This window comes from Oncorhynchus clarkii, chromosome 13 (genome assembly GCF_045791955.1).
Source record: "Oncorhynchus clarkii lewisi isolate Uvic-CL-2024 chromosome 13, UVic_Ocla_1.0, whole genome shotgun sequence".
In the NCBI taxonomy this organism is placed as follows: domain Eukaryota; kingdom Metazoa; phylum Chordata; class Actinopteri; order Salmoniformes; family Salmonidae; genus Oncorhynchus; species Oncorhynchus clarkii.
Window position 1 is genome coordinate 66,959,551 of NC_092159.1, and position 55,000 is coordinate 67,014,550.

At 45.7% G+C, this 55,000-nt stretch overlaps 1 protein-coding gene across 1 annotated transcript; it reads left to right on the forward strand.

The window, feature by feature from the left end:
- Nucleotides 1-12,432: 12,432 nt before the first annotated feature.
- Nucleotides 12,433-25,618, forward strand: LOC139423636 (protein mono-ADP-ribosyltransferase PARP9-like). Its single transcript, XM_071175222.1, has 7 exons — nucleotides 12,433-12,493; nucleotides 14,963-15,143; nucleotides 22,067-22,545; nucleotides 22,645-22,807; nucleotides 24,528-24,821; nucleotides 25,279-25,511; nucleotides 25,556-25,618. The coding sequence occupies exons 2-7, from the start codon at nucleotides 14,990-14,992 to the stop codon at nucleotides 25,616-25,618; spliced, it is 1,386 nt and encodes a 461-aa protein (XP_071031323.1). The 5' UTR covers nucleotides 12,433-12,493; nucleotides 14,963-14,989.
- The last annotated feature ends 29,382 nt before the right edge of the window (nucleotides 25,619-55,000 follow it).

Here is a 55,000-nt window from a genome sequence, read left to right on the forward strand (position 1 = left end):
CATCCTAGTACAGTCTGGTACAGCTAGTACAGTCTGGTACAGCTAGTACAGTCTGTCTCTACACATTATATTACAGTCTGGTACAGCTAGTACAGTATGTCTCTACACATTCTAGTACAGTCTGACTCTACACATTCTAGTGCAGTCTGTCTCTACACATTCTAGTGCAGTCTGTCTCTACACATTCGAGTACAGTCTGGTACAGCTAGTACAGTCTGTCTCTACACATTCTACTACAATCTGTCTCTACACATTCTAGTACAGTCTGGTACAGCTAGTACAGTCTGTCTCTACACATTCTAGTACAGTCTGACTCTACACATTCTAGTACAGTCTGTCTCTACACATCCTAGTACAGTCTGTCTCTACACATCCTAGTACTGTCTCTCTCTACACATCCTAGTACAGTCTGTCTCTACACATTCTAGTACAGTCTGTCTCTACACATTCTAGTACAGTCTGACTCTACACATTCTACTACTGTCTGTCTCTACACATCCTAGTACAGTCTGTCTCTACACATTCTAGTACTGTCTGTCTCTACACATCCTAGTACAGTCTGTCTCTACACATTCTAGTACAGTCTGTCTCTACACATTCTAGTACAGTCTGGTACAGCTAGTACAGTCTGACTCTACACATTCTACTACAGTCTGACTCTACACATCCTAGTACAGTCTGTCTCTACACATTCTAGTACAGTCTGTCTCTACACATTCTAGTACAGTCTGGTACAGCTAGTACAGTCTGACTCTACACATTCTACTACAGTCTGACTCTACACATCCTAGTACAGTCTGTCTCTACACATTCTAGTACTGTCTGTCTCTACACATTCTAGTACAGTCTGGTACAGCTAGTACAGTCTGACTCTACACATTCTACTACAGTCTGACTCTACACATCCTAGTACAGTCTGTCTCTACACATTCTAGTACTGTCTGTCTCTACACATCCTAGTACAGTCTGTCTCTACACATTCTAGTACAGTCTGTCTCTACACATTCTAGTACTGTCTGTCTCTACACATCCTAGTACAGTCTGTCTCTACACATTCTAGTACAGTCTGTCTCTACACATTCTAGTACTGTCTGTCTCTACACATCCTAGTACAGTCTGTCTCTACACATTCTAGTACAGTCTGTCTCTACACATCCTAGTACAGTCTGTCTCTACACATTCTATTACAGTCTGGTACAGCTAGTACAGTCTGTCTCTACACATTCTAGTACAGTCTGTCTCTACACATTCTAGTACAGTCTGTCTCTACACATTCTAGTACAGTCTGTCTCTACACATCCTAGTACAGTCTGTCTCTACACATCCTAGTACAGTCTGTCTCTACACATCCTAGTACAGCCTGTCTCTACACATTCTAGTACAGTCTGTCTCTATACATCCTAGTACAGTCTGTCTCTACACATTCTAGTACAGTCTGTCTCTACACATTCTAGTACTGTCTGACTCTACACATTCTAGTACAGTCTGTCTACACATTCTAGTACAGTCTGTCTCTACACATTCTAGTACAGTCTGTCTCTACACATTCTAGTACAGTCTGTCTCTACACATTCTAGTACAGTCTGACTCTACACATTCTAGTACAGTCTGTCTCTACACATCCTAGTACAGTCTGTCTCTACACATTCTAGTGCAGTCTGTCTTTACACATTCTAGTACAGTCTGTCTACACATTCTAGTACAGTCTGTCTCTACACATCCTAGTACAGTCTGGTACAGCTAGTACAGTCTGGTACAGCTAGTACAGTCTGTCTCTACACATTCTATTACAGTCTGGTACAGCTAGTACAGTATGTCTCTACACATTCTAGTACAGTCTGACTCTACACATTCTAGTGCAGTCTGTCTCTACACATTCTAGTGCAGTCTGTCTCTACACATTCGAGTACAGTCTGGTACAGCTAGTACAGTCTGTCTCTACACATTCTACTACAATCTGTCTCTACACATTCTAGTACAGTCTGGTACAGCTAGTACAGTCTGTCTCTACACATTCTAGTACAGTCTGACTCTACACATTCTAGTACAGTCTGTCTCTACACATTCTAGTACAGTCTGGTACAGCTAGTACAGTCTGACTCTACACATTCTAGTACAGTCTGTCTCTACACATTCTATTACAGTCTGGTACAGCTAGTACAGTCTGTCTCTACACATTCTAGTACAGTCTGACTCTACACATTCTAGTACAGTCTGACTCTACACATTCTACTACAGTCTGACTCTATACATTCTAGTACAGTCTGGCTCTACACATTCTACTACAGTCTGACTCTACACATTCTACTACAGTCTGACTCTACACATTCTACTACAGTCTGACTCTACACATTCTAGTACAGTCTGACTCTACACATTCTAGTGCAGTCTGACTCGACACATCCTAGTACAGTCTGACTCTACACATTCTAGTACAGTCTGACTCTACACATTCTAGTACAGTCTGACTCTACACATTCTAGTACAGTCTGACTCTACACATTCTAGTACAGTCTGACTCTACACATTCTATTACAGTCTGGTCCAGCTAGTACAGTCTGTCTCTACACATCCTAGTACAGTCTGTCTCTACACATTCTAGTACAGTCTGTCTCTACACATTATATTACAGTCTGGTACAGCTACTACAGTCTGTCTCTACACATCCTAGTACAGTCTGACTCTACACATTCTAGTACAATCTGGGCAGGGCAGGATTTGGTTCCATACACTCTAAGAAAAATATACATTTATACAGAACCAAAAAGGGTTCTTTCCCTTGCTTATACGGCACCCCTAATGTTCTATTTAGAACCCCAATAACCCTTTTCTTGAAATGTGGGGTTCTATATAGAACATATGAAGCAAGCAATATAATTAAATCACCTAATTAGGGTCTTGATGATTGGTTGGCTTGCTGAACTAGGTGTCTTAGTGCTGGTATGGAACTAAACCCTGCAGTCCCTGCTCTTGTAACGATCCAGCGATCGAGGTGTCAGTTGCTATGTTAACCCTCTTGAGGGAGACAGTGGCTTCTTGTTATCCCTCCCTCTCACAGTCCACACTACCAGAAGTGGATCTATCTGGCATTGTTTTTGTATTTTACCCCCCCCCCCCCCCTCCATCTTTTCTCCCCAATTTCAATCTTGTCTCATCGCTGCCACTCCCCAACGGGCTAAGGAGGCGAAGGTCGAGTCGTGCGTCCTCCGAAAAACATGACCCGCCATGACCTGCTCCTTAATGAACACCCACCTGTTTAACCCGGGAAGCCAGCTGCACCAATGTGTCGGAGGAAAAAACGTTCAACTGATGACCGGGGTCAGCCTGCTGGCACCCGTCCCGCCACAAGTAGTCGCTAGAGCGCCAGTTGTTATACAGCCAGGGATCAAACCCAGGTCTGTAGTGACGCCTCCAGCACTGCGATGCAGTGGCTTAGACCGCTCGGGAGGCCCCAATATACATTTTTGAATTGGTTAGAATTAGCACTTGTTCATCAAGCTGCCTCACGCTACATAGTGCACTATATAGGGAGTAGGTACATTTGGTACAGCCTATCAGGTTATCCTACTGGAGGAATATACTTGACTTGTATCACTGTCCTTGTTTCTTCAATAAAGGCACGGTAACCTCTCCTCTCCTCGCCTCGCCTCGCCTCTCCTCTCCTCTCCTCTCCTCTCCTCTCCTCTCCTCTCCTCGCCTCGCTCTGCAATAGACTAGTGTCCTGTCCAGGGGGTGTCCTGTACACCAAGTTGTCTAACTACAGAAACAGGAGATAGACTAGTGTCCTGTCCAGGGGGTGTACTGTACATTAAGCTGTCTCACTACAGAAACAGGAGATAGACTAGTGTCCTGTGCAGGGGGTGTCCTGTACATCAAGCTGTCTCACTACAGAAACAGCAGATAGACTAGTGTCCTGTCCGGGGGTGTCCTGTACATCAAGCTGTCTCACTACAGAAACAGGAGATAGACTAGTGTCCTGTCCAGGGGCTGTCCTGTACATCAAGCTGTCTCACTACAGAAACAGGAGATAGACTAGTGTCCTGTGCAGGGGGTGTCCTGTACATCAAGCTGTCTCACTACAGAAACAGCAGATAGACTAGTGTCCTGTCCGGGGGTGTCCTGTACATCAAGCTGTCTCACTACAGAAACAGGAGATAGACTAGTGTCCTGTCCAGGGGGTGTCCTGTACATCAAGCTGTCTCACTACAGAAACAGGAGATAGACTAGTGTCCTGTCCAGGGGGTGTCCTGTACATAAAGCTATCTCACTACAGAAACAGGAGATAGACTAGTGTCCTGTCCGGGGGTGTACTGTACATCAAGCTGTCTCACTACAGAAACAGGAGATAGACTAGTGTCCTGTCCGGGGGTGTCCTGTACATCAAGCTGTCTCACTACAGAAACAGGAGATAGACTAGTGTCCTGTCCGGGGGTGTCCTGTACATCAAGCTGTCTCACTACAGAAACAGGAGATAGACTAGTGTCCTGTCCGGGGGTGTCCTGTACATCAAGCTGTCTCACTACAGAAACAGGAGATAGACTAGTGTCCTGTCCAGGGGCTGTCCTGTACATCAAGCTGTCTCACTACAGAAACAGGAGATAGACTAGTGTCCTGTGCAAGGGGTGTCCTGTACATCAAGCTGTCTCACTACAGAAACAGCAGATAGACTAGTGTCCTGTCCGGGGGTGTCCTGTACATCAAGCTGTCTCACTACAGAAACAGGAGATAGACTAGTGTCCTGTCCAGGGGGTGTCCTGTACATCAAGCTGTCTCACTACAGAAACAGGAGATAGACTAGTGTCCTGTCCGGGGGGGGGTGTCCTGTACATCAAGCTGTCTCACTACAGAAACAGGAGATAGACTAGTGTCCTGTCCGGGGGTGTACTGGTACATCAAGCTGTCTCACTACAGAAACAGGAGATAGACTAGTGTCCTGTCCAGGGGGTGTCCTGTAAATCAAGCTGTCTCACTACAGAAACAGGAGATAGACTAGTGTCCTGTCCAGGGGGTGTCCTGTACATCAAGCTGTCTCACTACAGAAACAGGAGATAGACTAGTGTCCTGTCCAGGGGGTGTCCTGTACATCAAGCTGTCTCACTACAGAAACAGGAGATAGACTAGTGTCCTGTCCAGGGGGTGTCCTGTACATAAAGCTATCTCACTACAGAAACAGGAGATAGACTAGTGTCCTGTCCGGGGGTGTACTGTACATCAAGCTGTCTCACTACAGAAACAGGAGATAGACTAGTGTCCTGTCCGGGGGTGTCCTGTACATCAAGCTGTCTCACTACAGAAACAGGAGATAGACTAGTGTCCTGTCCGGGGGTGTCCTGTACATCAAGCTGTCTCACTACAGAAACAGGAGATAGACTAGTGTCCTGTCCAGGGGGTGTACTGTACATCAAGCTGTTTCACTACAGAAACAGGAGATAGACTAGTGTCCTGTCCAGGGGGTGTACTGTACATCAAGCTGTCTCACTACAGAAACAGGAGATAGACTAGTGTCCTGTCCAGGGGGTGTCCTGTAAATCAAGCTGTCTCACTACAGAAACAGGAGATAGACTAGTGTCCTGTCCAGGGGGTGTCCTGTACATCAAGCTGTCTCACTACAGAAACAGGAGATAGACTAGTGTCCTGTCCAGGGGGTGTCCTGTACATCAAGCTGTCTCACTACAGAAACAGGAGATAGACTAGTGTCCTGTCCAGGGGGTGTCCTGTACATAAAGCTATCTCACTACAGAAACAGGAGATAGACTAGTGTCCTGTCCGGGGGTGTACTGTACATCAAGCTGTCTCACTACAGAAACAGGAGATAGACTAGTGTCCTGTCCGGGGGTGTCCTGTACATCAAGCTGTCTCACTACAGAAACAGGAGATAGACTAGTGTCCTGTCCGGGGGTGTCCTGTACATCAAGCTGTCTCACTACAGAAACAGGAGATAGACTAGTGTCCTGTCCGGGGGTGTCCTGTACATCAAGCTGTCTCACTACAGAAACAGCAGATAGACTAGTGTCCTGTCCAGGGGGTGTCCTGTACATCAAGCTGTCTCACTACAGAAACAGGAGATAGACTAGTGTCCTGCCTGGGGGTGTCCTGTACATCAAGCTGTCTCACTACAGAAACAGGAGATAGACTAGTGTCCTGTCCGGGGGTGTACTGGTACATCAAGCTGTCTCACTACAGAAACAAGAGATAGACTAGTGTCCTGTCCAGGGGGTGTCCTGTACATCAAGCTGTCTCACTACAGAAACAGGAGATAGACTAGTGTCCTGTCCGGGGGGTGTCCTGTACATCAAGCTGTCTCACTACAGAAACAGGAGATAGACTAGTGTCCTGTCCGGGGGGTGTCCTGTACATCAAGCTGTCTCACTACAGAAACAGGAGATAGACTAGTGTCCTGTCCGGGGGGTGTCCTGTACATCAAGCTGTCTCACTACAGAAACAGGAGATAGACTAGTGTCCTGTCCGGGGGGTGTCCTGTACATCAAGCTGTCTCACTACAGAAACAGGAGATAGACTAGTGTCCTGTCCGGGGGGTGTCCTGTACATCAAGCTGTCTCACTACAGAAACAGGAGATAGACTAGTGTCCTGTCCGGGGGTGTCCTGTACATCAAGCTGTCTCACTACAGAAACAGGAGATAGACTAGTGTCCTGTCCGGGGGTGTCCTGTACATCAAGCTGTCTCACTACAGAAACAGGAGATAGACTAGTGTCCTGTCCGGGGGTGTCCTGTACATCAAGCTGTCTCACTACAGAAACAGCAGATAGACTAGTGTCCTGTCCAGGGGGTGTCCTGTACATCAAGCTGTCTCACTACAGAAACAGGAGATAGACTAGTGTCCTGTCCGGGGGATGTCCTGTACATCAAGCTGTCTCACTACAGAAACAGGAGATAGACTAGTGTCCTGTCCGGGGGTGTACTGGTACATCAAGCTGTCTCACTACAGAAACAGGAGATAGACTAGTGTCCTGTCCAGGGGGTGTACTGTACATCAAGCTGTCTCACTACAGAAACAGGAGATAGACTAGTGTCCTGTCCAGGGGGTGTACTGTACATCAAGCTGTCTCACTACAGAAACAGGAGATAGACTAGTGTTCTGTCCGGGGGTGTCCTGTACATCAAGCTGTCTCACTACAGAAACAGGAGATAGACTAGTGTCCTGTCCGGGGGTGTACTGGTACATCAAGCTGTCTCACTACAGAAACAAGAGATAGACTAGTGTCCTGTCCAGGGGGTGTCCTGTACATCAAGCTGTCTCACTACAGAAACAGGAGATAGACTAGTGTCCTGTCCGGGGGGTGTCCTGTACATCAAGCTGTCTCACTACAGAAACAGGAGATAGACTAGTGTCCTGTCCGGGGGGTGTCCTGTACATCAAGCTGTCTCACTACAGAAACAGGAGATAGACTAGTGTCCTGTCCGGGGGGTGTCCTGTACATCAAGCTGTCTCACTACAGAAACAAGAGATAGACTAGTGTCCTGTCCGGGGGTTCCTGTACATCAAGCTGTCTCACTACAGAAACAGGAGATAGACTAGTGTCCTGTCCGGGGGGTGTCCTGTACATCAAGCTGTCTCACTACAGAAACAGGAGATAGACTAGTGTCCTGTCCGGGGGGTGTCCTGTACATCAAGCTGTCTCACTACAGAAACAGCAGATAGACTAGTGTCCTGTTCGGGGGTGTCCTGTACATCAAGCTGTCTCACTACATAAACAGGAGATAGACTAGTGTCCTGTCCGGGGGTGTCCTGTACATCAAGCTGTCTCACTACAGAAACAGCAGATAGACTAGTGTCCTGTCCGGGGGTGTCCTGTACATCAAGCTGTCTCACTACAGAAACAGGAGATAGACTATTGTCCTGTCCAGGGGGTGTAGTGTACATCAAGCTGTCTCACTGCAGAAACAGGAGATAGACTAGTGTCCTGTCCGGGGGTGTCCTGTACATTAAGCTGTCTCACTACAGAAACAGCAGATAGACTAGTGTCCTGTCCGGGGGGTGTCCTGTACATCACACCGTCTCACTACAGAAACAGCAGATAGACTAGTGTCCTGTTCAGGGGGTGTACTGTACATCACACCGTCTCACTACAGAAACAGCAGATAGACTAGTGTCCTGTCCAGGGGGTGTCCTGTACATCAAGCTGTCTCACTACATAAACAGGAGATAGACTAGTGTCCTGTCCGGGGGTGTCCTGTACATCAAGCTGTCTCACTACAGAAACAGCAGATAGACTAGTGTCCTGTCCGGGGGTGTCCTGTACATCAAGCTGTCTCACTACAGAAACAGGAGATAGACTATTGTCCTGTCCAGGGGGTGTAGTGTACATCAAGCTGTCTCACTGCAGAAACAGGAGATAGACTAGTGTCCTGTCCGGGGGTGTCCTGTACATTAAGCTGTCTCACTACAGAAACAGCAGATAGACTAGTGTCCTGTCCGGGGGGTGTCCTGTACATCACACCGTCTCACTACAGAAACAGCAGATAGACTAGTGTCCTGTTCAGGGGGTGTACTGTACATCACACCGTCTCACTACAGAAACAGCAGATAGACTAGTGTCCTGTCCAGGGGGTGTCCTGTACATCAAGCTGTCTCACTACAGAAACAGGAGATTGACTAGTGTCCTGTCCGGGGGTGAACTGTACATCAAGCTGTCTCACTACAGAAACAGGAGATAGACTAGTGTCCTGTCCGGGGGTGTCCTGTACATCAAGCTGTCTCACTACAGAAACAGGAGATAGACTAGTGTCCTGTCCAGGGGGTGTCCTGTACATCAAGCTGTCTCACTACAGAAACAGGAGATAGACTAGTGTCCTGTCCCGGGGGTGTCCTGTACATCAAGCTGTCTCACTACAGAAACAGCAGATAGACTAGTGTCCTGTCCGGGGGTGTCCTGTACATCAAGCTGTCTCACTACAGAAACAGGAGATAGACTAGTGTCCTGTCCGGGGGTGTCCTGTACATCAAGCTGTCTCACTACAGAAACAGCAGATAGACTAGTGTCCTGTCCGGGGGTGTCCTGTACATCAAGCTGTCTCACTACAGAAACAGGAGATAGACTAGTGTCCTGTCCGGGGGTGTCCTGTACATCAAGCTGTCTCACTACAGAAACAGCAGATAGACTAGTGTCCTGTCCGCGGGGTGTCCTGTACATCACACCGTCTCACTACAGAAACAGCAGATAGACTAGTGTCCTGTTCAGGGGGTGTACTGTACATCACACCGTCTCACTACAGAAACAGCAGATAGACTAGTGTCCTGTCCAGGGGGTGTCCTGTACATCAAGCTGTCTCACTACAGAAACAGGAGATAGACTAGTGTCCTGTCCGGGGGTTGTCCTGTACATCAAGCTGTCTCACTACAGAAACAGCAGATAGACTAGTGTCCTGTCCGGGGGTGTCCTGTACATCAAGCTGTCTCACTACAGAAACAGGAGATAGACTAGTGTCCTGTCCGGGGGTGTACTGTACATCAAGCTGTCTCACTACAGAAACAGGAGATAGACTAGTGTCCTGTCCGGGGGTTGTCCTGTACATCAAGCTGTCTCACTACAGAAACAGCAGATAGACTAGTGTCCTGTCCGGGGGTGTCCTGTACATCAAGCTGTCTCACTACAGAAACAGGAGATAGACTAGTGTCCTGTCCAGGGGGTGTCCTGTACATCAAGCTGTCTCACTACAGAAACAGGAGATAGACTAGTGTCCTGTCCCGGGGGTGTCCTGTACATCAAGCTGTCTCACTACAGAAACAGCAGATAGACTAGTGTCCTGTCCGGGGGTGTCCTGTACATCAAGCTGTCTCACTACAGAAACAGGAGATAGACTAGTGTCCTGTCCGGGGGTGTCCTGTACATCAAGCTGTCTCACTACAGAAACAGCAGATAGACTAGTGTCCTGTCTGGGGGTGTCCTGTACATCAAGCTGTCTCACTACAGAAACAGGAGATAGACTAGTGTCCTGTCCGGGGGTGTCCTGTACATCAAGCTGTCTCACTACATAAACAGGAGATAGACTAGTGTCCTGTCCGGGGGTGTCCTGTACATCAAGCTGTCTCACTACAGAAACAGCAGATAGACTAGTGTCCTGTCCGCGGGGTGTCCTGTACATCACACCGTCTCACTACAGAAACAGCAGATAGACTAGTGTCCTGTTCAGGGGGTGTACTGTACATCACACCGTCTCACTACAGAAACAGCAGATAGACTAGTGTCCTGTCCAGGGGGTGTCCTGTACATCAAGCTGTCTCACTACAGAAACAGGAGATAGACTAGTGTCCTGTCCGGGGGTTGTCCTGAACATCAAGCTGTCTCACTACAGAAACAGCAGATAGACTAGTGTCCTGTCCGGGGGTGTCCTGTACATCAAGCTGTCTCACTACAGAAACAGGAGATAGACTAGTGTCCTGTCCGGGGGTGTACTGTACATCAAGCTGTCTCACTATAGAAACAGGAGATAGACTAGTGTCCTGTCCGGGGGTTGTCCTGTACATCAAGCTGTCTCACTACAGAAACAGCAGATAGACTAGTGTCCTGTCCGGGGGTGTCCTGTACATCAAGCTGTCTCACTACAGAAACAGGAGATAGACTAGTGTCCTGTCCGGGGGTGTACTGTACATCAAGCTGTCTCACTACAGAAACAGGAGATAGACTAGTGTCCTGTCCGGGGGTGTACTGTACATCAGTTTTAACACAGATTCGCATGGAGGTATCTTTCTCTTCACAAGTTTCTATTGGTTCAGAAAGTGTTGTAACTCAGGAAAAACATGTGCAACACCAAACACTTCAAAGGGAATACGTGTTAGAACATGTTACAGCTCGTATTGCAGACACACCTACGAGTGAAATGTCTGACTGAGCACTTTCCCACGTTATAAGAAGGGAACTGTTGTAAAGTTAGAACAGTCAGTGGCTAATGGATACTTATGGATATAGACTTATGGATACAGAACCAAATTGTAGCTTTTGGACGAGCCCAATGAATAGGCCTATCAGACGGGTGGGATACCAATCGCACCAGTTATAAACAGGTAGTTTATGTGTGTTTTAACATTCACAAAATCTGATCTAACAGTACCACAAAGTGTTTTTTCTAAAAATCTGATTTGGATATATTTAGATTCATAACATTTAGAATTTAAACTTTTTCAGGATGAGAAAAACATTTTCTGCTAAATGCCCAACACAGTGTGAAATACACACATAGAAACAACAGTCGAAATGTAGGCTGATTTTGATGGCCGGCAATCACAATATTCTGAATATTTCCCCACCAGGGGATGCGAGCATGGCGTTGTCGTAGTTTTAGTCAAATTCTGTTGATATCTTTATGACATCTATAGACTCCTCCATTGAGAAATATATATACAGTACCAGTCAACAGTTTGGACACACCGACTCATTCAAAGTGTTTTCTTTATTTTTACATAAAAACTATGAAATAACACATATGGAATCATGTAGTTACCCCATTTTCTTTAAACAAATCAAAATCTATTTTATATTTGAGAATCTTCAAAGTAGCCACTCTTTGCCTTGATGACAGCTTTGCACACTCTTGGCATTCTCTCCACCAGCTTCATGAGATAGTCACCTGGAATGCATTTCAATTAACAGGTGTGACTTGTTTAAAGTTAATTTGTGGAATTTATTTCCTTCTTAATGCATTTGAACCAATCAGTTGTGTTGTGACAAGGTAGGGGTGGTATACGGAAGATAGCCTTATGATGGAACTGATATGATGGAACTGGCTCTCATGAGGACCGTCACAGGAAAGGAAGACCCAGAGTTACCTCTGCTGGAGAGGATAAGTTCATTACAGTTACCAGCCTCAGAAATTGCAGCCCAAATAAATGCTTCACAGAGCTCAAGTAACAGACACATCTCAGCTGTTCAGAGGGGACCTCGTGAATCAAGCCTTCATGGTCAAATTGATGCAAAGAAACCACTATGAAAGGACATCAAAACTATGAAATAACACATATGGAATCTAAATAAATCACTGAGAGTGTCACCAGCCATGCACCCCCACACCATCACACCTCCTCCTCCATGTAATGTAAAAGGACCAGTATTCAGAGCCGTAGAGTAGGAGAGCTGATCTAGGATCAGGTCCCCCCTGTCCATGTAATCTTATTCATTACGATTCTAAGGATTAAAACTGATCCTAGATCATAACACTGACGCAGAGACGCTATTTGAATCGAGGAGGCAGAAAGTAGGTATGGAACACAGCCAAGCCCAGCCCAAGACAAGGATTACTTTCAGTTCAACTTCCTGAACACTCTGGGCTCTTCATGGGAAGTCCTGCCCCCAGAGTAAATAACACACACACACACACACACACACACACACACACACACACACACACACACACACACACACACACACACACACGAGCTTGCAGTTCATCCAATCATCTTCTCACTAGGCCTCATACGGATCTACACGGAAACCAAGCACCAGAAAAAAGAGATTACATTTATTGTAAAACACCAGGTACTGTGATTTCTTTATGTGCTTTTTTGTGATCTTGTCTGTCCTTTCTAAACAAGTTAGATCTAGTCTGTCTTTACTAAACAAGTTAGATCTAGTCTGTCTTTACTAAACAAGTTAGATCTAGTCTGTCCTTACTAAACAAGTTAGATCTAGTCTGTCTTTACTAAACAAGTTAGATCTAGTCTGTCTTTACTAAACAAGTTAGATCTAGTCTGTCTTTACTTAACAAGTTAGATCTAGTCTGTCTTTACTAAACAAGTTAGATCTAGTCTGTCTTTACTAAACAAGTTAGATCTAGTCTGTCCTTACTAAACAAGTTAGATCTAGTCTGTCTTTACTAAACAAGTTAGATCTAGTCTGTCCTTACTTAACAAGTTAGATCTAGTCTGTCTTTACTAAACAAGTTAGATCTAGTCTGTCTTTACTAAACAAGTTAGATCTAGTCTGTCTTTACTTAACAAGTTAGATCTAGTCTGTCTTTACTAAACAAGTTAGATCTAGTCTGTCTTTACTAAACAAGTTAGATCTAGTCTGTCCTTACTAAACAAGTTAGATCTAGTCTGTCTTTACTAAACAAGTTAGATCTAGTCTGTCCTTACTAAACAAGTTAGATCTAGTCTGTCTTTACTAAACAAGTTAGATCTTGTCTGTCCTTACTTAACAAGTTAGATCTAGTCTGTCTTTACTAAACAAGTTAGATCTAGTCTGTCCTTACTAAACAAGTTAGATCTAGTCTGTGTTGTATATTTTTGTAGTTTGCTCTCTAGGAAGGAATATGCCCGAATCTAGCTCACAATTGATACTTTATTTGATCTAATTTGAGTTTATTGTTTATGTTCAGAAACACCAACAGTTGTAATCGAACAAGGACATGATTCAAAATCAATTATACATACACTACCGGTCAAAAGTTTTAGAACACCTACTCATTCAAGGGTTTTTCTTTATTTTTACTATTTTCTACATTGTTGAACAATAATGAAGACATCAAAACTATGAAATAACCCATATGGAATCATGTAGTAACCAAAAAAGTGTTAAATAAATCGAAATATATTTTACATTCTTCAAAGTTTGCCTTTAATTGAACTAGGCAAGTCAGTTCAATTATTTAGTTTTTTATTATTATTTATTATTAGTTTCGACAACATCCAGTGAATTGGCAGAGCGTGAAATTCAAAAAACAATTATATGAAATCATTTACTTTCATACATTCATAAGTGCAATACATCAAATTAAAGCTTAACATCTTGTGAATCTAGCCACCGTGTCAGATTTCAAAAAGGCTTTATGGCGAAAGCAAACCATGCTATTATCTGAGGACAGCACCCCATCAAACAAACACATGACAATCATATTTAAACCCCCCGGGCGCGACACAAAACTCAGAAATAACGATATAATTCATGCTTTACCTTTGAAGATTTTCTTCTGTTGGCACTCTAATATGTCCCATAAACATCACAAATGGTCCTTTTGTTCAATTAATTCCGTCGTTATATATCGCCAAAATGTCCATTCATTTGGCCGCGTTTGATTCAGAAAAACACCGGTTCCAGCTCGCCCAACATGACTACAAAATATTTAATAAGTTACCTGTAATCTTGATCCAAACATTTCAATCAACTTTCCTAATCCAACTTTAGATATTTTAAACCATAAATAATCGATCAAATTTAAGACGGGATAAACTGGGTGGCAGGGTAGCCTAGTGGTTTGAGTGTTGGACTATTAACTGAAAGGTTGCAAGTTCAAATCCCCGAGCTGACAAGGTACAAATCTGTCGTTTTGCCCCTGAACAGGTAGTTAACCCACTGTTCCCCAGTAGGCCATTATTGAAAATAAGAATTTGTTCTTAACTGACTTGCCTAGTTAAATAAAAAAATAAAGAAAGTGTTTTCAATAGCGGTGAAGTGAAGCGCGCACCAAAACATTAGAGTGACACATGAAAATAACAGGGCTACTTCTTCATTTCTCAAAGGAAAAACATCAACCAATTTCTAAAGACTGTTGACATCTAGTGGAGCCATACGAACTGCAACCAAATTTTTAAACTGTAACACAACAAAATGTGGAAAACGTCAAGGGGTGTGAATACTTTCTGAAGGCACTGTACATGTCAGTAGTTACGAGCAAACTATATTATGTTGATAAAATTTGATTTGTATAATGTATGCCTTAAAGGTGGAAAACTTAATGGTGAAACTGCCATGTTCATTTGTGGTATTACAACATACACTACCGAACTTACTTCAAACAACCGACACTGATTTTTCCCTCAGACGTCATTGCATCACGGGACATTATAGAACAGCAGAGTGTGCAGTGTTTTTGTTTCACCACGTTACCATGACGCTCCTCACCTCCACTTGATCAACAAAATCAAAAACAATAACAACGTAGGTGGGGGCGGACAGTGGCTCGGCTTCCATCTTTTATTGATCTTAATTGTTCTCCTCATTCCTCAGATCAATATTCCCTGTTCTGTGAGAGCAATGGCCAGGTCAGAGAGTATCCCTCTGGAGGAGGAGATGTTGAGCATCCTGGATCGATGCGGACCAGCTCTGACATATGTCCTACATAGCAAGTTTGGATGTACTGCTGTGCTCCATGGTGTTGATGCCGGTGCAATGAAGTTCAAGAAGCCAGGTGAGGAAAGGTTTTCTACCCAGCTGTCAAAGGACCTCAACAGTAAAAAGACAGTGAAAAATAACAGTAGCGTTGCTACATACAGGCACCGGTTAATCAGGCTGATTGAGGTAGTATGTACATGTAGATATGGTTAAAGTGACTATGCATATATGATAAATAGAGAGTAGCAGCAGTGTAAAAGAGGGGTTGGGGGGGGCACACAATGCAAATAGTCCGGGTAACCATTTGGTTACCTGTTCAGGAGTCTTATGGCTTGGGGTTAAAAACTGTCGAGAAGCCTTTTTGTCCTAGACTTGGCACTCCGGTACCGCTTGCCATGCGGTAGTAGAGAGAACAGTCTATGACTGAGGTAGCTGGGGTCTTATACAATCTTTTGGACCGCCTGGTGTAGAGGTCCTGGATGGCAGGTAGCTTGGCCCCAGTGATGTACTGGGCCATACGCACTACCCTCTGTAGTGCCTTGCGGTCGGAGGCCGAGCAATTACCGTATCATACAACCAATTAGGATGCTCTCGATGTTGCAGCTGTAGATCCTTTTGAGGATCTGAGGACTCAAGCCAAATCTTTTTAGTTTCCTGATGAGGGATAGGTTGTTATTCTGGCACCACCCGGCCAGGTCTCTGACCTCCTCCCTATTGGCTGTCTCGTTGTTGTCGTGACCAGGCCTACCGCTGTTGTGTCGTCTGCAAACTTCATGATGGTGTTGGAGTTGTGCCTGGCCATGGGTGAACAGGGAGTATAGGAGGGGACTGAGCACGCACCCCTGGGGAGCTCCAGTGTTGAGGATCAGTGTGGCAGATGTGTTGCTACCTACCCTTACCACCTGGGGGCGGCTCATCAGGAAGTCCAGGATTCAGTTACAGAGGGAGGTGTTTAGTCCCAGGATCCTTAGCTGAGTGATGAGCTTTGTGGGCACTAGGGTGTTGAACGCTGAACTGTAGTCAATGAATAGCATTCTCAAATAGGTGTTCCTTTTGTCCAGGTGGGAAAGGATAGTGTGGAGTGCAATAGAGATTGCATCATCTGTGGATCTGTTTGGGCGGTATGCAAATTGGAGTGGGTCTAGGGTTTCTGGGATAATGGTGTTGATGTGAGCCGTAGCACGTGAGTGCTACGGGTATGTAGTCATTTAGGCAGGTTGCCTTTGTGTTCTTGGGCACAGGGACAATGGTGGTCTGCTTGAAATATGTTGGTATTACAGACTCAGTCAGGGACATGTTGAAAATGTCAGTGAAGAAACCTGCCAGTTAGTCAGCACGTCCTGGTAATCCGTCTGGCCCCGCAGCCTTGTGAATGTTGACCTGTTTAAAGGTCTTACTCACGTCAGCTACAAAGAGCGTGATCACACAGTTGTCCTGAACAGCTGATGCTCTCATGCATGCCTCAGTGTTGCTTGCATCGAAGTGAGCATAGAAGTGATTTAGCTCGTCTGGTAGGCTCGAATCACTGGGCAGCTTGCGGCTGTGCTTCCCTTTGTAGCCTGTAATAGTTTGCAGGCCCTGCCACATAAGACAAGCTTCGGAGCCGGTGTAGTATGGTTCAATCTTAGCCCTGTATTGACGCTTTTCCTGTTTGATGATTCGTCGCAGGACATAGCAGGATTTCGTAAAAGCTTCGGGCTTAGAGTCCCGCACCTTGAAAGCGATAGCTCTACCCTTTAGCTCAGTGCGAATGTTGCCTGTAAATCATGGCTTCTGGTTGGGGTATGTACGTACAGTCACTGTGGGGACGACGTCCTCGATGCACTTATTGATAAAGCCAGCAACTGATGTGGTGTATTCCTCAATGTCATCGGAAGAATCCCGAAACATGTCCCAGTCTGTGATAGCAAAACAGACCTGTAGTTTAGCATCTGCTTCATCTGACCACGTTTTATAGACAGAGTCATTGGTGCTTCCTGCTTTAATTTTTGCTTTTGAGCAGGAATCAGGATAGAGTTGTGGTCGGATTTACCAAATGGAGGGCGAGGGAGAGCTTTGTACGCATCTCTGTGTGTGGAGTAAAGGTGATCTAGATTTTATTTTCTCTGGTTGCACATTTAACATGTTGATATAAATGAGGTAAAACTGATTTAAGTTTCCCGGCATTAAAGTCTCCGGCCACTAGGAGCGCTGCCTCTGGGTTTCCTGCTTGCTTATTTCCTTACATAGCAAAATCTAGGGACTTCCTTAGATTTCGTGCACCAGCTGTTGTTTACAAATATTCACAGACCGCCCCCCTCGTCCTCAGTGTGCTGTTCTATCTTGCCGCTGCAGTGTATATCCCGCTAGCTGAATATCCATGTCATCATTCAGCCACGATTCCGTGAAACACAAGATATTACAGTTTTTGATGTCCGGTTGGTAGGATATTCGTGATCGTACCTCGTCTAGTTATTGTCCAATGATTGCACGTTGGCAAGTAATATTGACAGTAACGGCAGCTTTCCCACTCGCCTTCTGCGGGTCCGTACGAGGCCTCCCGCCCTGTGGCCTCTGTACCTGCGTCTCTTCTTCTTGCAAATAACTGGGATGTTGGCCTTGTAGAGTGTTCGGAGAACGTCCTGCTTGTTGAGAAAATCTTTGTCTATTCCGAGGTGAGTGATCGCTGTCCTGATATCCAGAAGCTCTTTGTCTAATCCGAGGTGAGTGATCGCTGTCCTGATATCCAGAAGCTCTTTGTCTAATCCGAGGTGAGTGATCGCTGTCCTGATATCCAGAAGCTCTTTGTCTAATCCGAGGTGAGTGATCGCTGTCCTGATATCCAGAAGCTCTTTGTCTAATCCGAGGTGAGTGATCGCTGTCCTGATATCCAGAAGCTCTTTGTCTAATCCGAGGTGAGTGATCGCTGTCCTGATATCCAGAAGCTCTTTGTCTAATCCGAGGTGAGTGATCGCTGTCCTGATATCCAGAAGCTCTTTGTCTAATCCGAGGTGAGTGATCGCTGTCCTGATATCCAGAAGCTCTTTGTCTAATCCGAGGTGAGTGATCGCTGTCCTGATATCCAGAAGCTCTTTGTCTAATCCGAGGTGAGTGATCGCTGTCCTGATATCCAGAAGCTCTTTGTCTAATCCGAGGTGAGTGATCGCTGTCCTGATATCCAGAAGCTCTTTGTCTAATCCGAGGTGAGTGATCGCTGTCCTGATATCCAGAAGCTCTTAGTGTAATCCGAGGTGAGTGATCTGATATCCAGAAGCTCTTAGTCTAATCCGAGGTGAGTGATCGCTGTCCTGATATCCAGAAGCTCTTAGTCTAGTCCGAGGTGAGTGATTGCTGTCCTGATATCTAGAAGCTCTTTGTCTAATCCGAGGTGAGTGATCGCTGTCCTGATATCCAGAAGCTCTTAGTCTAATCCGAGGTGAGTGATCTGATATCCAGAAGCTCTTAGTCTAATCCGAGGTGAATGATCGCTGTCCTGATATCCAGAAGCTCTTTGTCTAATCCGAGGTGAGTGATCTCTGTCCTGATATCCAGAAGCTCTTAGTCTAGTCCGAGGTGAGTGATTGCTGTCCTGATATCTAGAAGCTCTTTGTCTAATCCGAGGTGAGTGATCGCTGTCCTGATATCCAGAAGCTCTTAGTCTAATCCGAGGTGAGTGATCTGATATCCAGAAGCTCTTAGTCTAATCCGAGGTGAATGATCGCTGTCCTGATATCCAGAAGCTCTTTGTCTAATCCGAGGTGAGTGATCTCTGTCCTGATATCCAGAAGCTCTTTGTCTAATCCGAGGTAGTGATCGCTGTCCTGATATCCAGAAGCTCTTTGTCTAATCCGAGGTGAGTGATCTCTGTCCTGATATCCAGAAGCTCTTTGTCTAATCCGAGGTGAGTGATCGCTGTCCTGATATCCAGAAGCTCTTAGTCTAATCCGAGGTGAATGATCGCTGTCCTGATATCCAGAAGCTCTTTGTCTAATCCGAGGTGAGTGATCTCTGTCCTGATATCCAGAAGCTCTTAGTCTAATCCGAGGTGAGGGATCGCTGTCCTGATATCCAGAAGCTCTTTGTCTAATCCGAGGTGAGTGATCGCTGTCCTGATATCCAGAAACTCTTTGTCTAATCCGAGGTGAGTGATCTCTGTCCTGATATCCAGAAGCTCTTTGTCTAATCCGAGGTAGTGATCGCTGTCCTGATATCCAAAAGCTCTTTGTCTAATCCGAGGTAGTGATCGCTGTCCTGATATCCAGAAGCTCTTTGTCTAATCCGAGGTGAGTGATCTCTGTCCTGATATCCAGAAGCTCTTTGTCTAATCCGAGGTGAGTGATCGCTGTCCTGATATCCAGAAGCTCTTAGTCTAATCCAAGGTGAGTGATCGCTGTCCTGATATCCAGAAGCTCTTAGTGTAATCCGAGGTGAGTGATCTGATATCCAGAAGCTCTTAGTCTAATCCGAGGTGAGTGATCGCTGTCCTGATATCCAGAAGCTCTTAGTCTAGACCGAGGTGAGTGATTGCTGTCCTGATATCTAGAAGCTCTTTGTCTAATCCGAGGTGAGTGATCGCTGTCCTGATATCCAGAAGCTCTTAGTCTAATCCGAGGTGAGTGATCTGATATCCAGAAGCTCTTAGTCTAATCCGAGGTGAATGATCGCTGTCCTGATATCCAGAAGCTCTTTGTCTAATCCGAGGTGAGTGATCTCTGTCCTGATATCCAGAAGCTCTTAGTCTAATCCGAGGTGAGGGATCGCTGTCCTGATATCCAGAAGCTCTTTGTCTAATCCGAGGTGAGTGATCTCTGTCCTGATATCCAGAAGCTCTTTGTCTAATCCGAGGTGAGTGATCGCTGTCCTGATATCCAGAAGCTCTTAGTCTAATCCGAGGTGAGTGATTGCTGTCCTGATATCCAGAAGCTCTTAGTCTAATCCGAGGTGAGTGATCTGATATCCAGAAGCTCTTAGTCTAGTCCGAGGTGAGTGATTGCTGTCCTGATATCTAGAAGCTCTTTGTCTAATCCGAGGTGAGTGATCGCTGTCCTGATATCCAGAAGCTCTTAGTCTAATCCGAGGTGAGTGATCTGATATCCAGAAGCTCTTAGTCTAATCCGAGGTGAATGATCGCTGTCCTGATATCCAGAAGCTCTTTGTCTAATCCGAGGTGAGTGATCTCTGTCCTGATATCCAGAAGCTCTTAGTCTAATCCGAGGTGAGGGATCGCTGTCCTGATATCCAGAAGCTCTTTGTCTAATCCGAGGTGAGTGATCTCTGTCCTGATATCCAGAAGCTCTTTGTCTAATCCGAGGTGAGTGATCGCTGTCCTGATATCCAGAAGCTCTTAGTCTAATCCGAGGTGAGTGATCTGATATCCAGAAGCTCTTAGTCTAATCCGAGGTGAGTGATCGCTGTCCTGATATCCAGAAGCTCTTAGTCTAATCCGAGCTGAGTGATCTGATATCCAGAAGCTCTTAGTCTAATCCGAGGTGAGTGATCGCTGTCCTGATATCCAGAAACTCTTAGTCTAATCCGAGGTGAGTGATCGCTGTCCTGATATCCAGAAGCTCTTTGTCTAATCCGAGGTGAGGGATCGCTGTCCTGATATCCAGAAGCTCTTTGTCTAATCCGAGGTAGTGATCGCTGTCCTGATATCCAGAAGCTCTTTGTCTAATCCGAGGTGAGCGATCTCTGTCCTGATATCCAGAAACTCTTTGTCTAATCCGAGGTGAGTGATCGCTGTCCTGATATCCAGAAGCTCTTTGTCTAATCCGAGGTGAGTGATTGCTGTCCTGATATCTAGAAGCTCTTTGTCTAATCCGAGGTGAGTGATCGCTGTCCTGATATCCAGAAGCTCTTTGTCTAATCCGAGGTGAGTGATCGCTGTTCTGATATCTAGAAGCTCTTTGTCTAATCCGAGGTGAGTGATCTCTGTCCTGATATCCAGAAGCTCTTTGTCTAATCAGAGGTGAGTGATCGCTGTCCTGATATCCAGAAGCTATTTTTTTGCCGTAAGATACGGTTGCAGAAACATTATGTACGAAATAAGTTACAAACAACGCGAAAAAAAACATGTAATAGCACAATTGGTTGGGCGCCCGTAAAACTGCTGCCATTTCTTCCGGGGGCCATTTTGGATCTAGTTCTTAGTTCTTCCAACAGTGTGTAGTTCTGCCTCCTCTCAAGGTGAGATCCTGGTCAAAAGAAGTAGATGAAGAGGAACTCTTATTATCGTTGGTGTTTTATCAGAACACTTGCCATATATCTCACAGTATTTCCTACAGTATATCTCACAGTATTTCCTACAGCATATCTCACAGTATTTCCTACAGTATATCTCACAGTATTTCCTACAGTGTATCTCACAGTATTTCCTACAGTATATCTCACAGTATTTCCTACAGTGTATCTCACAGTATTTCCCACAGTATATCTCACAGTATTTCCTACAGTATTTCCTATGGTATATCTCAGTATTTCTTACAGTATTTCCATCAGTATATCTCACAGTATTTCCTACAGTATTTCCTATGGTATATCTCAGTATTTCTTACAGTATTTCCATCAGTTTATCTCACAGTATTTCTTACAGTATTTCTTACAGTATTTCCTACAGTATATCTCACAGTATTTCTTACAGTATATCTCACAGTATTTCTTACAGTATATCTCACAGTATTTCCTACATGATATCTCACAGTCTTTCTTACGGTATTTCCATCAGTATATCTCACAGTATTTCTTACAGTATTTCCTACAGTATATCTCACAGTATTTCCTACAGGATATATCACAGTATTTCCTACAGTATTTCCTACAGTATTTCCTACAGTATTTCCTACAGTATTTCCTACATTATATCTCAGTCTTTCCTACAGTATTTCCTACATTATATCTCAGTCTTTCCTAGTATTTCCTACATTATATCTCAGTCTTTCTTACAGTATTTTCCACAGTATTTCCTACAGTATTTCCTACAGTATGTCTCACAGTATTCTTCTTCTTTGTCTCATCTTTAAGTATTTAAGCACGAAACTGTCCATTCCGACTCCAGAGATGCAAGGAAAAGTGTTCCACCGTTTATTGAGCTCTGTGGGGCCTATCATGAGACATTGAGGGAGGCCAGACGCTGGTATTTGGATGCTTTGTACCCTGCCTCGAAGAATGTAATCACCATTCACAACAATTTCATCCAGCACTTTGGCCAGCGGGAGTTTGAAGAGCTTCTTTCCCTTCAGACCAAGAGGGAAGTTTCCATCGAGGAGAACTTTAAAGATGGCCGCTTTGGATTGACCATCCAGGGGGCTTCTAGAGGGTTCAAAGCTGCTGTGTTAGAGGTGGAAGCCCTGTGCTGCAAAGTCCAAGAGGATTTTGCAAAGGAAGAGTTGAGTTTAATGGGCCTGAAATCTCCCATCAGTTCCCCAAGGAAGCCAGTAGATGACAACAGTTCTGACTATAAAGAGAGACAGCAACATTTTGCCGGACTTCAAATTGTCAGGGTGAGTGTCACAGGAAACGATGGATAACATTGAAGTTGCAATCTGTGGTATTCTCTGCCTGATAATTCATCAAATATGTCCATGGCTGATGCGTTACAGGTTGAGAAGGTGGAGAACAAAGCTCTGAAGCAGGTCTTTGACCTTAGGAAGAGGCAGTTGCAGGTGTCTACCCCTTCTCAGCGAATGTACCAGCGCTTGCCTGTGCAATTCTGTGACCTGCTCAGCAGAGTGGGCTTTCAGATGGAGTTTACACCACCTGACGGTAAGAGAGATTCAGATGGAGTTTACACCACCTGACGGTAAGAGAGATTCAGATGGAGTTTACACCACCTGACGGTAAGAGATATTCAGATGGAGTTTACACCACCTGACGGTTAGAGAGATTCCGAGTTTACACCACCTGACGGTTAGAGAGATTCAGAGTTTACACCACCAGACGGTTAGAGAGATTCAGATGGAGTTTATACCACCTGACGGTTAGAGAGATTCAGAGTTTACACCACCAGACGGTTAGAGAGATTCAGATGGAGTTTACACCACCAGACGGTTAGAGAGATTCAGATGGAGTTTACACCACGTTTAGGAAGATTTTAACACATTTTAACCCCAACATTTGTTCATGGTCCCACCCTCTTTGTAAAAGCCTAGTTACTGTATGTTCTTGCTTTGACAGTCATTTTCTGAAGATTTTAATTTAATTTAACGTGATTAGTGATTCATTTACAAGTGTCCCTCATCTTAAGGTCAACCCCTGTTACGTGAACAGAACTCTCGTTTTAATATGGTGAAACTATTCCTATTCCTTCCTTTTTTTCAAAATAAACATTGAACATCAGGCTCCCGAGTGGTGCAGCTGTCTAAAGCACCGCATCTCAGTGCTAGAGGCTACATCACTACAGACCCTGGTTCAGCGGTCTAAGGCACCTCATCTCAGTGCTAGAGGCTATATCACTACAGACCCTGGTTCAGCGGTCTAAGGCACCTCATCTCAGTGCTAGAGGCTATATCACTACAGACCCTGGTTCAGCGGTCTAAGGCACCTCATCTCAGTGCTAGAGGCTATATCACTACAGACCCTGGTTCAGCTGTCTAAAGCACCGCATCTCAGTGCTAGAGGCGATATCACTACAGACCCTGGTTCAGGTTCTCGACTGGTGCAGCGGTCTAAAGCACCTCATCTCAGTGCTAGAGGCTATATCACTACAGACCCTGGTTCAGGCTCTCGAGTGGTGCAGTGGTCTAAAGCACCGCATCTCAGTGCTAGAGGCGATATCACTACAGACACCATGGTTTGATTCCAGGCTGTATCATTACTGGATGTGATTGGGAGTCCCATAGGGCAGCGCGCAATTGGCCCAGCGTCGTCTGAGTATGGCCGGTGTAGGCCGTCATTGTATAAAGAATTTGTTCTTAAGATGCCTAGTTAAACAAAGGTTTAAAAAAAACTGTCAATCATAGTGTGAAAGCAGGTGAGCTGGTTCTATTACTTTTGGTGATTTGTGGTGGAAAAATGTGCAAGTCGAGCATAACACAATCACACCTTTTCCCCATAGATAGATAAGGCTAGGCGTTGTTTTTTGTGAAGCTTACACTCAATTGACCCTCCCTGTTGCACACAACAAGCTTCCATTCCACATGACACAAAGGGACAATTTACGTCTGATTTAAGTTGAAAACCTCCACCATGTTACCTTTAGAGGCACTTTAGTATTTGATCATTATTTACCGCCTTGAGATTGGAAAACATGTTTTTTAAATGACAGAATGTTAACAGGAGGTGTAATAAATAGTTACACTAGCCGACATGTACTCTATCCGTGGGTCTACCGCAATCAGAATATGCAGGGCGGCCACTTTCCCTAGTCCTTTCTCAGTCGAAGCACATAACCTATTCCTGGTGTCTAGCTAGAATAACACAACAACCGTCACAAAATGGTTTTATGTTGCCATGGAGTCCACCATTCATGTGTTTACGTCCACAGAGCAAAATCTGGGAGAGGGGATCTACTTCAGCAGCAGTGTGCATGGAGCAGAGAGGCTGTGGAAGGGCTCAGCTGACCAGGAGTACCTGTACTTCATTGAGGCACAGGTGCTGACTGGCAAGTCAATTGTTGGCTGTCCAGGTCTCATCGTGCCACCTCCCTTTGCCAGAGACCCACTCACCTTTTATGACAGTGTGAAAGGAGGCGGAGACACCTGGGTCGTCTTCAATGGTCACCAGGCTCTACCTGAATATCTGATCACCTGCAATAAGCCTACATACGTAAAACCTCACGGTAAGACATTCTACTTGACATGACGTTCCACTTGACGTTCCACATGACGTTCCACATGACGTTCCACTTGACGTTCCACTTGACGTTCCACTTGACGTTCCACATGACGTTCTACATGAAGTTCTACATGACGTTCTACATGACATTCCATAGAATACCCTGTTACTTCATTAAAACAGTGTGTTGTGTACCCATATGTTAGCCTAGTGGTTAGAGTATTGGGCGAGTAACCTAAAGGTTGCTGGATCAAATCCCTGACCTGACAAGGTCAAAATCTGTTGTTCTGAGCAAGGCAGTTAACCCACTGTTCCCTGGGTGATGTGGATGTTGAGTAAGGCAGCTCCCTGCACCTCTCTGATTCAGAGGGTTTGGGTTAAATGTGAAAGACACATTTCAGTTGAAGGCATTCAGTTGTACAACTGACTAGGTATCCCCACTTTCCCTTTTATTCTCACAGCATTGTTCAACTGGGGTAAAGCTAAAAAGCCACAAAAGAATGAGGACATTGTCATCGAGGGCCTGGAAGTGGATCCGGCTGTCTTCCACGTTTCTTCCAAAGTGGATCGTTGGATCAAGGACCTGAACCTAAAGGAACCAGAGAGCAGCAGCATCCCACACGACGCTGTCTACCAGTCCGAATCCCACCGCCACCGCATCCATGACATGAGAATCCAGGAGATGCTGATGAAGGCCAGGGACAAAAAGTCCTTCAACAGGAACATTACAGCGCCTAGCAACACGGTGGATTGGCAGCAGCGGCCAGGGGGACAGTCCCAGAGATTCCACCCCATCCATAACTTCCATCTGCAGCAGGCGCTGGAGAGGAAGCAGCCCCGCGTGGAGGTCTCTGCCCGGAGGAAAATGTACACGTTCACCCTGCCTGACAGGACTGCTAACAACACAAGTGGAAACAGCCCCAAAAGCAGACAAATCGACAAGTTAGCAGGTACAGGTTGGTTTAATCCATACAGAGTTAATTTGTTATTTTAACCTTAGTTAACAGGGGATAAGCTGAGTTCAAGTTCAACACTATTAGCCGGAAGTCTATTTGCATTTTCTTAACCTTTGTATTCTGTTCATGGATACCATTTATTGAGAGGAAGGTAACATTTTTAGAGCCGTGGAAACAACTATGACACGGGCAGATGTTTGGCTAAGACTGTTCTTCTTTCTCGTGGCACTATCGTATCCTGTATACAACTATGCGAGCCCAGTTAGTGTTAGCATGATGGCTAAGTGTGACATGGTTTTCTTATGGAAAATGCTAACTGTTCACCAAACTTAGTAATAACTGTGTTTGCTCTAGCTCAACCTATTGAGAGTCTCCCCCGGCATTGGGATGCCATGCCAGCCAACACGTCCTGCCTGTCCTGCCTCATCCAGCCAGGAAGCCCAGAGCACAATGAAGTTTTAAAGCTGTTCCGAGACACCTGCCACAACAAAGTTATACAGGTAGGCTACCTGTTTTCCATTGTAGTTACTTTTATGTCTTCGGATGTTGTGGATGTTATCTGCATTGCTGTGTGAGTAATGGGTTGATTTGTTCAGGGTGACTCATCTGTTGGTCTCTAGCCTTCCTGACTAGGTTCTGGCCTTTCTAGGGAGTTTTTCCTAGCTACTGTGCTTCTACACCTGCATTGCTTGCTGTTTGGGATTTTAGGCTGGGTTTCTGTACAGCACTTTGAGATATCAGCTGATGTACGAAGATGTAAAACATGACTTTATATTTTGATTGGAATTTGATTTAATTTGAGATCAGCCATATTAAATGGTTTGTTTATTAGAGACTTTGTGTGTTAGTGTCAGCGATTAGGTGCAGAGATGTAGCGGAGTCAGGCGCAGGACACAGGTTTAGATCAACACAACAGAGTTTACTCGAAAAGTCAAGCAAAAATTACAACTAGGAACATACATACACACTAGCACATACAACAACCACTAAAGTCACCAACAATCACGGACAGAACAGACATGTATGCCAGAGGGTTAAATAAGGAACGTGATATGGGGATTGAAAACCAGGTGTGTGTAATACAGACAAAATAAAACGAATGAAACATGGATCGGTGGTGACTAGGAAGCCGGCGACGTCGACCGCCGAACAAGGAGAGGGGACAACTTCGGAGGAAGTCGTGACAGTTAGTATTTAGTTAAGCACTTAGAAGTAATGAAGAGGCCCCTCAGCTCATCTACGGGTCAGCTAGGTGAGGTGAGGGTGAGTGTACTAGCAGAGGGAGTGAGGGTGAGTGGATCTTTTTCAGCCCACAATAATAATCTAAGATGTATAGAAGGTATTCAGGATACATTTTAGAGTCTATTATTGGCTCGTATAAAGTGATTTTCCCTCAATTTATTTCAGATTGAGAGGATCCAGAACCCAACCCTGTGGAGGAGTCTCCAGATCAAGAAACACGACATGGAGCTCAGGAACGGTCACCAGAAGAATGAGAAGAGGCTCTTCCATGGAACATGCCACACAACCATCAATCACATCAACAACCATGGCTTCAATCGGAGCTTTGCTGGGAAAAATGGTGAGACAGATATGTATGTTCCATGGACAAGGTCCCAGATCTGTTCATCCTGTCTTGCCAACTCCTATGGCTTATTGGTAAAAGTTATATGTACAATTCTATTGCTCTTCATTTAAAACTTAGCTTGTGCTTCTCATTTACTCAGTCCTGTCTCTGCAATAGTCTAAAACCTAAGCAATGTATCATTTTTCTAGGTACAGCATTTGGAAACGGCACCTACTTTGCTGTTGGTGCCAGCTACTCTGCCAGAAGCACATACTCAAGACCGGATCGCCAGGGGCAGAAGTATATGTACCTATGTCGAGTTCTGACTGGCGATTTCACAGCAGGACGACATGGGATGACAGTTCCTCCAGCTAAAAGCACCACGACTGTTGAACTCTACAACAGCGTGACAGACAACCCATCAGGACCATCTATGTTTGTCATTTTCCATGACAACCAGGCATATCCTGAGTACTTGATCAAATTCTTCTAGACCCTGCGGAGAAAAGCAAAAGAAATGAAATGCTCTTACTAAACTTTCAAAAGTCTTCCTTATGATTATGACTATGTGCCTTATAAACTGTTATACACAACTTTTATTGAAGAAATGAAAATGACTGATGTCCCTTTTGCATGGAAAAGTCTAACCATTACAGGTTCTAATGTAACTGATGTTCTGAATGAGCTGCAAAATCTGGACCCCTACAAATCAGCCGGGCTAGACAATCTGGACCCTTTCTTTCTAAAATTATCTGCCGAAATTGTTGCCACCCCTATTACTAGCCTGTTCAACCTCTCTTTCGTGTCGTCTGAGATTCCCAAAGATTGGAAAGCAGCTGCGGTCATCCCCCTCTTCAAAGTGGGTGACACTCTTGACCCAAACTGTTACAGACCTATATCTATCCTACCATGCCTTTCTAAGGTCTTCGAAAGCCAAGTCAACAAACAGATTACCGACCATTTCGAATCTCACCATACCTTCTCTGCTATGCAATCTGGTTTCAGAGCTGGTCATGGGTGCACCTCAGCCACGCTCAAGGTCCTAAATGATATCTTAACCGCCATCGATAAGAAACATTACTGTGCAGCCGTATTCATTGATCTGGCCAAGGCTTTCGACTCTGTCAATCACCACATCCTCATCGGCAGACTAGACAGCCTTGGTTTCTCAAATGATTGCCTCGCCTGGTTCACCAACTACTTCTCTGATAGAGTTCAGTGTGTCAAATCGGAGGGTCTGCTGTCCGGACCTCTGGCAGTCTCTATGGGGGTGCCACAGGGTTCAATTCTTGGACCGACTCTCTTCTCTGTATACATCAATGAGGTCGCTCTTGCTGCTGGTGAGTCTCTGATCCACCTCTACGCAGACGACACCATTCTGTATACTTCTGGCCCTTCTTTGGACACTGTGTTAACAACCCTCCAGGCAAGCTTCAATGCCATACAACTCTCCTTCCGTGGCCTCCAATTGCTCTTAAATACAAGTAAAACTAAATGCATGCTCTTCAACCGATCGCTACCTGTACCTACCCGCCTGTCCAACATTACTACTCTGGACGGCTCTGACTTAGAATATGTGGACAACTACAAATACTTAGGTGTCTGGTTAGACTGTAAACTCTCCTTCCAGACCCATATCAAACATCTCCAATCCAAAGTTAAATCTAGAATTGGCTTCCTATTTCGCAACAAAGCATCCTTCACTCATGCTGCCAAACATACCCTTGTAAAACTGACCATCCTACCAATCCTCGACTTTGGCGATGTAATTTACAAAATAGCCTCCAATACCCTACTCAACAAATTGGGTGCAGTCTATCACAGTGCAATCCGTTTTGTCACCAAAGCCCCATATACTACCCACCATTGCGACCTGTACGCTCTCGTTGGCTGGCCCTCGCTTCATACTCGTCGCCAAACCCACTGGCTCCATGTCATCTACAAGACCCTGCTAGGTAAAGTCCCCACTTATCTCAGCTCGCTGGTCACCATTGCATCTCCCACCTGTAGCACACGCTCCAGCAGGATTATCTCTCTAGTCACCCCCAAAACCAATTCTTTCTTTGGCCGCCTCTCCTTCCAGTTCTCTGCTGCCAATGACTGGAACGAACTACAAAAATCTCTGAAACTGGAAACACTTATCTCCCTCACTAGCTTTAAGCACCAACTGTCAGAGCAGCTCACAGATTACTGCACCTGTACATAGCCCACCTATAATTTAGCCCAAACAACTACCTCTTTCCCTACTGTATTTAATTTATTTATTTATTTTGCTCCTTTGCACCCCATTATTTTTATTTCTACTTTGCACTTTCTCCCATTGCAAATCTCCCATTCCAGTGTTTTACTTGCTATATTGTATTTACTTTGCCACCAAGGCCCTTTTTGCCTTTACCTCCCTTATCTCACCTCATTTGCTCACATCGTATATAGACTTGTTTATACTGTATTATTGACTGTATGTTTGTTTTACTCCATGTGTAACTCTGTGTCGTTGTATGTGTCGAACTGCTTTGCTTTATCTTGGCCAGGTCGCAATTGTAAATGAGAACTTGTTCTCAACTTGCCTAACTGGTTAAATAAAGGTGAAATAAATTTAAAAAAAACCTAACCCTAACCCTAACCCTAACCCTAACCCTAGCCTGAACCACAACCCTAACCCTAGCCTGAACCACAACCATAACCCTAACCCTAGCCTGAACCACAACCCCAACCCTAGCCTGAACCACAACCCTAACCCTAACCCTAGCCTGAACCACAACCACAACCCTAACCCTAGCCTGAACCACAACCACAACCCTAACCCTAGCCTGAACCACAACCCTAACCCTAGCCTGAACCACAACCACAACCCTAACCCTAGCCTGAACCACAACCCTAACCCTAGCCGCAACCATAACCCTAACCCTAGCCTGAACCAAAACCATAACCCTAGCCTGAACCACAACCCTAACCCTAGCCTGAACCACAACCCTAACCCTAGCCTGAACCACAACCCTAACTCCAGCCTGAACCACAACCACAACCCTAACCCTAGCCTGAACCACAACCATAACCCTAGCCTGAACCACAACCATAACCCTAACCCTAGCCTGAACCACAACCCTAACCCTAGCCTGAACCACAACCCTAACCCTAGCCTGAACCGCAACCATAACCCTAACCCTAACCCTAGCCTGAACCACAACCACAACCATAATCCTAGCCTGAACCACAACCCTAACCCTAGCCTCCACCACAACCCTAACCCTAGCCTCAACCACAACCCTAACCCTAGCCTGAACCACAACCACAACCCTAACCCTAGCCTGAACCACAACCCTAACCTTAGCCTCAACCCTAACCCTAACCCTAGCCTGAACCACAAGCCTAACCCTAGCCTGAACCACAACCCTAACCCTAACCTGAACCACAACCACAACCCTAACCCTAGCCTCCACCACAACCCTAACCCTAGCCTGAACCATAACCCTAACCCTAGCCTGAACCATAACCCTAACCCTAGCCTCCACCACAAACCTAACCCTAGCCTGAACCACAACCATAACCCTAGCCTGAACCACAACCCTAACCCTAACCTCAACCACAACCCTAACCCTAGCCTGAACCACAACCACAACCCTAACCCTAACCTGAACCACAACCATAACCCTAGCCTGAACCACAACCCTAACCCTAGCCTCCACCACATCACTAAACCTAGCCTGAACCGCAACCATAACCCTAGCCTGAACCACAACCACAACCCTAACCCTAACCTGAACCACAACCACAACCCTAACCCTAGCCTGAACCACAACCATAACCCTAGCCTGAACCACAACCCTAACCCTAACCTCAACCACAACCCTAACCCTAACCTGAACCACAACCACAACCCTAACCCTAGCCTCCACCACAACCCTAACCCTAGCCTGAACCATAACCCTAACCCTAGCCTCCACCACAACCCTAACCCTAGCCTGAACCACAACCCTAACCCTAGCCTCCACCACAACCCTAACCCTAGCCTGAACCACAACCATAACCCTAACCCTAACCCTCAACCATAACCCTAACCCTAGCCTGAACCACAACCCTAACCCTAACCCTAACCCTCAACCATAACCCTAACCCTAGCCTGAACCACAACCATAACCCCAACCCTAACCCTAACCCTCAACCATAACCCTAACCCTAGCCTGAACCACAACCCTAACCCTAACCCTCAACTATAACCCCAACCCTAGCCTGAACCACAACCCCAACCCTAGCCTGAACCACAACCCCAACCCTAGCCTGAACCACAACCACAACCCTAACCCTAGCCTCAACCCTAACCCTAGCCTCAAGCCTAACCCTAGCCTCAACCCTAACCCTAGCCTCAACCCTAACCCTAGCCTCAACCCTAACCCTAGCCTGAACCACAACCACAACCCTAACCCTAGCCTCAAGCCTAACCCTTACCCTGAACCACAAACCTAACCCTAGCCTCCACCACATCACTAAACCTAGCCTGAACCACAACCACAACCCTAACCCTAGCCTCAACCCTAACCCTTACCCTCAACCACAAACCTAACCCTAGCCTCAAGCCTAACCCTTACCCTCAACCACAAACCTAACCCTAGCCTCAACCCTAACCATACCCCTAACCATACCCCTAACCCTAACCCTAAACCTTAGCTTCATGTCTACTACCCAGTTCAACCCAAACCACATCCAACCCTATTTCTGCAGCCACAACCCTAACCCTAGCCTGAACCACAACCACAACCCTAACCCTAACCTGAACCACAACCATAACCCTAGCCTGAACCACAACCCTAACCCTAACCACAACCATAACCCTAACCCTAACCCTAACCCTCAACCATAACCCTAACCCTAGCCTGAACCACAACCCTAACCCTAACCCTCAACCATAACCCTAACCCTAGCCTGAACCACAACCATAACCCCAACCCTAACCCTAACCCTCAACCATAACCCTAACCCTAGCCTGAACCACAACCCTAACCCTAACCCTCAACCATAACCCCAACCCTAGCCTGAACCACAACCCCAACCCTAGCCTGAACCACAACCCCAACCCTAGCCTGAACCACAACCACAACCCTAACCCTAGCCTCAACCCTAACCCTAGCCTCAAGCCGAACCCTAGCCTCAACCCTAACCCTAGCCTCAACCCTAACCCTAGCCTCAAACCTAACCCTAGCCTGAACCACAACCACAACCCTAACCCTAGCCTCAAGCCTAACCCTTACCCTCAACCACAAACCTAACCCTAGCCTCAAGCCTAACCCTTACCCTCAACCACAAACCTAACCCTAGCCTCAACCCTAACCATACCCCTAACCATACCCCTAACCCTAACCCTAAACCTTAGCTTCATGTCTACTACCCAGTTCAACCCAAACCACATCCAACCCTATTTCTGCAGCCACAACCCTAACCCTAACCCTAACCCTAACCATACCCCTAACCCTAACCCTAACCACATCCAACCCTATTCCTGCAGCCACAACCCTAACCCTAACCCTAACCATACCCCTAACCCTAACCCTAACCACATCCAACCCTATTCCTACAGCCATATTCTACCCCTTTATTATGTGTAACTTAGCCCTCTGCTCTGACATTCTGGGGTTTCATTCTCAATTCTAAAAACGAGATTCTAGAATGGGTGTTTCAAGCACTGAATGCTGATTGGCTGACAGCCGTGGTATATCAGACCGTATGACAAAACATGTATTTTTACTGCTCTAATTACATTGGTAACCAGTTTGTAATAGCAATAAGCCACCTCAGGGGTTGTGGTATATTGGCCATATACCATCAACCTCCTCAGGCCTTATTGGACAAAACTTGGTGTGATAGTGAGATAAAAAAAAGTTTTATTCTGAACTCACCAGAATGCAGGGAAAGGCAGTGAGCGAGTGAAAGCAAGCGAGATCGAGTGAGTGAGAGAGAGACAGCGAGAGAGAGAGAGAGCAAGAGAGAGAGAGCGAGAGAGCGAGAGAGAGACAGCGAGAGAGAGAGAGACAGCGAGAGAGAGAGAGACAGCGAGAGAGAGAGAGTGAGAGCGAGAGCGAGAGAGAGAGCGAGAGCGAGAGCGAGAGAGAGCGAGAGCGAGAGCGAGAGAGAGAGAGAGAGAGAGAGAGAGAGAACTAAGCATGTTTAAGTGGTCTTATAATGGTGAATTTAATTTAATAACCTACAAATACAAGCGAGAGAGAGAGACAGCGAGAGAGAGACAGCGAGAGAGAGAGAGAGAGAGAGAGAGAGCTAGAACTAAGCATGTTTAAGTGATCTTATAATGGTGAATTGAATTTAATAACCTACAAATACAAGCGAGAGAGAGAGACAGCGAGTAAGAGACAGCGAGAGAGAGACAGCGAGAGAGAGAGCTAGAACTAAGCATGTTTAAGTGTTCTTATAATGGAATTTAATAACCTACAAATAAAACGAAATTTTTCTGTATACATTTATGAAGGTAAATAAATATGTTGTTTTTTGTATCAATTCAATGTCTCCATCCTCCCTAACAAGGCCTCTAGAAATACTAGTACAGTCTGTGCAGGGAAGGATTTTGTTTCAGCAAAGCATCAACACACTTTACAGCTAATTTAAATGTTGTTTAGGTGCCCCTCGGCCAATCAGAAAGCTGATAGAGGACCTTATTACGGATCAATGTGTTTTTTATTTTTTATGAGCCTGTTTTTCTGACTTCTGTCATGTCTGTAATTCAGGTTGAGACCGAGGTAAAAGAGACCCTCAGCGTGACTCCCTGATAAAACACAGGCTCAATAAAATAACCAGGGTCTTGATGCTGATTGGTTGGTTCGTTAAATCAGGCGTGGTAGTGCCGGTATCAGTGCTTGACCTTAGTACCGGCACCTCAGTTATGTTGTTGTTCCTGTTCCTCTTATAGAATATCAGATCAACAGTATAGAAGAGTTGCTGTTCCTCTTATAGAACATCAGATCAACAGTATAGAAGAGTTGCTGTTCCTCTTATAGAATATCAGATCAACAGTATAGAGGAGTTGCTGTTCCTGTTCCTCTTATAGAATATCAGATCAACAGTATAGAGGAGTTGCTGTTCCTCTTATAGAATATCAGATCAACAGTATAGAGGAGTTGTTGTTCCTCTTATGGAATATCAGATCAACAGTATAGAGGAGTTGCTGTTCCTGTTCCTCTTATAGAATATCAAATCAACAGTATAGAGGAGTTGCTGTTCCTGTTCCTCTTATAGAATATCAGATCAACAGTATAGAGGTGTTGCTGTTCCTCTTATAGAATATCAGATCAACAGTATAGAGGAGTTGCTGCTCCTCTTATAGAATATCAGATCAACAGTATAGACGAGTTGCTGCTCCTCTTATAGAATATCAGATCAACAGTATAGAGGAGTTGCTGTTCCTGTTCCTCTTATATAATATCAGATCAACAGTATAGAGGAGTTGTTGTTCCTGTTCCTCTTATAGAATATCAGATCAACAGTATAGAGGTGTTGCTGTTCCTCTTATAGAATATCAGATCAACAGTATAGAGGAGTTGCTGTTCCTCTTATAGAATATCAGATCAACAGTATAGAGGAGTTGCTGTTCCTCTTATAGAATATCAGATCAACAGTATAGAGGAGTTGTTGTTCCTCTTATAGAATATCAGATCAACAGTATAGAGGAGTTCCTGTTCCTGGTCTGTTGTTCATCAATGAGGCAGTTGGGACTGAGGGACTAACTCTGGTCTGTTGTTCATCAACGAGGCAGTTGGGACTGAGGGACTAACTCTGGTCTGTTGTTCATCAATGAGGCAGTTGGGACTGAGGGACTAACTCTGGTCTGTTGTTCATCAATGAGGCAGTTGGGACTGAGGGACTAACTCTGGTCAAAAGTAGATTATGAGGACGCACATTGAGAGACGAAGGGGACTTTTCCCACCAGCAATCCATATTTATAGCTCAACTAGCCAAAACCTACATCTGACCCTCACTTGAACACTAACCTTAAGCAAAACCCTTCACCAACCCCTTAACCAAAACCCTTAATCAAACCCTTAATCCAAAACTCTAACCCTTAATTCTTAACCTTAACCCTAGACTATCACAGGGCCTTATCCCCTGAACAAGACATTAGACTATCGCAGGACCTTATCCCATGAACAGGACACTAGACTACCACAGGGCCTTATCCCCTGAACAGGACGCTAGACTACCACAGGGCCTTATCCCCTGGACAGGACACTAGACTATCACAGGGCCTTATCCCCTGAACAAGACATTAGACTATCGCAGGGCCTTATTTCCTGGACAGGACGCTAGACTACCACAGGGCCTTATCCCCTGGACAGGACGCTAGACTACCACAGGGCCTTATCCCCTGGACAGGACGCTAGACTACCCCAGGGCCTTATCCCCTGAACAGGACACTAGACTATCACAGGGCCTTATCCCCTGAACAGGACACTAGACTATCACAGGGCCTTATCCCCTGAACAAGACATTAGACTATCACAGGGCCTTATCCCCTGAACAAGACATTAGACTATCACAGGGCCTTATCCCCTGGACAGGACGCTAGACTACCACAGGGCCTTATCCCCTGGACAGGACGCTAGACTACCCCAGGGCCATATCCCATGAACAGGACACTAGACTATCACAGGGCCTTATCCCCTGAACAAGACATTAGACTATCACAGGGCCTTATCTCCTGAACAGGACACTAGACTATCACAGGGCCTTATCCCCTGGACAGGACACTAGACTATTACAGGGCCTTATCCCCTGAACAGGACGCTAGACTACCACAGGGCCTTATTCCCTGGACAGGACACTAGACTATCACAGGGCCTTATCCCCTGGACAGGACAGTATACTATCACAGGGCCTTATCTCCTGGACAGGACACTAGACTATCACAGGGCCATATCTCCTGGACAGGACACTAGACTATCACAGGGCCTTATCCCCTGGACAGGGCACTAGATTACCACAGGGCCTTATCCCCTGAACAGGACACTAGACTATCACAGGGCCTTATCCCCTGGACAGGACACTAGATTACCACAGCACCTTATCCCCTGAACAGGACACTAGACTATCACATGGCCTTATCACAGGGCCTTATCCCCTGAACAGGACACTAGACTATCACAGGGCCTTATCCCCTGAACAGGACACTAGACTATCACAGGGCCTTATCCCCTGGACAGGACACTAGACTATCACAGGGCCTTATCCCCTGAACAGGACACTAGACTATCACAGGGCCTTATCCTCTGAACAGGACACTAGACTATCACAGGGCCTTATCCCCTGGACAGGACACTAGACTATCACAGGGCCTTATCCCCTGAACAGGACACTAGACTATCACAGGGCCTTATCTCCTGAACAGGACACTAGACTATCACAGGGCCTTATCCCCTGGACAGGACACTAGACTATCACAGGGCCTTATCCCCTGAATAGGACGCTAGACTACCCCAGGGCCTTATCCCCTGAACAGGACACTAGACTATCACAGGGCCTTATCCCCTGAACAAGACATTAGACTATCACAGGGCCTTATCTCCTGAACAGGACACTAGACTATCACAGGGCCTTATCCCCTGGACAGGACACTAGACTATCACAGGGCCTTATCCCCTGAACAGGACGCTAGACTACCACAGGGCCTTATTCCCTGGACAGGACACTAGACTATCACAGGGCCTTATCCCCTGGACAGGACAGTATACTATCACAGGGCCTTATCTCCTGGACAGGACACTAGACTATCACAGGGCCTTATCCCCTGGACAGGACACTAGATTACCACAGGGCCTTATCCCCTGAACAGGACACTAGACTATCACAGGGCCTTATCCCCTGGACAGGACACTAGATTACCACAGCACCTTATCCCCTGAACAGGACACTAGACTATCACATGGCCTTATCACAGGGCCTTATCCCCTGAACAGGACACTAGACTATCACAGGGCCTTATCCCCTGAACAGGACACTAGACTATCACAGGGCCTTATCCCCTGGACAGGACACTAGACTATCACAGGGCCTTATCCCCTGAACAGGACACTAGACTATCACAGGGCCTTATCCTCTGAACAGGACACTAGACTATCACAGGGCCTTATCCCCTGGACAGGACACTAGACTATCACAGGGCCTTATCCCCTGAACAGGACACTAGACTATCACAGGGCCTTATTCCCTGAACAGGACACTAGACTATCACAGGGCCTTATCCCAAATCCTGTACAGGGAATAGTGTGCTCTTTGGGATGCAAATAGACTACTTACTTTATGTAGGGCTTTGAGGGCCACTTTACGTTTATCCTGGGGATGGAAAGATATGAGAAATACCGTCCCTGTAGAATACCCATTGATTTATTCCACACTTTGTTGTGTTAGAGCCTCAATTCACTCATCAACACAATACCCTATAATGACAAAGTGTTGTTGTTTAAAAAAAATATTTTAGCAAATGTGTTGAAAATTAAATACAGAAATATATATATGTGCATTCACAACTCTGAGTCAATAGATGTTAGACTCACCTTTGGCAGTGATTACAGCTGTGAGTCCTCCTGGGTTAGTCTCTAAGAGCTGTGAGTCCTTCTGGGTTAGTCTCTAAGAGCTGTGAGTCCTTCTGGGTTAGTCTCTAAGAGCTGTGAGTCCTTCTGGGTGAGTCTAAGAGCTGTGAGTCCTTCTGGGTGAGTCTCTAAGAGCTGTGAGTCTTTCTGGGTGAGTCTCTAAGAGCTGTGAGTGCTTCTGGGTTAGTCTCTAAGAGCTGTGAGTCCTTCTGGGTGAGTCTCTAAGAGCTGTGAGTGCTTCTGGGTTAGTCTCTAAGAGCTGTGAGTCCTTCTGGGTGAGTCTCTAAGAGCTGTGAGTCTTTCTGGGTGAGTCTCTAAGAGCTGTGAGTGCTTCTGGGTTAGTCTCTAAGAGCTGTGAGTCCTTCTGGGTGAGGCTCTAAGAGCTGTGAGTCCTTCTGGGTTAGTCTCTAAGAGCTGTGAGTCCTTCTGGGTTAGTCTCTAAGAGCTGTGAGTCCTTCTGGGTGAGTCTCTAAGAGCTGTGAGTCCTTCTGGGTTAGTCTCTAAGAGCTGTGAGTCCTTCTGGGTTAGTTTCTAAGAGCTGTGAGTCCTTCTGGGTGAGTCTCTAAGAGCTGTGAGTCCTTCTGGGTGAGTCTCTAAGAGCTGTGAGTGCTTCTGGGTTAGTCTCTAAGAGCTGCGAGTCCTTCTGGGTGAGTCTCTAAGAGCTGTGAGTCCTTCTGGGTGAGTCTCTAAGAGCTGTGAGTCCTTCTGGGTGAGTCTCTAAGAGCTGTGAGTCCTTCTGGGTGAGTCTCTAAGAGCTGTGACTCCTTCTGGGTGAGTCTCTTAGAGCTGTGAGTCCTTCTGGGTGAGTCTCTAAGAGCTGTGAGTGCTTCTGGATTAGTCTCTAAGAGCTGTGAGTCCTTCTGGGTGAGTCTCTAAGAGCTGGGAGTCCTTCTGGGTGAGTCTCTAAGAGCTGTGAGTCCTTCTGGGTGAGTCTCTAAGAGCTGGGAGTCCTTCTGGGTGAGTCTCTAAGAGCTGTGAGTCCTTCTGGGTGAGTCTCTAAGAGCTGTGAGTCCTTCTGGGTTAGTTTCTAAGAGCTGTGAGTCTTTCTGGGTGAGTCCTTCTGGGTGAGTCTCTAAGAGCTGTGAGTCCTTCTGGGTGAGTCTCTAAGAGCTGTGAGTCCTTCTGGGTGAGTCTCTAAGAGCTGTGAGTCCTTCTGGGTGAGTCTCTAAGAGCTGTGAGTCCTTCTGGGTGAGTCTCTAAGAGCTGTGAGTCCTTCTGGGTGAGTCTCTAAGAGCTGTGAGTCCTTCTGGGTGAGTCTCTAAGAGCTGTGAGTCTTTCTGGGTGAGTCTCTAAGAGCTGTGAGTCCTTCTGGGTGAGTCTCTAAGAGCTGTGAGTCCTTCTGGGTGAGTCTCTAAGAGCTGTGAGTCCTTCTGGGTGAGTCTCTTAGAGCTGTGAGTCCTTCTGGGTGAGTCTCTAAGAGCTGTGAGTGCTTCTGGGTTAGTCTCTAAGAGCTGTGAGTCCTTCTGGGTGAGTCTCTAAGAGCTGGGAGTCCTTCTGGGTGAGTCTCTAAGAGCTGTGAGTCCTTCTGGGTGAGTCTCTAAGAGCTGGGAGTCCTTCTGGGTGAGTCTCTAAGAGCTGTGAGTCCTTCTGGGTGAGTCTCTAAGAGCTGTGAGTCCTTCTGGGTTAGTTTCTAAGAGCTGTGAGTCTTTCTGGGTGAGTCCTTCTGGGTGAGTCTCTAAGAGCTGTGAGTCCTTCTGGGTGAGTCTCTAAGAGCTGTGAGTCCTTCTGGGTGAGTCTCTAAGAGCTGTGAGTCCTTCTGGGTGAGTCTCCAAGAGCTGTGAGTCCTTCTGGGTGAGTCTCTAAGAGCTGTGAGTCCTTCTGGGTGAGTCTCTAAGAGCTGGGAGTCCTTCTGGGTGAGTCTCTAAGAGCTGTGAGTCCTTCTGGGTGAGTCTCTAAGAGCTGTGAGTCCTTCTGGGTGAGTCTCTAAGAGCTGTGAGTCCTTCTGGGTGAGTCTCTAAGAGCTGTGAGTCCTTCTGGGTGAGTCTCTAAGAGCTTTACACACCTGGATTATACAATATTTGCACATTATTATTTTCCAAGCTCTGTGGAGTCAAGTTAGTTGTTGATCTTTGCCAAACAGCTATTTTGAAGTCTTGCCATAGATTTTCAAGAAGATTTAAGTCAAAACTGTAACTCATCTGTAACATTCACTGTCTTATTGGTAAACAACTCCAGTGTAGATTTGGCCTTGTGTTTTAGGTTATTGTCCTGCCGATAGGCGAATTCATCTCCCAGGTTTTCCTCTAGGATTTTCTCATTACTTAGCTCCATTCTGTTTATTTTTTTATCCTGAAAAACTCCCCAGTCCTTAATGATTACAAGCATACTGTCGTGTCTTTGGCATCATTAAAATGAAGACTGTTATTTTATCAAATCAATTCTGTGTAATTATTATTATGATTAGACTAATCATGTAAATGTAATTAACTAGAAGGTCAGGGCACCAAGGAAAATATTCAGATTACAAAGTTATATTTTTCCTAATATAACTTTCAGATATTTTAATATCTGATCAATTTGTCTTCTAATTAATGAATTATTCTTTACCTCACGTTAGTCTCACTCCAAACGTCTAAATGGTTGGTTATCTGCACGAACCCAGACTTCACTATGAATCATCCATACATCAATTGACTCAATTATTTATTTATTAACTAACTAAATAATCACAGAAATACATCAACAAACAACAAAGTAGATATGGTTACAAGGAAATGGTAGGGGATGTTCCCTAGTGGGGGAAACCGGTATCGCGGCTTGGTGGACAAAGGGGAAGTGGGGGTCGACTGAGAAAGGCAGGAATTACGCAAATGAGTCACTACACACTTGATAATTATATTCAATGAAATGCTATTCCTTTGTAGATGAACGCTCACTCATTCGGGAATCAATATATAAATTTACGGTCAGTGTGTCGTCGTGATCTCTGTTGGGATCGCCCGTCTTTCTGTTGGAATGTTCGTCCACCCTCTCTCTCTCTTCCGTGGTTAGAATGGATACTTCAGAGTCCCATTCAGAAATGTTCTCATAGAAGAGATGATTCGGCGGTTGTCGGGCCTCGCATTCACGGGTACATCGATTCTAGCTGCAGACTAGTAATTAGCATCGAAGAGTAGCTCTTATTCTGTCGGATTGATAGTCTCAGTGTTTAACCACGTGGTATGGTTAAAAGATTCAGCAACCATTACAACCTTAGCTCCCTCGATGGTAGAGGTATGCCTGGTCTCTACACAAACCTTAACTCCCTCTGTGATCGTTATATACTGAACAGTAGGAAAGGGCCAGATCAATGTCTGTGCTCATGGCTTATGACTTAGTTAAACTCCAAAGGGAATTGGAGTTTCCTTCATTAAAACTTGTTAAGGCTAGGGGGCGGTATTTTCACGTCCGGATGAAAAGTGTGTGGATAGGATATGCATATAATATGCATATAATTGCATATAATATGCATGTAATTGGTAGATTTGGATAGAAAACACGTTTCTAAAACTGTTAAAATTATATCTGTGAGTATAACAGAACGTATTTGGCAGGTGAAACCCAGAGGACAAACCATCCAGGATGTTTTTTTTTTTTAGGTGACATTGTTTTCAATAAGTTTTCTATGTGGATCTAGATTTCTAAGGCACTTGCTTGCAGTTTCTATCGCTTCCATTGGATGTCAAGAAGTAGGGCTGTTCAGAACGAGGGTGGAGTCTAGTGTACTGTTGTGGTTGGGGCGCACGACCTGAAAACTCGCTCCACTTTGTTTTCGTCCTGTATTGAACACAGTTTATCCCGTCTTAAATTGTATCGATTATTTACAGAAGAAAATACCTAAAGTTGTATTAGGAAAGTTGTTTGAAATGTTTGGATCAAGATTACAGGTAACTTATTTGATATTTTGTGTTGTTGTTATCATGTTGGAACCGCTGTTTTTTTAAATCAAACGCGCCAAATAAATGGACATTTTGGAGATATAACGACGGAATTTATCAAACAAAAGGACCATTTATGATGTTTATGGGACATATTAGAGTGCCAGCAGAAGAAGATCTTCAAAGTTAAGGCATGAATTATATCGTTGTTTCTGAGTTTTGTGTTGTGCCTGGCGGGTTGAAATATGATTGTCATGTGTTTGTATGATGGGGTGCTGTCCTCAGATAATAGCATGGTTTGCTTTCGCCATAAAGCCTTTTTGAAATCTGACACGGTGGCTAGATTCACAAGATGTTAAGCTTTAATTTGGTGTATTGCACTTATGAATGTATGAAAGTAAATGATTTCATATAATTGTTTTTTGAATTTCACGCTCTGCCAATTCACTGGATGTTGTCGAAACGTTCCGCTAGCGGAATCCCCAGCCGTAACAGGTTAAAACAGTTTAAAATCACATTACATAATTTCACAAATAGTTTAATCTTTACGCATTCATTTTATACAACAATTAGATGCAAGCCTCACACTTGAGGCTTCTACACCTGCATTGCTTGCTGTTTGGGGTTTTAGGCTGGGTTTCTGTACAGCACATTGAGATATCAGCTGATGTACGAAGGGCTATATAAATACATTTGATTTAATTTGATTTGAGACTCTTGTATATACAGATCTCTGGTAATGTGGCTGTATTGTCTCTCATGAGTTTCACAAACATTAAACGAAATGGACCGGTCGTAGCTGGATTCTCCCCCCGACCGTGTACACATTCTCCAAAACAGTTCTCAAGTTCTCCAAAACAGTTCTCAAGTTCTATGATGGAGAAGAGGTTCCTTTATTCTCCTGTGAAACCTTCTCTCTATACTGCATGAGGGAGAGAGTCTCCTCCAGGGATTTACGACCTGCGATAACAGAGCCGGGGTGTAGGGGGAAGAGAGAGGTGGTGAGAGAGAGAGGGGGATGGTGCTCACTATACCCAAAGAGGGCCACGTCATGACAATACACATAACTTGACGCAGCCTCCACTAAGCTTGAAAATATGGAGAGTGGTACTCAGTGAGGTGTTGTATAGAATTTGCCCCAAACATAACACTTTGTATTCAGGACAAAAAGTGAATTGCTTTGCCACATTTTTAGCAGTATTACTTTAGGGTCGCGTTGCAAACAGGATGCATGTTTTGGACTATTTTTTATTCTGTATAGGCTTCCTTCTTTTCACTCTGTCATTTAGGTTAACGTTGTGGAGTAACTACAATGTTGTTGATCCATCCTCAGTTTCCTCCTGTCACAGCCATTAAACTCTGTCATTTAGGTTAGTATTGTGGAGTAACTACAATGTAGTTGATCCATCCTCAGTTTTCTTCTGTCACAGCCATTAAACTCAGTAACTGTTTTAAAGTCACCATTGGCCTCATGTTGAAATCCCTGAGCAGTTTCCTTCCTCTCCGGCAACTGAGTTAAAAAGGACACCTGTTTCTTTGTCGCTACTGGTTGTATCGATACGCCATCCAAAGTATGAGTCATAACTTCACCATGTTCAAAGGGATATTCAATGTCTGCTTTTTGTTTTTTTACCCATCTACCAATACTGTAGGTGCCTTTCTTTGCCATGCGTTGGAAAACCTCCCTGGTCTTTGTGGTTGAATCTGTGTTTGGAATTCACTGCTCAACTGAGGGACCTTACAGATGATTGCATGTGTGGGGTACAGAGATAAGGTAGTCATTAAAAATGATGTTATTGTCCAACACATCCATCAAGTCCAAGGGCTCTGGTCAAAAGTAGTGCACTATACAGGGAATAGGTTGCCATAGGGTTCTGGTCTAAAGTAGTGCACTATGTAGGGAATAGGGTGCCATAGGGCTCTGGTCTAAAGTAGTGCACTATGTAGGGAATAGGGTACCATAGGGCTCTGGTCTAAAGTAGTGCACTATGTAGGGAATAGGGTGCCACAGGGCTCTGGTCTAAAGTAGTGCACTATGTAGGGAATGGGGTACCATATGGCTTTGGTCTAAAGTAGTGCACTACTGTATGTAGGGAATAGGGTTCTATTTTGAGAATCTCACTCTTGTCAGCAGAATAACCTCCACTGTGAATTACACACACACACACACACACACACACACACACACACACACACACACACACACACACACACACACACACCTGTCAGGACTACAGTAAAAGGTAGTAACTCAACATTACAGCTTTCACCTTGAGTCAACAAGGCCCTCGACAATCAGGTGATTTAGGTGTGTGTGTGTGTGTGTGTGTCATTGTGTGCTTGTGTGTGCAAGCATGTGTGTGTGCTGTAAAGCAAAGCTATTCACATTAACCCATGATCCGGGGTCAGTGTAATGGTCTGCTCTCCATCATTAATATTAGACTGGGTTGTAATGACTGATCCCAAATCAGCCTGAAAGAGGCAGAGCGTTGTTTTTGCCCAGAGAGTGGATAATTTTATGATGTATATACAGCATATATATAGTATATTATATATATATATATATATATATATGTATTTTTTAAAATATCTATATTTTGTAATACTCTACTTGACATTTCATTTCATATTACCGTGCAATGATGTTTTCTAATAAACTTGAATCTTGATTCCTGAGAGTGGGTCAGACAGAGGCTCTGAGTACAAGCTGTACAGATCCAGGGTCAGTTTACAGTACTCTCTCATCCCAACTCGGGAGGGAGGGGGGGGGGGGGGATTGAAACCGGTGCTTTGGTCAGATGGCATGGAAATAGAGTGTGGCAATGAACAACAGCGGGGGGTTTGAGTCACTGATGTGGTCATCCTGTCTGGGTTGGCGCCCCCCCCCCCCCCCCCCCTTGGGTTGTGCCGTGACGGAGGTCTTTGTGGGCTATACTCAGCCTTGTCTCAGGATGGTAAGTTGGTGGTTGAAGATATCCCTCTAGTGGTGTGGGGGCTGTGCTTTGGCAAAGTGGGTGGGGTTATATCCTTCCTGTTTGGCCCTGTCCGGGGGTGTCCTCGGAGTGGGCCACAGTGTCTCCTGACCCCTCCTGTCTCAGCCTCCAGTATTTATGCTGCAGTAGTTTATGTGTCGGGGGGCTAGGGTCAGTTTGTTATATCTGGAGTACTTCTCCTGTCCTATTCGGTGTCCTGTGTGAATCTAAGTGTGCGTTCTCTAATTCTCTCCTTCTCTCTTTCTCTCTCTCGGAGGACCTGAGCCCTAGGACCATGCCCCAGGACTACCTGACATGATGACTCCTTGCTGTCCCCAGTCCACCTGGCTGTGCTGCTGCTCCAGTTTCAACTGTTCTGCCTTATTATTATTCGACCATGCTGGTCATTTATGAACATTTGAACATCTTGGCCATGTTCTGTTATAATCTCCACCCGGCACAGCCAGAAGAGGACTGGCCATCCCACATATGCTCTCTCTAATTCTCTCTTTCTTTCTCTCTCTCGGAGGACCTGAGCCCTAGGACCATGCCCCAGGAATACCTGACATGATGACTCCTTGCTGTCCCCAGTCCACCTGACTGTGCTGCTGCTCCAGTTTCAACTATTCTGCCTTATTATTATTCGACCATGCTGGTCATTTATGAACATTTGAACATCTTGACCATGTTTTGTTATAATCTCCACCCGGCACAGCCAGAAGAGGACTGGCCACCCCACATAGCCTGGTTCCTCTCTAGGTTTCTTCCTAGGTTTTGGCCTTTCTAGGGAGTTTTTCCTAGCCACCGTGCTTCTACACCTGCATTGCTTGCTGTTTGGGGTTTTAGGCTAGGTTTCTGTACAGCACTTTGAGATATCAGCTGATGTACGAAGGGCTATATAAATACATTTGATTCGATTTGATTTGATTTGATTTAACGTCTAGGGGGGAATGCCTGAGCAGAATAGAACACTATAGTTGTTATGATGTTATGAGACTATTGTGGATCCACTGGTCCTCGGGCCTTCGTTAAGGTCAACGGCATCATGAACTTTACCCACTACCAGGATATTTTAGCCAACATTATAGACCACCAACCATTACTCTCAGGATTATAGACCCCCAACCACTACTCTCAGGATTATAGACCACCAACCACTACTCTCAGTATTATAGACCACCAACCACTACTCTCAGTATTATAGACCACCAATCACTACTCTCAGTATTATAGACCACCAACCACTACTCTCAGTATTATAGACCACCAACCACTATTCTCAGTATTATAGACCACCAACCACTACTCTCAGTATTATAGACCACCAACCACTACTCTCAGTATTATAGACCACCAACCACTACTCTCAGTATTATAGACCACCAACCACTACTCTCTGTATTATAGACCACCAACCACTACTCTCCATGTCAGTATTATAGACCATCAACCACTACTCGCCATGTCAGTATTATAGACCACCAACCACTACTCTCAGTATTATAGACCACCAACCACTACTCTCCATGTCAGAATTATAGACCACCAACCACTACTCTCAGTATTATAGACCACCAACCACTACTCTCAGTATTATAGACCACCAACCACTACTCTCAGTATTATAGACCACCAACCACTACTCTCAGAATTATAGACCACCAACCACTACTCTCTGTATTATAGACCACCAACCACTACTCTCAGTATTATAGACCACCAACCACTACTCTCAACATTATAGACCACCAACCACTACTCTCAGTATTATAGACCACCAACCACTACTCTCAGTATTATAGACCACCAACCACTACTCTCAGTATTATAGACCACCAACCACTACTCTCAGTATTATAGACCACCAACCACTACTCTCAGTATTATAGACCACCAACCACTACTCTCCATGTCAGTATTATAGACCACCAACCACTACTCTCAGTATTATAGACCACCAACCACTACTCTCAGTATTATAAACCACCAACCACTACTCTCAGAATTATAGACCACCAACCACTACTCTCAGTATTATAGACCACCAACCATTACTCTCCATGTCAGTATTATAGACCACCAACCACTACTCTCAGTATTATAGACCACCAACCACTGCTCTCAGTATTATAGACCACCAACCACTACTCTCAGTATTATTGACCACCAACCACCAACAGACAGTGGGATAGAAGGAATATCAGTCCATGTGTTTTTAATCTGCTTTAATGAGCTCGCTACTCTGTGTATTTATTCCATAGGGCCCTGGTCTAAAGTAGTGCACTATGTAGGGAATAGGGTGCCATAGGGCTCTGGTCTAAAGTAGTGCACTGTGTAGGGAATAGGGTGCCATTTGGGGCCTCTGTCTGGGTTATCTGTTCTCCGCTGAACTGAGTTAGCGCTCCTTGTCAGAAAGGCCTCTTGTCAAAGACAACCTTAAAGGTGCAATCTGCAATTCCTAATCCATTTCTGGACTTTTAAAATCATTATATATAACCATTGATTCTTGAAGAATACAATGTATAAATGCCTCGTGAGCTTAGTTCAACTGTCGTACCTCATCAGAACCCAGAATATAAGCTTGTTAAAGTCATTTTAAACAAACACCGTATAGCCTCAATACATGGTTACAATTATAATGTCGATCTCAATGGATGGTCAGTCCTTGTTTAACCGATGTGAAACGGCTAGCTTAGTTAGCGGGGGTGCTAAATTGCGTTTCAATCGGTGACGTCACTTGCTCTGAGACCTTGAAGTAGTGGTTCCCCTTGCTCTGCAAGGGCCGCGGCTTTTGTGGAGCGATGGGTAACGATGCTTCGAGGGTGACTGTTGTTGACGTGTGCAGAGCGTCCCTGGTTCGTGTCCAGGTCGGGGAGAGGGGACGGACGTGAAGTCTATACTGTGACACTTGCATCTATAGCTTTGTCTATGAATTTGAGAGCGGTTACCATTCTCCAACCTGTTCACTCAGCTGTTTACTGAAACAGTGACGGAGTGACCTCTTTGTTCTTGTTTGAACTGCAGATTGTCCCATTAACATCCCAGACAGACAACACAAATCACCTCCTAGTTGTTTTCTCAGAGCTCTGGGTCAGAGAACAACCTCGAATCAACATCGTGTCAACATCGCCTTGATAGTTGTCAAATAATCTCGATTCAATCATTGATTAACGAAAAGGACAAGGTCTGATGTTGAATTGTGGGCACCAAAGCCTGGTCTGATGTTGAATTGTGGTTCAAATCTGGGCTAAATAACCATGTTGACAAAATGATGTTGAAATAACATTGAGACAATAATGTTGATTCAACCTGTGTGTACCCACAGGTCTCCCGTTCCCTCTCTCTGTCTTCATCCCAGACAGCAGGACCACTTTATAATAGTTTTCATCATCTCTGGTGTCAGAAGATCCCTATTTCCATCAACACAGACAATGTATAGGTTGTCCACCCACTTCCGCAGGTCACAAATAGCAAATTTATCACGACACAAACTGAATTAAATTAAATGGCTTTTTGAAAATAAATTGTGCTCGATCCGTTGACATTTCTGATCCACACAGGCCTACAGACACAAGGTGATGTCTGATCCACACAGACCCATAGACACAAGGTGATTTCTGATCCACACAGACCTACAGACTCTGGGTGATCTCTGATCCACACAGACCTACAGACTCTGTGGGATGTCTGATCCACACAGGCCTACAGACATAAGGTGATGTCTGATCCACACAGACCTACAGGCTCTGGGTGATCTCTGATCTACACAGACCTACAGACACAAGGTGATGTCTGATCCACACAGACCTACAGACTCTGGGTGATCTCTGATCCACACAGACCTACAGACTCTGGGTGATCTCTGATCCACACAGACCTACAGACACAAGGTGATGTCTGATCCACACAGACCTACAGACACAAGGTGATGTCTGATCCACACAGACCTACAGACACAAGGTGATGTCTGATCCACACAGACCTACAGACACAAGGTGATGTCTGATCCACACAGACCTACAGACTCTGGGTGATCTCTGATCCACACAGACCAACAGACACAAGGTGATGTCTGATCCACACAGACCTACAGACTCTGGGTGATCTCTGATCCACACAGACCTACAGACACAAATCAAATCAAATCAAATCAAATTTTATTTGTCACATACACATGGTTAGCAGATGTTAATGCGAGTGTAGCGAAATGTTTGTGCTTCTAGTTCCGACAATGCAGTAATAACCAACGAGTAATCTAGCTAACAATTAAAAAACTACTACCTTATACACAGTGTAAGGGGATAAAGAATATGTACATAAAGATATATGCATTTATATGATTTTTGATGGACAAGAGAGTCACACCTCCACCACTCTCAACCTACAGGCTTCGGTACAAATATTACATGAATCTCATTGGCCCGTTCTGATATTACATGAATCTCATTGGCCCGTTCTGACGTGTTCCCGCTCTGTTACGTTTAATATCGTTTATTACAATGTTTCAGGGTTTAATTAAACAGCCAACGGACGCATTTACATAATAACTATTATTTCAAGCAGTCAACTATGAATATCTAATATCTAATCATAATCACCCACATGACTTCACACACGCACGCACGCACGCACGCACGCACGCACACACACACACACACACACACACACACACACACACACACACGCACACACGCACACACACACACACACACACACACTCTCCCAGTCCTCATTCATTAACAGGGTTCTCCAGACTTTCCTTTGATGAGAGTGAAACGGCATTCATATGAAAACAACATCTAATAATTTGTTCTGTTTTCAAAATTCAAACGGTTGAAATTACACTTTTATTCATTAAATTAATTACTTTTCTTTCCTTCCATATTTCCAATATGAATAATTACTCATATTTACATCCTGGAGGGACACAGTTCTGCCGGCATCTCAAATGACACCCTATTCCCTATATAGGGCACTACTTTAGACCAGAGCCCTATTGTAACGGTTCTCCTCTTGTGAAGTAAAGGCGGACCAAAGCGCAGCGTGGTGGTTGTTCATTGTATTTTATTTACGAAACTATACATGAACAAACTAACGAAAAAAAACAAGAAACGTGAGAACTCAAAACAGCCCTGTCTGGTGCAAACACAAAAACAGGAACAATCACCCACAAACAAACAGTGAAACCCAGGCTACCTAAGTATGATTCTCAATCAGAGACAACTAATGACACCTGCCTCTGATTGAGAACCATACTAGGCCGAAAACATAGAACTGACCCAAAACATAGAAAAACAAACATAGACTGCCCACCCAACTCACGCCCTGACCATACTAAATAAATACAAAAACAAAGGAAATAGAGGTCAGAACGTGACAGTACCCCCCCCCCAAAGGTGCGGACTCCGGCCGCAAAACCTTGACCTATAGGGGAGGGTCTGGGTGGGCGTCTGTCCGCGGTGGCGGCTCTGGCGCGGGACGCGGACCCCACTTCACCATTGTCTCAGTCCGCCTTATTGTCCGCCTCCGTGGCTTACTCACCATGCCCACCCCTCTCAATGACCCCACTGGACAGAGGGGCTGCTTGGGACAGAGGGGCAGCTCGGGACAGAGGTGAAGCAGCTGCTCGGGACAGAGGGACAGCTGCTCGGGACAGAGGTACAGCTGCTCGGGACAGAGGGACAGCTGCTCGGGACAGAGGGACAGCTGCTCGGGACAGAGGGGCAGCTGCTCGGGACAGAGGGGCAGCTGCTCGGGACAGAGGGGCAGCTGCTCCGGGCGGAGGGGCTCTAGCGGCCCCTGGCTGACTGGCGGCACTGGCGGCCCCTGGCTGACTGGCGGCCCCTGGTTGACTGGCGGCACTGGCGGCCCCTGGCTGACTGGCGGCACTGGCGGCCCCTGGCTGACTGGCGGCACTGGCGGCCCCTGGCTGACTGGCGGCACTGGCGGCCCCTGGCTGACTGGCGGCACTGGCGGCCCCTGGCTGACGGGCGGCACTGGCGGCCCCTGGCTGACGGGCGGCACTGGCGGCCCCTGGCAGACGGGCGGCACTGGCGGCTCCTGGCAGACGGGCGGCATTGGCGGCTCCTGGCAGACGGGCGGCACTGGCGGCGCTGGGCAGACGGGCGGCGCTGGCAGAGACGCCGGACAGGCGGGAGGCTCCGGCAGAGGCGCCGGACAGGCGGGAGGCTCCGGCAGAGGCGCCGGACAGGCGGGAGGCTCCGGCAGAGGCGCCGGACAGGCGGGAGGCTCCGGCAGAGGCGCCGGACAGGCGGGAGGCTCCGGCAGAGGCGCCGGACAGGCGGGAGGCTCCGGCAGAGGCGCCGGACAGGCGGGAGGCTCCGGCAGAGGCGCCGGACAGGCGGGAGGCTCCGGCAGAGGCGCCGGACAGGCGGGAGGCTCCGGCAGAGGCGCCGGACAGGCGGGAGGCTCCGGCAGAGGCGCCGGACAGGCGGGAGACTCCGGCAGCGCTGGAGAGGAAGGCTCTGGTAGCGCCGGAGAGGCGGGAGACTCCGGCAGCGCTGGAGAGGAGGAAGGCTCTGGACGGATGGGCCGGAGAGACAGCCTGGTACGGGGAGCTGCCACCGGAGGGCTGGGGTGTGGAGGTGGTGACGGATAGACCGGGCCGTGCAGGCGCACTGGAGCTCTTGAGCACCGAGCCTGCCCAACCTTACCCGGTTGAATGGTCCCGGTCGCCCTGCCAGTGCGGCGAGGTGGAATAGCCCGCACTGGGCTATGCAGGCGAACCGGGGACACCGTGCGCAAGGCTGGTGCCATGTAAGCCGGCCCAAGGAGACGCACTGGAGACCAGATGCGTAGAGCCGGCTTCATGGCACTTGGCTCGATGCCCACTCTAGCCCGGCCGATACGCGGAGCTGGAATGTACCGCACCGGGCTGTGCACCCGCACTGGGGACACCGTGCGCTCCACAGCATAACACGGTGCCTGCCCGGTCTCTCTAGCCCCCCGGTAACCACAGGAAGTTGGCTCAGGTCTCCTACCTGGCGTAGCCATACTCCCTGTTAGCCCCCCCCCAAGAAATTTTTGGGGCTGACTCCCGGGCTTCCATCCACGACGCCGCGCTGCCTCCTCATACCAGCGCCTCTCCGCTTTCGCCGCCTCCCGTTCTTCCTTGGGGCAGCGATATTCTCCTGGCTGAGCCCAAGGTCCTTTACCGTCTAATTCGTCCTCCCATGTCCAATCCTCCTCGCGCTGCTCCTGCTGCTGCTTTCTCCTTTGCCCATTACCACACCGCTTGGTCCTGTTGTGGTGGGTGATTCTGTAACGGTTCTCCTCTTGTGAAGTAAAGGCGGACCAAAGCGCAGCGTGGTGGTTGTTCATTGTATTTTATTTACGAAACTATACATGAACAAACTAACGAAAAAAAACAAGAAACGTGAGAACTCAAAACAGCCCTGTCTGGTGCAAACACAAAAACAGGAACAATCACCCACAAACAAACAGTGAAACCCAGGCTACCTAAGTATGATTCTCAATCAGAGACAACTAATGACACCTGCCTCTGATTGAGAACCATACTAGGCCGAAAACATAGAACTGACCCAAAACATAGAAAAACAAACATAGACTGCCCACCCAACTCACGCCCTGACCATACTAAATAAATACAAAAGAACGGAAATAGAGGTCAGAACGTGACACCTATTCCCTATATAGTGGTACTACTATAGACCAGAGCCCTATTCCCTATATAGTGGTACTACTATAGACCAGAGCCCTATTCCCTATATAGTGGTACTACTATAGACCAGAGCCCTATTCCCTATATAGTGGTACTACTATAGACCAGAGCCCTATTCCCTATATAGTGGTACTACTATAGACCAGAGCCCTATTCCCTATATAATGGTACTACTATAGACCAGAGCCCTATTCCCTATATACTGGTACTACTATAGACCAGAGCCCTATTCCCTATATAGTGCCTATTGGCCCTGATCAGAATGTACAGTCGTGGCCAAAAGTTTCGAGAATGAAACAAATATACATTTTCACAAAGTCTTCTGTCTCAGTTTGTATGATGGTAATTTGCATATACTCCAGAATGTTATGAAGAGTGATCAGATGAATTGCAATTAATTGCAAAGTCCCTCTTTGCCATGCAAATTAACTGAATAGTAAAAAATTATCTCGTTAATACAGGTGTGAGTGTTGACGAGGACAAGGCTGGAGAGCACTCTGTCATGCAGATTGAGTTCGAATAACAGACTGGACGCTTCAAAAGGAGGGTGGTGCTTGGAATCATTGTTCTTCCTCTGTCAACCATGGTTACCTGCAAGGAAACACGTGCCGTCATCATTGCTTTGCACAAAAAGGGCTTCACAGGCAAGGATATTGCTGCCAGTAAGATTGCACCTAAATCAACCAATCAATCAATTTATCGGATCATCAAGAACTTCAAGGAGAGCGGTTCAATTGTTGTGAAGGCTTCAGGGCGCCCAAGAAAGTCCAGCAAGTGCCAGGACCGTCTCCTAAAGTTGATTCAGCTGCAGAATCGGGGCACCATCAGTACAGAGCTTGCTCAGGAATGGCAGCAGGCAGGTGTGAGTGCATCTGCACACACAGTGAGACTTTTGGAGGATGGCCTGGTGTCAAGAAGGGCAGCAAAGAAGCCACTTCTCTCCAGGAAAAACATCAGGGACAGACTGATATTCTGCAAAAGGTACAGGGATTGGACTGCTGAGGACTGGGGTAAAGTCATTTTCTCTGATGAATCCCCTTTCTGATTGTTTGGGACATCCGGAAAAAAGCTTGTCCGGAGAAGACAAGGTGAGCGCTACCATCAGTCCTGTGTCATGCCAACAGTAAAGCATCCTGAGACCATTCATGTGTGGGGTTGCTTCTCAGCCAAGGGAGTGGGCTCACTCACAATTTTGGCTAAGAACACAGCCATGAATAAAGAACGGTACCAACACATCCTCCGGGTCAACACTGCAAATATTGACTCATGGCATCAACTTCATGTAATTGTCAATAAAAGCCTTTGACACTGATGTAATGCTTGTAATTATACGTCAGTATTCCATAGTAACATCTGACAAAAAATATCTGAAGACACTGAAGCAGCAAACCTTGTGGAAATTAATATTTGTGTCATTCTCAAAACGTTTGGCCACCACTGTTGTGCTCTACATAGGAAACAGGGTGCCATTTGGGAATTAAACAGAACTGTGTATGATGGCCCGTAGTGACATGGCAGCACTAGTCATTAATAAACAAATTAGGCATATTTGGGCAGTTTTTTTTTAACAGAAAGGCAATGGTTCATTGGATCAGTCTAAAACGTTGCACATACACTGCTGCCATCTAGTGGCCAAAATCTAAATTGCGCCTGGGCTGGAATAATACATGATGGCCTTTCTCTTGCATTTCAAAGATGATGGTACGAAAAAAAATACAAAAGAACGGTTGTTTTTTTCTTTGTATTATCTTTTACCAGATCTATTGTGTTATATTCTCCTACATTAATTTCACATTTTCACAAACTTCAAAGTGTTTCCTTTCAAATGGTATCAATAATATGCATATCCTTGCTTCAGGGCCTGAGCTACAGGCAGTTAGATTTGAGTTTGTCATTTTAGGAGGCATTTATTTTTTAAAGTCGGCGGATCCTTAAGAGGTGAAGGTTTCAACGCTGTCTGAGCCTCGGTTTGGAAAGAAACAATGTTATATAGAGCCGCAATGATTTGACACAATGAGTTCCCCACACTCACTTCAGAGTAACTTCACCGGCATAGCCATGAAAGATTGATTCATTTACATCCAACTGTATCAGTAAATTGTTATTTGGGGAGAAATGGTGGCTGAATTGCAGAGTCAGACACTGAATACCACTCATGTGATGGGTAGAACAGCAGGTTAGAGAAAAATAAAGAGAGGGGGGAGAGGAGAGAATGAGAGAGAGATAATAAGAGACAAAGAGTGTGTGAGAGAGAGAGAAATTACAGAGAGAGAGAGAGAGAGAGAGAGAGAGAGAGAGAGAGAGAGAGAGAGAGAGAGAGAGAGAGACAGAGAGAGAGACAGAGAGAGAGAGAGAGAGCGAGAGAGAGAGAGAGAGAGAGAGAGAGAGAGAGAGAGAGAAATGACAGAGAGAGAGAGAGAAATGACAGAGAGAGAGAGAGAGAGAGAGAGAGAGAGAGAAAGAGAGAGAATGAACAAGAGCGTGTCAGAAAAAAAGAGAGGGACAGGGAATTTCCTCTCTCTCTCATCCATCAACTTTCTATT

Bases quoted from the DNA above. Each gene is read 5' to 3' on its own strand.
- LOC139423636 (XM_071175222.1), top strand. From the start codon at position 14,990: ATGGCCAGGTCAGAGAGTATCCCTCTGGAGGAGGAGATGTTGAGCATC. The intron at 15,144-22,066 runs GTGAGGAAAGGT...CTCATCTTTAAG, and splicing joins AATGAAGTTCAAGAAGCCAG to TATTTAAGCACGAAACTGTC. The intron at 24,822-25,278 runs GTAAGACATTCT...TTATTCTCACAG, and splicing joins TACATACGTAAAACCTCACG to CATTGTTCAACTGGGGTAAA.